Source organism: Myotis nattereri (assembly GCF_964212035.1).
Source record: "Myotis nattereri genome assembly, chromosome: 16".
NCBI classification, from domain to species: Eukaryota; Metazoa; Chordata; class Mammalia; order Chiroptera; family Vespertilionidae; genus Myotis; species Myotis nattereri.
The window spans coordinates 14,446,250-14,517,717 of NC_138091.1; the positions used below are offsets into that span (position 1 = coordinate 14,446,250).

Genomic DNA, 71,468 nt, shown 5'->3' on the forward strand with positions numbered 1-71,468 from the left:
CTCCCAACCTTCTATAGTTGGAAGAATGGCTATAATCCTGCTCATTTCTATATATACCTTTCCCCTGGCAGCAACGCCAAAAAAACGTGAGGCAGGAGCTGCTTCTCAGCCGGTGGTGTGGTCATTCTCTTTCCAAATATAGAGAAGGAATGAGCCAGGGGGGTTAGTGGGGCCTATAAAAGCGCAGCCAGCAGCAGCCCCTCGTAGCTGCTCTCGTGGGCGGAGGTAAGTCACAGCCCCTCCGGCATGGCTCTCGCCTCGGCGTGGCTCTCGCCTCGGTGTGGCTGAGCACTCCGGGCCGGGCCTTGCCTGGCTTTGCTAAGGAACAGTTAGATGTGAAGGACAGGTCCTCCTCCCGCCTCCCCTCCCCATCATGGGCAGGATCCCTGGACTCTCCATGGACCTTGGCCTGTCCAGTGGGGTCACCGCCTCCCTTTGCCTGAGTGGTGCAGGGACCATGGATGAGGTGCCTTCCTGTACCCTCACCTTCCCCACCTATGTGTGTGCCTGTCACATGTACTGTCCTCCCAAGACCAACCACACTGTCCGGGTGTCAGTCAGCCGGTCTTAGAGATTTCTCCCTGCTCCAGGCCTAGGACCACAAGCTTTTAGACAGAGACACTGTTTTTATTGTCTACTTCTAATGGGAGGCATTGCAGACTGAACAACGGCCCAGAGTGGGCTGGTAAGAGCCAGGTTGGGGGCAGTGGGGGCTTTTACTACCTTAATGGCTTACTTGTGGGTCCTGTCCCATCTGCTCCTCCAGCTTGTCTCTGGGGTAAGTTATTAGTCCTTTCTCCTTATTTACCTAATGTATCAAGAGCTGAATCAAAGCTGGACCAGACGCTACCAGGTGCCCTGAGCTTTCCTCTTGCGTTCTTTGCAGGTCTGATTTCCCGGGCTGCTGCGGCCTCATTGTCTGTCCTGTGTCTGTGACTCTCGGGTGAGAATTCTGGCCACGTCCATGGCTGGCGGGAACCTGGGAGCTCAGACCAGGACAGGGAGGCTGGGGAGGAGCAGAGGGGCAGCACTTAGGAGACCTCCCGAAGGATGCGAGGTCAGATGCGACTGCTGTTCTCAGCAACTGGAGGAAGCCCGTCGCTTTCCTTGAGGGAGGAGGTGGCCACCTTCGTTCAAAATGGTCCCAACGTTCCTCAGCTATTTGCGACTGAGCAGGATCCCTTTGAAGAACGGCCTTTGTGTTTTATGGTGTTTATTCTAAAGCTTCCCTGGGCAACACCTGGGTTTTAAAGGAAGTGAGGTCCCTAGGGGCTGGGCTCACCTCTAGGTCCCTCAGCCAGCCGAGCCTCAGATGGCGAGGAGACGGGGTTACACATGCTCCGCTGATTTTCCCAGCACTTAGGTCTGTGGGTGGGGCTCCTGGGACCGAGCACAGCCTTGTCCGGAGCCATCGTAGAGGAGAGGCGGGCAGGCCTGGGGCCTGCCGGGAGGCAGCGGCTCACGGGTGGCTTGCCTTGCAGCTGGCGCCATGAGCAGCGACACTGAAATGGAAGTGTTCGGCATGGCCGCTCCCTTCCTCCGCAAGTCGGAAAAGGAGAGGATCGAGGCGCAGAACCAGCCCTTTGACGCCAAAACCTACTGCTTTGTGGTCGACTCGAAGGAAGAGTACGCCAAGGGGAAAATTAAGAGTACCCAGGATGGGAAGGTCACGGTGGAAACCGAAGACAACCGGGTAAGCCCCGTCCAGGCCCGCACGGCCCACTGGCTCTCCACCTGCTCCTCCAGGCCTGGTCCATGCATTGCCCCGCCCGGCCCTGCCCTGCCCCGGGTGGCCCTGGTGCCAGGGCGCCTCTCACCGCCTCACTGTGAGCTTCCTCGGAGAAAGCACAGCACATGCCGGTGCAGGTGGGAGACCTGACGCGGCTGATGAGAGCAGTTAGTGCCCACGCGGCTCTGAGTCAGAGGGCCCGGCTCTGTGCATCTCGAGGGCGTGGGCCTGGGAGTCCAGGAGTAGGCAGGCCCATTTAGAACACTCTCCTTTGGTAGCTTAGGTTTGCCCCTGATTCTTCTAGCAACAGCTGTCTCCCCGAGCAAGTAAGGAAAGGGGGTGAGGGGCCCCAGCCGACCACACCTCAGTGTGAAACAGCAGCCTCCCCATGTCTCAGGAGCAGGCAGCCCGCAGGCCTAGGCCATGTGGGAGCGTTAAAAGGAATGCTGGACGTTACTAATTTCTGGAATCAAGACCAGAATCTAGAAGAATCTGGAATGTTCCAAGAAAGTTAAAGGTAAAGACAGGAAAAATAAAATCCGAAAGAGAAAAGGGGAAGAACTAGCACCTAGCTGTCCTAAGCGTCCACACCCAAGTAGGGTGTGACTGATGTAGAAAGGCACTGAAAGTGCCCCTCAGGGCTGCAGGTCCGCCCTCCCGCGGGGCTCTCTGTGTTGCTGATAACGGGGCTGAGCCTGGGCTCGCAGAGCAGCAGGGAAGACGGCAGGGAAGACGGGGCCAGCGTGAAGGATGACCATCTAAGACAAGCCCACCATCCCTAGAGGGCTGGCTGCACAGGAGCCGAGGGAAGCTCTGCAGGAAAGGCAGGTGTCCACTGCCTTGTCCAGAGAGGACCAGAGCAGGAGTCATGTTCAAAGGTCTCAGAGAGAGGAGGTGGGCAGGGCAGGGGCAGGAGCGGCTCTGTGCCCAGGAAGCCTGCGGGCACGGGCCAGCCTTCTCCTCCCCGGGAACCGCAGGCACGAGCTCGGGGCTGGATCCAAACTCTGCCCATGGTCCCCTACCCTGGCGTGAGAGGTGGAGGCGGGAGGGGGTGAAGCATGGGGTGGTGGGGTGGCGAAGGGGCCAGCTTAGACTCCGCTCAGGGGCTGGACAGCTGCTCTCGGAGAGCCCTGGGTATGGTGATGCTGGGGCCAGCCTGCTGCCCCAATGCCACCTCCGTCTTTCTCCTCCGTCCCTGTCCACACGCCATTCTGAGTAAACAGGAATGAGCCCCCCGCTGCGGAGCAGTGCGGGTCCTGCTGGGGTCCTGAGGGGAGTTCCTCGCTGCTTCCGCTGTGCCTGCACCTGCCCAGAGGCCGCACCCCAGCCCTGCGTGGCAGAACCAAGGCTCCCGCTGGCAGCACCGTCGCCACCTGCCCCCAGCCGTGTCTCCCGCGCTGCCAGCGGGCGCTTCCCCTGGTGCTCGCCCCGGACCAGGGCTCACCGCCCGCTTCGCGGGAGACCTGTCCGCAGGGGCACCCGCGCAGACACCCATGGCGAGCACCGCGCCGCTTCCCTTCCAGACCCTGGTGGTCAAGCCGGAGGACGTGTACGCCATGAACCCGCCCAAGTTCGACCGGATCGAGGACATGGCCATGCTGACGCACCTGAACGAGCCGGCCGTGCTGTACAACCTCAAGGACCGCTACACCTCCTGGATGATCTACGTCCGTGCCGGGCGCCCTGGGGCTGCGGGGTGGGGTGGGGAGGGGGGAGAGGTCCGTGCCGGGCGCCCTGGGGCTGCGGGGTGGGGTGGGGAGGGGGGAGAGGTCCGTGCCGGGCGCCCTGGGGCTGCGGGTTGGGGTGGCGGGGGGAGAGGTCCGTGCCGGGCGCCCTGGGGCTGCGGGTTGGGGGGGGGGCGGGGGGAGAGGCCTGTGCGGTGACGGGACCTGGAGAGATCCGTGTTTGACTAAGCTGTTGAACCAAAGACGGGAAGTGGAACCAGGAAGAGGAAAGGGGGAAGAGAAGCTGGAAGACGAGAAAGCGAGGAGGAACGGGACAGGAAGGAGAGGGGCTGGAGGAAGGAGGGCGGAGCAGGAGGAGCCAGCGGGGAGCAGGAGCCACAGGCTTTGGGTCTCAGCTGTCACTCACCAGCTGTGGGCGGTCCAGCCACGCCCCTGCTTGAGTCTCAGGGGCCTCGCCTGCAAACAGAAATTACATGTTTCCTCCTTTACTAATTTATTGTAAAAAAAAAAAAAGTGAAAAAGTCACAAAGGCAGAGGTTTTGTATACATACACATGCATCTATACTTTTAACCCGCCCACAGACCTACTCGGGCCTCTTCTGCGTCACCGTCAACCCCTACAAGTGGCTGCCGGTGTATAACCCCGAGGTGGTGGATGGCTACCGAGGCAAAAAGCGCCAGGAGACCCCGCCCCACATCTTCTCCATCTCTGACAACGCCTATCAGTTCATGCTGACTGGTAGGTTTCTGGGAGGAAGCCTGGAGTGGTGAGCAGGCGCTGGACAGGGCTCCCGGGGAGCACCATGTGGCCCTGAGCCTGCCCTGTTCGGCCTGTGACCTCCAGCACAAAGGAGAGGCGGGTAAAGATGCTTAAAGAGCAGAAAGGGGCCAGTTCTCCGAGCCCCTGCAAGCCCTGGTGAGAAGTGTGCATTTGATGCAAGTACTGGTTAAACCTATGAAACTAAGATTTCTATGGCCCAAAACATTATTGACAATCTCATACGGTTCAACCCAATACAGTCAGAAGCCACTGCCCCGGGACAAGCCACTGGCGGGTTTTAAGCAGGGGCTTAACCCCTCTGAGCCTCATTCTCCAGCTCCCACATTGGACCAAACCAGCGGTCGGCAAACTGCGGCTCGCGAGCCACATGCGGCTCTTTGGCCCCTTGACTGTGGCTCTTCCACAAAATACCGACTTCTGCGCCTGGGCCACAAAGTTTCAATCGCACTGTACGTGCGCGCCCGCACGTGGTATTTTGTGGAAGAGCCACACTCAAGGAGCCAAAGAGCCGCATGTGGCTCTCGAGCCACAGTTTGCCGACCACTGGACTAAACTAACTGCGAGAGGGCAGAGGAATTGTGCATTGAACCGTGACTGCTTGAGAGGTGGGGCAAAGGGGGAAGCTCCTTTTATATTGCCATCAGCCCCGTTTTATTTTTGCTTTTGGCAGATCGTGAAAACCAGTCCATCCTGATCACGTAAGTGTCCGGGCGCAGGGCAGTGTCAAAGCCGTGGCTGCTGTCCCCGGTGCAGAAGGCAGCGGCGCCACGTGCTCTGCTCTGTCCACTGGAAAGCATTTAGAACAAAGTGCAAGCGAAAGATCGACTTGGGGTGGGCGGGAAGATACGCGGGAGGCCTCAGAGCACTGGATTGCCCATCCCTGGGTCAGCTCAGCCGTGGGCTTCCCTGGGCCTCTGCCGCTCTGTGTGGTACACGTGTGTCTGACGTGGCTCAGAGTATGTCCAGGCCTCCATGCGGCATCTTGGAGAGACCGTTTACGCTAACAGAACTGGACTCACTCTCTCTCTCTCTCTCTCTCTCTCTCTCTCTCTCTCTCTCTCCCAACAGCGGAGAATCCGGGGCAGGGAAGACTGTGAACACCAAGAGGGTCATCCAGTACTTTGCAACAATTGCAGCGACTGGGGACCTGGCCAAGAAGAAGGACTCCAAAATGAAGGTGAGGCGAGGAGGGAGGCTTGCTGCGTTTCCGTGGCTACCCTTTGTCTTAACTTCCTGGTGAGGGCACGGGAGGCAAGCCCCTCCCCCAGGAAAGGCGAGCAGGCCAGGAGTTAACCCTGAAGGACAGCAGCATCTTAGGTGGCCTGTGCAGGGCTGATGGCACAGGACCAGACCCTGTCACTGTTCTGGAAAGGGCGGCTCTGAGGAAGGTCCGCTGGGAGCATCGCGGGAGCTCCTTCTTTTATGGCAGAATCCATCCCCCCTCTCGAGAGAACTGCAGCGTGTACTCCCTTTCTAAGTGAAAACATTACAACGGTTAGAAGTGAATCAGACAACCTAACGGACTGGAGAGTCAAGGAATGCAGTATTAAAAGAACTTCAGGTCAAGTCCCTCACTGTAGCTACATAGAGCAGCGTGGCAACGGTGTGCTGAGTGAGACGTGCTGTTGATTTGCTTTGGCCTCTGATTGGCAAGGGGGAGGGAGGGACTGGCTGTGCCCTGACTGCCAGGCACAGGGACAGGCAGGAGCGACGGGGGGAGGGGGGGGAGCATTGCTTACCGCGTTCTGCGGCTCCTTCCTCCCCTGACCCGTGCCCAGGGGACTCTGGAAGACCAAATCATCAGCGCCAACCCGCTGCTGGAGGCTTTCGGGAACGCCAAGACCGTGAGGAACGACAACTCCTCCCGCTTTGTGAGTCCGAGTCCAGATACGCTGCGGTTTTGTCTGTGGCTTATGAGACAAGCAAGGTCCCCGTCCTCACAGAGGTTACAGTCGGAGGGAAGAGACAGTGAAAGAACAAAACAAATCAGCAAGATGATTTCCGATAATGATACATTCGTATAAAGTTCAGCAAGCAGGGCCTGGGATAGGGTAATGGGGCAGGGTCTCCTTCAGGCAGTGTCGGCAGGGGAGGCCTCCAGGTGGGGGTGGGGGGGGGGCATGAACCCTGAGCTCCGCAGGGTGAGGAGGAACAAAGGACAACACAAGACTCTGACATAGGAGGGGGCCTGCTGGTAGGGGAGCAGCTGCAGAGCGCTGGGCAGGGGGCGCCCATGAGGTGAGGGGAGAGGCAGAGAGACCTGTCACGTAGGCACCTGTAGACCCTGAGGAGGAGTTTGGGTTTCACACAGGAAGCTCCGGGAAGGATTCTACAGGCAGGGAAGTGACATGGTTTGATTTGCATCTAGAAAAAGACCAGTCTCTTACCTTGTTGGCTGCACGTGTGGGGTGGTTTGGAGGGAGCGTGGAATAGAGGAATGGGGAGGAAGGCACAGCATCTGGAAAGAGGAGGAGGGAGGAAGAGGAGGACATAAGTACTTTCCAGCCACAGGGAATAAGGCTCCTCTCACCTGGCCCAGGAGGCTGCTGGGACGCTTGGAGCCACGGTAAACGCTGGGCTCCCTGTCCCCACAGGGCAAGTTCATCCGAATCCATTTCGGCACCACGGGGAAGCTGGCCTCTGCAGATATTGAAACTTGTAAGTAGATGCTCGGGACCGGATGTCTCAGGGAGGTGGGGGGCAGCTTGGAAAACAGTGCTGTGTCGTGTTCACAGACCTGCTGGAGAAATCAAGAGTGACTTTCCAGCTGAAGGCTGAGAGAAGCTACCACATCTTCTACCAGATTCTTTCCAACAAGAAGCCGGAGCTCATAGGTGAGCAAGTCCCCAGCGGGGCTGGTCTTTCAGGCACTTCGGCTCTGACATCACCGGTCCAGGTAGAGCCGCACCTATATACATAGGGGACTCCGCAGACAGCAAAGTTTGTTCAACAAAATGAGATGTAGGTATATTGACAGTGACGTGCCAATTTGAAAAAAATAAAACAAAACAAATCCGATGGGCAGCAACAGATGAAACCACTACTGAACTCAGCGCTGGTTTATAAAAGCCTTTTGAGCAGCTACACATTTAATTGACACGTAGCGCCCCCTTGTGTTCGAGCACAGAAACCCATCTTTCACCAAATGCTGTGAGGCCAGTGCAAAAACCAATGAGCAATCCAGCCTGTGGAGCGTCCCTGCCCTTTGTCCTGCACCTAAAGGGGCCTGTGCACATGCTCTTCCACGCCCTTTGGCTGTCTTTGCTCAGCCTTCTGGTTCCAGCCTGGGAACAGGCGGCAGCTTTTCAACCTGTGCTCCCCTCCCCCAGACTCCGCCAGCTTCCCTTTTACCTGCTCTGATCCTTCTTCACTAGGCGCCATGTGCACGCAGAGCAAGACTTTAAATACTGCACTCTGCCTGGGTTCTTCCTCTACACGGCACAGGCCGGCTGCACTGTCTTCCCCGCACACTTTATATCCAGGCGTAGCCTGAGCACCGAGAGGCTGTTTAGAGCTCTCTAACTCTAACTCTAAATCCAATTTGGGCTCCAGCAGTAAGTTTCAAACCTGAACGTAGGAGCTCAAACCCACTGGTGGGTGTTCTCTTCGAATCTATGCGACCTCCTCTAACGACTCATTGCAGAGCTGCTGCTGATTACGACCAACCCTTACGATTACCCGTTCATCAGCCAGGGCGAGATCCTGGTGGCCAGCATTGACGATGCGGAGGAGCTGCTGGCCACGGATGTAAGTAGAACAGAGAGAGGTGCGGGTGCTCGTCCTGGCCCCTGGGGTCAGCCGGCTGACGTGCCCTTCCTTCCATGCCAGAGTGCCATCGACATCCTGGGCTTCACTGCAGAGGAGAAGTCTGGGATCTACAAGCTCACGGGCGCCGTGATGCACTATGGGAACATGAAGTTCAAGCAGAAGCAGCGGGAGGAGCAGGCAGAGCCCGACGGCACCGAAGGTACAAAGTCACCGAGACAGGGTGTGAGCCAAGCATGTCAAACTCCAGCTGGCGGGCCGCATGCCGTGAGTGTGACATGCTTGGTGTAAGCCAAGGTCGGTGGGTTCGACTGAGGCTGTTTGAACCTCTCCAGGGCTCAGATGCCTGTAGGCACTGGTAGCACCCGTGTTTGCCGAACGGCTAGAATGGCCCAGTTTCAGCTGCAATGAGCAGTGATCGGAGCTTTCTGGAACCCCTCTGCATTTCAGACAATCTGCCATGTTCTCGGGGGGACTTAGCTTCCAGTGGCCGCATGTATGCCGTTTAGAGATACAAAAAGTAAAACCCCCCGAGACAAACGGAGTCACCTCTGCAGCATCTGGATGACTTTCAAAGCGTCTCTTCTTCGTTGCCAACTTCAGGGCTTCCCTTTGAACCGTCTTTCTTCTCTTGGCAGTGGCTGACAAGACAGCCTACCTGATGGGCCTGAACTCCTCAGACCTCCTGAAAGCCCTGTGCTTCCCCCGGGTGAAAGTCGGGAATGAGTACGTGACCAAAGGTCAAACGGTGGACCAGGTAGGCGGCCCTTCAGGGCGGGGAAGGGATGCGGGTCCAGGACGGCCGCTGCCGGCAGGCTCATCCTGGTCTTGCCCACAGGTCCACCACGCTGTGAACGCCCTTTCCAAGTCAGTTTACGAAAAGCTGTTTCTGTGGATGGTCACTCGCATCAACCAGCAGCTGGACACAAAGCTTCCAAGACAGCACTTCATTGGGGTTTTGGACATCGCTGGCTTTGAGATCTTCGAGGTTTGTGTTGCTCGTGCTCATGCTTTCATGTGGCCCGTGTGAGGGGATTGGTTCTCATGATTCCGTAGGGGCGATGTTGAGGGGGCCGCCATGTCACAGCATTACATCTTGTAGGAAAACTAGACGGAGGGTGAATCAAGCAGAAGAGAATGTGAGGAGGATTTGTATGATTTTAAGAGGGGTTGTATTACTTTAAGAGAGGGGAATATTTGTGTCAAGTACAATTTTAAAGGCATAGCCCAATGAATAAAGAAATATCTCAAATGCAATTACTGACTTAGGGAGAGCCAAGCAAATAATTTGATAATAAGCCAATCATGCAATATTTTACATAAATATCCTCCTAGCATAGAGCCATTCATCCAAGCGTATATTGGCGTCTACCAGATAGAAGACATGCAGGTAAATAAAAGATGAGCTTGCAGTCTGTAGAGGAAGATGAGAAGTATATCAGGCGCACTGGAGAGTAACTTCAAAATAAGACTGTGGTGGGTGCACAGGCGAGGCCCTGGCCCTGGGAGCTCAGGAGAGGGAGACACGCCTGCTAGACGGAGGTGCAGAGGAGACTCCAAAGAGGAGGCACGGCCTGAGCTCGGCCCTGGAGACTGTGACCATCTCTGAAAGCGAAATGAGCTGGCTGGAGCCGCGCAACGAGGGGGGAGGTGGATGGGTCTTTGCCTTAGAAAGAGGTCTAACTTTTCACATGAACGTTGCATTTTGGTGTTAGTACAACAGCCTGGAGCAGCTGTGCATCAACTTCACCAACGAGAAACTGCAACAGTTTTTCAACCACCACATGTTCGTGCTGGAGCAGGAGGAGTACAAGAAGGAAGGCATCGAGTGGACGTTCATCGACTTCGGGATGGACCTGGCTGCCTGCATCGAGCTCATCGAGAAGGTACCCTGTCTGTCCACTCTGGCCTCTCCTCGCACCCTCCGCTGTTCACCACCGCAGCTCTTGTTTACCCACGTGCATTTCGCCCTAATCTAGCCCATGGGCATCTTCTCCATCCTGGAGGAGGAGTGCATGTTCCCCAAGGCCACAGACACCTCCTTCAAGAACAAGCTGCATGACCAGCACTTGGGCAAGTCCAGCAATTTCCAGAAGCCCAAGGTCGTCAAAGGCAAGGCCGAGGCCCACTTCTCGCTGGTGCACTACGCTGGCACCGTGGACTACAGCGTCTCGGGCTGGCTGGAGAAGAACAAGGACCCCCTGAACGAGACCGTGGTCGGGCTGTACCAGAAGTCCTCCAACAGGCTCCTGGCTCACCTCTATGCCACCTTTGCTACCACGGACGGTAACCGACTCCCCAGAGTGCCCTGTAGTCATGCTTCCTCCTTCCAGTTCAGCCCACAGGACCCCCAAATCCCTAGTGGCCTGCTAACAAGCGCGTGCCAACGTCATTTCTTCCAGTTGACAGCGGAAAGAAGAAAGTTGCCAAGAAGAAGGGCTCTTCCTTCCAAACTGTCTCTGCCCTTTTCAGGGTAAGGAAAACACGCGTTGATTTGCGTGTAGCTGGTTTGAGTCATTGCAACATGAGCAATGGAGAGATTCTAAACTCGTTTATTTGAGAACAGCAATGTGGTCTTAATCTGGTCGCTGTCACTTGGTGAGGTGCTGGTGTGATGATGTGTAAGGGAGGTCTGACAGAGGTAGGACTGGAACTTAAGGATCATTTGGTTCTGTAACTAGCTGGGCTGGGAGTGGATCCTCCGCACAAACTTTCTCACTTGCCCGAAGGACACGGGCAGGAGCACCTCATTCACCCCAGGGGCTGCGTACATCTCTTGCATTGATTTCAGAGGGCATTTTCTATTTCTTAGTCTCTGGCCCGCTGTGAAACAAAAGACTATTATATAAGGTTGTGGGTTTTGTGTGTGTGTGTGTGTGTGTGTGTGTGTGTGTGTGTGTGTTTTGCCCACTCCTCTAGCCATAGGACTATTAAAAGCAAGAGTTAAATAGCTCCATCATTCTTTAGAATCCATGATAAGTTTAAAATATGCATCTTACTTTTCATTACAATATTTCTCTGTGTTTGTAAAAGCCTACAGTAAGCGGTCAAATTTAATCTTTTTCTTTCAGGAAAACCTAAACAAGCTAATGTCCAATTTAAGAACTACGCACCCTCACTTTGTGCGCTGTATAATTCCCAACGAAACCAAAACCCCAGGTGAGACAGCGGCGGCTCCCTGGGTGCGGCCAGTCCCCGGAAATGCTGTGCGGAGCTGACGTCCTCGCTTCCTTCCTCAGGGGCCATGGAGCACAGCCTGGTCCTGCACCAGCTGCGCTGTAACGGGGTTCTGGAGGGCATCCGCATCTGCCGGAAGGGCTTCCCCAACCGCATTCTCTACGGGGATTTTAAACAAAGGTGTGTCATAAATATTCTACACGATTCTTTTTTTTCTTTTTTAAATATATTTTATTGATTTTTTTTACAGAGAGGAAGGGAGAGGCATAGAGAGTTAGAAACATCGATGAGAGAGAAGCATCCATCAGCTGCCTCCTGCACACCCCCTACTGGGAATGTGCCCGCAACCAAGGTACATGCCCTTGACCAGATTCAAACCTGGGACCCTTGAGCCCGCAGGCCGACGCTCTATCCACTGAGCCAAACCGGCTAGGGCTCTACACGATTCTTGATAAGATGTGCACATACTGGAAATTGAGAGAGAGAAATACTGATGAAAAAAACACTTCAACAGAACAGGTAGGGACCTTCCGTGTAATATGAATAACCTTCCACGTGGCCACAGTACATCCTTCCTCCACGTTTTCTCAGGAGCTTTTCTGATGAGCACCTGGCAGAAAGCATCTGGCCTGGGGGTCGGGAGGCCCAGCCTCTAGGCCAGTGATGGCGAACCTCTGACACGCGTGTCCGAGGTGACACGCGAACTCATTTTTTTGGTTGATTTTTCTTTGTTAAATGGCATTTAAATATTAACATAAATATCAAAAATATAGCCTTTGTTTTACTATGGTTGCAAATATCAAAAAATTTCTCTATGTGACACGGCACCCGAGTTAAGTTAGGGTATTTCAAAATGCTGACACGCCGAGCTCAAAAGGTTCGCCATCACTGCCCTAGGCCGTGACCCAGCATGTGATTACGGCGGCTTTCTTTCTCTTTCTGGACCTTGGCTTTCTTCACAGGAAGAGAGACTGAACTGGATGGTTTCCAAGGTTAGTGATTTTGCTAATAGTCTCTGATTGCTTCTGTGTCTACAATGGCAGATACCGCGTGCTGAATGCCAGTGCGATCCCAGAGGGACAGTTCATCGACAGCAAGAAAGCTTGTGAGAAGCTGCTGGCCTCCATCGACATTGACCACACTCAGTACAAATTCGGACACACCAAGGTCAGCCTCTGTCCTGACAGCTGCTGGCCTTGAGTCCCTTGTCGACCTCCGCAGACACGGACCCACGCCGTTCTTCTCCCCTCTAAGGTGTTCTTCAAAGCCGGCTTGCTGGGAACCCTGGAAGAAATGCGCGATGACCGCTTGGCCAAACTGATCACTCGGACACAGGCTGTGTGCAGAGGGTTTCTCATGCGCGTGGAATTCCAGAAGATGGTGCAGAGAAGGTGAGTGGGGTCTGTATTCAGACATGAGGTCTTCTGAGGATGTTTTTTTTTGGGGGGGTGTCTCTCTGAGAAATAACCAATATTTTGTTTTTAGGGAGTCCATCTTCTGCATCCAGTACAACGTCCGCGCCTTCATGAACGTCAAGCACTGGCCCTGGATGAAGCTCTTCTTCAAGATCAAGCCCCTCCTCAAGAGTGCGGAGACCGAAAAGGAGATGGCCACCATGAAGGAGGACTTCCAGAAGATCAAGGAGGAACTGGCCAGGTCGGAGGCGAAGAGGAAGGAGCTGGAGGAGAAGCTGGTGACTCTCGTCCAAGAGAAGAATGACCTGCTGCTCCAAGTACAGGCTGTATGTGTTCAGAAATCTTTTGTTTTCACTTTTCTCCTAGAATCGATTATTTAAGAAAACTAGAATTTTGGTGGAAGTTTTGCTTTTCGGTTCAGATGCTTCATAAAGAACACATATAACAAAATACTGGAATGTCACACGCCTTATCTCATTAAGGCACATCATGATTCTTTTCTTAAAGGAAAGTGAAAACTTGCTGGATGCCGAGGAAAGGTGTGATCAACTGATCAAAGCCAAATTCCAGCTGGAGGCTAAAATCAAGGAGGTGACCGAGAGAGCCGAGGATGAGGAAGAGATCAATGCCGAGCTGACGGCCAAGAAGAGGAAACTGGAGGACGAATGTTCAGAACTGAAGAAAGACATCGATGACCTTGAGCTGACACTGGCCAAGGTTGAAAAGGAGAAACATGCCACAGAGAACAAGGTACTCTGTGGGTCTTCCCCGTATGATGTTGTCATTGCAAACCAAGCTGTACCTCTTCTTACAGTTGCTTGTGGCTTCTTCTTAGGTTAAAAACCTGACTGAGGAGCTGGCTGGGTTGGACGAAACCATCGCAAAGTTAACCAGGGAGAAGAAGGCCCTCCAGGAGGCCCACCAGCAGACCCTGGATGACCTCCAAGCTGAAGAAGACAAAGTCAATTCTTTGAGTAAAACCAAGAGCAAACTGGAACAGCAAGTCGATGATGTAAGTAAACGCTGCTAGTTGGCAGGCCTAGGACTTCAGGGTTGAAAGAGCTGCCCTCCCCCGTCCCCAACCCTCTGGCGCAAAAGCATTTGTTCTCAAAAAGGAAATGATGCCTTTTGCAGCTGGAAAACTCCCTAGAGCAAGAAAAGAAGCTCCGGGTAGACCTGGAACGGAACAAAAGGAAGCTGGAGGGAGACTTGAAGCTTGCCCACGAGTCCATATCGGATCTGGAGAATGACAAGCAGCAGCTGGATGAAAGGCTCAAGAAGTATGCGCTCAAACCACTGGTTTCAATTTTGCAACGTACTGAGTGATTTACATTCTGCAAGTTAACTGGTATTTTGTCTTCACACATTCTCCATTTCCCTTCACAGGAAGGATTTTGAATATAGTCAACTGCAGAGCAAAGTGGAAGATGAACAGACCCTGGGCCTCCAGTTTCAGAAGAAAATCAAAGAGCTCCAGGTAGGAGGTGTTTGGGATTTCTCTTTTATATGCGGTCACTCACAGTGCACTGGGTGTTCTGTGCTACGAGCCATTTTGAGCCAGGGGTCATGCCATGGGCCTGCCTGCCTCAGCGGTTTCCTTTCTGCTAGGTGCCAGAGCTTGTGAATAATGTTTTATACTAGGGATTGGGCCTGCCCTCTGCCACCTGGGAGCAGGCCTAAGCCAGCAGGTCGTTATCTCCCAAGGGGTCCCAGACTTCGAGAGGGCACAGGCCGGGCTGAGGGACCCCCCCCCCCCCCAGTGCACAAATTTTTGTGCACCGGGCCTCTAGTGTTTTATATAATCTTAAGTAAAATCCATAATTGAAGTATTTGAGTCAACAGTTCATTGGATGGGCAATATCCTGGGTTGATCACTGCGGGGTAAGGGCCATGTTGGTGCAGGAAAAGGTCACATTAAAGAAAATCAGGAATCTTCCTATCTCTCTGGGAGCGGTTCCAGAATTGGTTTGTTAATGGGGATGGGAACTAGCCTGCTCTTGGCATGCCCAGTGAGTGGCTCGGGGGCTGACTGGCTCACAGGCTCGCATCGAGGAGCTGGAAGAAGAGATTGAGGCAGAGAGGGCGACTCGTGCAAAGGCAGAGAAACAGCGCTGTGACTACGCCCGGGAACTGGAGGAGCTGAGCGAGCGGCTGGAGGAGGCCGGAGGCGTCACCTCCACCCAGATCGAGCTGAACAAGAAGCGGGAGGCCGAGTTCCTGAAGCTGCGCAGGGACCTGGAGGAGGCCACCCTGCAGCATGAAGCCACGGCGGCCGCCCTGAGGAAGAAGCACGCCGACAGTGTGGCCGAGCTCGCCGAGCAGATAGACAACCTGCAGAGGGTCAAGCAGAAGCTGGAGAAGGAGAAGAGCGAGTTCAAATTGGAGATCGACGACCTCGCCAGCAATGTGGAGAGTGTGTCGAAATCCAAGGTACCTGGGCACAGTGCTTTGGATGCAAGAGATCTCTTGGGTCATTCAGATCTCAAGACTGACTTACTTTTCTCCTCTTTCTCAATCCTTTAGGCAAATCTGGAAAAAATATGCCGAACGCTGGAGGATCAGCTAAGTGAGGCCAGGGGCAAGAACGAGGAGGCTCAGAGGAGCATGAGCGAGCTGACGGCACAGAAGTCTCGTCTTCAGACAGAGGCTGGTGAGCGATGGGAGACGGGGAGGGGCACCCCCTCAGGGAGCCCTAACGGGGCAGCTGGGCAAAACAAAAGAGTCGACTTTGTTTGGGGGAGAATTTCTACAAAAGTACTTTTTCAGGAAAGAAACTATTGGAATAACCCAGAAAAAGAGCTGCTCAAAATATTCTGAAGGAGGAGAACAGAGTGCGAGTTCAGTAAAAACAAGAGAGAGAGGTAGGCCAGAAAGAGAAGGGACTCAAACTGTCATGTGGTTGAAACTCTTTCAGAAGGAATAGAACCTGAGCTGAAAGAGGCTGAGAGGCAGAATTCGGGCTAGAAACCAGGGCCTTCCTACTTCTTGCTGCACGTATTTTCAGATTGTCTGCGATCAAGACAATAAGGAAAGGAACACGGCCACTTTGCACGGGCTCTGGGTGTGCACTGAATATTAGGGGACATTATGGGGGCCTTCCCTGGGAATGGGGCTTCCCCAGCCCTGGTCCTGCACCCATCATCACAGGTGGGCCAATCCCTCACCAGCAGCCACAACAAGGCAGTGAAGACAGGAAGCTTAGTTGCCATTCCAAAATAACCTTCGGGTTCTAGAGTCCTAAAGCGTCTCACCCCCTCCTTTCTTCTCTTACCTCCATATACATGCAAACCTGAACTTAGCATATTCATCCAGGAGACTACCTTCCAATCATTAGAGATAGCGAGTCCTTGGAAAAGCACAATTTCCCTTAATGACAAATTGACAAACAGCTGGAAACGCCAGCCACTGGGCGGTCTGGAGGGAGTGTTTCCGTGTTCCTGGTCATGTCTAAATTTACACTCGTCCCCATGAGTTATGTTGACAGAGTCACTTCACATTTCTAGTCATTTACAACAATACTTACCAGGTCGGGCTTTCATTTTCCTTCTCACGGACTCACCCCTTCACCCCCAAGAAAGGACCACACCTTACCATTTACTCTCTCCCCAGATCTTCTTACAGCGCCTTACACACTATAGGAACTTGCTAAGTGAATGAATTAATGGGTGCACTCATGAAACCTTTCTTTCTGGACACAGGGGAGCTGAGCCGCCAACTGGAAGAAAAGGAAAGTATAGTATCCCAGCTCTCTAGGAGCAAGCAAGCTTTCACCCAGCAAACAGAGGAGCTCAAGAGGCAGCTGGAGGAAGAGAACAAGGTACTATCTGAGCGAGCGCTTCTCTGAGCTAGTTTTCAAGTACCACCGGGCAACTTTGTTCAGTAGGTGCCGAGAGGAGGAACAGACTTGGATTGTGACATGCACACAGCATTAAAATATCAATCCCCCAGGGGCTCCTCTCTTTCTTAACCATTTTTAGGCCAAGAACGCCCTGGCCCACGCCCTGCAGTCCTCCCGCCACGACTGTGACCTGCTGCGGGAACAGTATGAGGAGGAGCAGGAAGCCAAGGCCGAGCTGCAGAGGGCGCTGTCCAAGGCCAACAGTGAGGTTGCCCAGTGGAGGACCAAGTACGAGACGGACGCCATCCAGCGCACGGAGGAGCTGGAGGAGGCCAAGTGCGCAACTCTATTTACCTTTCGAACTTGAACCCTTAAATGAGCGGTTCTCAACCTGTGGGCCGCGACCCCTTTGGGGGTCGAACGACCCTTTTACAGGGGTCGCCTAAGACCATCGGAAAACACATATATAATTACATACTGTTTTTGTGATTAATCACTATGCTTTCATTATGTTCAATTTGTAACAATGAAATCGGGGGTCACCACAACATGAGGAACTGTATTAAAGGGTCGCGGCGTTAGGAAGGTTGAGAACCACTGCCTTAAATGATCATGTGATAGAGGGCACTGACTTTAGAACTGCTAGGGAATGAACTTGTTTTGTGACTAGATGTCCCCCCATCTCACGCCTTTGCGTGCGGTGCTGTGCCATTGGAGGGACCTGCCTTTGCGCATTTCCTAAGACAGGCCACTTGGATCTTGGCCAGAGGCAAGGCAGGCTGTGGGTCACTGATTTCCAGCAGCCAGGAGGCTCTCCTGAGCTTAGGAGAGCAAATGCACGTTTGAATCACAAGGTGAGTGATTCCAACATGATGAACAGTGATGTCCAAGAGGCTGGAAACTGAAATGGCATCTGCTTCTCGTTCCCATCCTCCAAGGAAAAAGCTCGCTCAGCGCCTTCAAGATTCCGAGGAACAGGTTGAGGCAGTGAATGCGAAGTGTGCTTCCTTGGAGAAGACCAAGCAGAGGCTGCAAGGGGAGGTGGAGGATCTGATGGTGGACGTGGAAAGAGCCAACTCCATGGCCGCAGCTCTGGACAAGAAGCAGAGGAACTTTGACAAGGTGCGGGGTCAGCCCTGTGCGGGGTCAGCCCTGTGCCGCCGAGCACTATGATGCGGGGAATGCCTGTGGTTGTGTGAGGAGGAGGCTGGGACCCCTCCTGCCCTGTGCACAGGGCCCTGTGAGGTTGGGCCAGTCCCCGAACTTCACTGAGCTCTGGCTTCCTCCTCTGTAAAATGAAATGGGAGTGGGATGGGGCTGGAGTTCCTTTCAGACATTGGCAGTGGAGACAAACCCGTTTCTACAAACATCCGCCCCCCACCCCCACCCCCCGCTGGCCTATCTGGGTAGCTGACGCGCAGGAACAGAACCTGGGCACTAGGAGAAGCTGTCTGGGAGCCCCCTGGTGAGATGGCAGAAAGGTTGAGTTGAACCAAAGTTTTAATGAAATCTTTAAAAGTGCAGGCCCATTTCCATGTTAGGAAAAGGGTAATCATGCTCAGCTAATTCCTTCTCAGAGGATCCATTTGCTTTTTGGAGACAATCGTTACTGATCAGTTATGGATCTTGAATAAATCCACAGAACAAAAATCTTAGCTAGTCCACCAATGAAGAGCAAGGAGCTGGGCAAGAGACACCCCAACTCTGAGCTTTCCCTCAGGGTGGCATGTAGTTAGAAGCTGGGGGCGGAGCTAGTCAGCGGGCCACCTCCTTGCCTGTCCCAGGTGCTGGCTGAATGGAAAACGAAGTCCCAGGAGAGCCAGGCGGAGCTGGAGGCGGCCCTGAAGGAATCCCGCACCCTGAGCACCGAACTCTTCAAACTGAAAAACGCCTACGAAGAAGCCTTAGATCAGCTTGAAACTGTGAAACGAGAAAACAAGAACTTGGAGCGTAAGCAGTTTAAACCTCCTGAAACCTCCCTCTCCCAGCTGCCGAGTGTGTGCGGGAGAGGGTGACGCCGGCTCCCATTTCTGTGCCGCAGGCTGGAAGAGCGTTCATGGGAGGGGCTATTTTGGGGTCTTTCTCTCTAGAACAGTGGTTCTCAACCTTCCTAATGCCGCGACCCTTTAATACAGTTCCTCATGTTGTGGTGACCCCCAATTTCATTGTTACAAATCGAACATAATGAAAGCATAGTGATTAATCACAAAAACAGTATGTAATTATATATGTGTTTTCCGATGGTCTTAGGCGACCCCTGTGAAAGGGTCGTTCAACCCCCAATGGGGTTGCGACCCACAGGTTGAGAACCACTGCTCTAGAGCATCTTATCTGTAGGAAACAGCACCCTTAGAATTGAAATAAACTAGTGAAAAGGATTTAGTTGATGCCACCTGCCCGGGAACCCGTGCAGAGGGGTTCAAATGAATCACAACTCACTTCTTTGCAGAGGAGATAGCGGACCTCACAGAACAAATTGCTGAGAATGGCAAAACCATCCATGAACTGGAGAAATCGAGAAAGCAGATCGAGCTGGAGAAGGCAGACATCCAGCTGGCTCTGGAGGAAGCGGAGGTGAGCAGACGCTGGGGTGGCGCAGGTGCCATGAGGCCATGGTGGGTGCTACCCTGGCAGGCTAGCTGGTCCCACCGTCTTCGTTTTTGCCTCTGTAGAACCCACAGTCTGAAATCTGCACCCTTCCTATCAAACAGCATAACTGCGAGGTTGAATGGGATAATACTGTGAATTGTTTTAAATGTATTGGGAAAATCATTACACTTAAAATAGGTCTAAAAATGAGATTTTACAAAATCTTAGATGAGTTTAAAATATGCACAAGGTTTCCCGGCTGTGGTGGCCCAGTGGATTGAGCATTGTCCCATGGACCAAGGGGTCCCGGGTTCGAGTCCAGGTCAGGACACATGCCTGGGTTGTAGGCTCGATCCCCAGTGGGGGGTGTGCAGGAGGCAGCCAATCAATTAGTCTCTCTCATCATTGGTGTTTCTGTCTCTCTCTTCCTTTCCCTTCCTCTCTGAAATCAATAAAAATATATTTTAAAAAATATGCACAAGGTGTTTTACGCTCCTAAGAAATATGATCATTGCCCTAGCCGGTTTGGCTCAATGGATAGAGCATCGCCCTGGGGCCTGAAAGGCCCCAGGTTCGATTCAGGTCAAGGGCATATGCCGGGTTGTGGGCTTGATCCCCAGTAGGGGGCGTGCAGGAGGCAGCCAATCAGTGATTCTCTATCATCATTGATGTTTCTCTCCCTTCCTCTCTGAAATCAATAAAAATATATTAAAAAAAGAAATATGGTCATTCAATGTTATCATTTCCTGATGATATAACCTAAACAAATAGTAAGGAAACACTTCATTTCTGCACTGAAGATAAATGAGGGATTTTGAACTGCAGAGTCAGGGTTATGAACATTCCAATGAAGCTTTATCACGCAGAAGGCCAGTGTGGCAGGCGTGGCACCGTCCCCGGCACTCTTCCCGTGTTTTGTTCTTTAAAGGCTGCCCTTGAGCACGAAGAGGCCAAGATCCTCCGAGTCCAGCTGGAATTGACCCAGGTGAAATCGGAAATCGACAGAAAGATCGCCGAGAAAGATGAAGAGATTGAGCAGCTGAAGAGAAACTCCCAGAGAACGGTGGAGACGATGCAGAGCGCGCTGGACGCCGAAGTGCGCAGCAGGAACGAGGCCATCCGGATCAAGAAGAAGATGGAGGGGGACCTGAACGAAATTGAGATCCAGCTGAGCCACGCCAACCGCCAGGCTGCCGAGACCCTCAAGCACCTCCGGGGTGTGCAGGGACAGCTGAAGGTTCGAGAGCCCTCCGGGTGGGAAACCTCTCCTGTCTCAAACACTCAGAGGCCCTAACGCTGACCTTCCACGAGACCTTCCCTTTTCTCTGGCCAGGACACCCAGCTACACCTGGATGACGCCCTCCGGGGCCAGGAGGACCTGAAGGAGCAGCTGGCGATCGTGGAGCGCAGAGCCAACCTGCTGCAGGCCGAGGTGGAGGAGCTGCGGGCGTCGCTGGAGCAGACGGAGAGGGCGCGGAAGCTGGCGGAACAAGAGCTCCTGGACTCCAACGAGAGGGTGCAGCTGCTGCACGCCCAGGTGCGCGCAGGGAGGCGGGGAGGCAGGGGGCGTCTCAGCACCCCCCCGCAGAAGCCTGGGTAACCCCGCTCCTCTCACCCCAGAACACCAGCCTCATCCACACCAAGAAGAAGCTGGAGACAGACCTCATGCAGCTCCAGAGCGAGGTTGAAGATGCCAGCAGGGACGCAAGGAATGCGGAAGAGAAAGCAAAGAAGGCCATCACAGATGTGAGCTTTCCCCTGAGCCCGTGTGGCAGCCCTGACCGTGTCATCAAAGCCCCTGCCCTCTCCCAACCCCGAGACAGTTCCCCTGAGACAGGTGGGGCTCCCCCAGGGCACACGTGGGGTGCATTCTGCTCTGAAACCACTGCCCACCTCCCTCAAACTCAGCTGTCCTCTCCTGCACATTTAAAAGGTGGATATGAGAAATACGGAGAACAGAAAAAAACAAAAAGACCGGGAAGGATTACATTCTGTCTCTTATGCCCAAGGAGGCCATGCTCTTCTCTCCCTCCACATATGACTTATTCCACATATAAAAGTGAGACCGACAGCTGTCAATATCCACCACATTTCACTTCATATGAAGCCGGCGTGGCTCCCAGCAGCACCTAAGCTTTCTGGGCTCAGATGTTTTAAACTCTGAGGTCACAGCGCCCCAGCGCCACCTGCTGCCTGAGGAGGACATTACCTTGCAACTATTTTGCTCTCCTGCGGGTTTTGGCACACCCTGATTCCCTAGAGGCCTTCCCTTAAGCTCCCTACCCCCATACCTGTGATGCCAGGTAGCAAAGCAACCTTCTCTACGTTTCAGATCCCTTTGAGAAAATATATTGGTGATCACGAGATAACAAAAGAATTTCCTTGGGTGGGCACAGTTCCCAGGAGGCCAGTGTAAGAAACAAAGAAAGCATTTCCCAGCCAGTCCCAGAGGTTCCTCTCTGTGCCTGGTGTAGCCCATTTCACATTCCCTATGAAGGGCGGGCTCATCACCTTACCCACGGCCCTTTCCGTTAGCGTGGCTCTGGTCCTCTGGCCACCCAGGTTCCGGCAGCTCCTCGGCGCCTGACCCCTGCCTGCATCTTAGTGGCTGTGATTGGCTTTGCAGGCGGCCATGATGGCCGAGGAGCTGAAGAAGGAGCAGGACACCAGCGCCCACCTGGAGCGGATGAAGAAGAACCTGGAGCAGACGGTGAAGGACCTGCAGCACCGTCTGGACGAGGCTGAGCAGCTGGCCCTGAAGGGCGGGAAGAAGCAGATCCAGAAGCTGGAGACGCGGGTACTCGCCACGCAAACAGCTTCCCAGCTCCGCCCGTTGGGGCTCCAGCCCCAGACTAACCCCCCAACCGTGTCCCCAGATCCGAGAGCTGGAGCTGGAGCTCGAAGGGGAGCAGAAGAAGAACACCGAGTCCGTGAAGGGCCTGCGGAAATATGAGCGGCGGGTCAAGGAGCTAACTTACCAGGTGAGTGGGAAGGACCCCGGGGCCTTTCTGCTCCGTAAAGGGCAAACGACACCTCGGTTCTGTCTTGGAGATACAGGAGGACACGCTTCAGCCCCAGGAACCTGGCCGGACCTCACGCCGCTCTCCATCCCCTGTTCCCGTTTCTAGAGTGAAGAGGACCGGAAGAATGTGCTGCGACTGCAGGATCTGGTGGACAAGCTGCAAGTGAAAGTCAAGACCTACAAGAGGCAGGCGGAGGAGGCTGTAAGTCAGCTGCGTGCGGGGCTCAGAACAGCAGCCGGTGTGTTTCTCGCAGGGAGCGGCTCAGGGGGGTGCACGCTGACCTTACCTGCCGGGGCGCTTTGTTTCAGGATGAACAAGCCAACGCGCATCTCACCAAATTCCGAAAAGCTCAGCATGAGCTCGAGGAGGCTGAAGAGCGGGCCGATATTGCAGAATCTCAAGTCAATAAGCTTCGCGCTAAGACCCGAGACTTCACCCCCGGCAGGGTAGGTGGCTCCTGCTGGAGCAAGACGGAGGGAGGGCAGCAGATGCGTGCGGGACTCCCAGCCCCTGGTGACCTGGGAAGGACCCGCTGTGATTAGACATTTTTGAACTGGAAGGGGCCTTAGAGAGCCCTCAGCGTTAGAGCTGGTGGACCCTGGGTTCAGGAAGGGAAGGGGTTTGCCTAAGGTCGCAGAGCTGAGAACAGCCCCGGGTTCGCACTGAAAGACATGCCATTCTGGAAAGGAAGGAGAGGTTCCCACTGAGACCTTTCAGTGCCCTCTGCTGGCACCGTCCTCAGTCGCGGTCCATGTGGGTACCTGTAGGAGGAAGCCCAGTGTGTGGGGCTAGTTCTCCCAGGGCCAGTTTCTCATCTCTGGGTGAGTTCCTCCATGTGTGCTATTGTGCATTCTCCTGAGATGCAACAAACCCCCCACGTCCCACTGAAATATACAAGCAAGCAACTGCCTGCGGCTGGCCAGGAGAGGGCGCAGGAGGCAGCGTGTGGGCCGCACGCCCTAACGCAGGCTGCCGCTGTCTTTGCAGATGGTGGTCCACGAGAGTGAGGAGTGAGCGACCCTCTTCTGGAACAGGGCAGAAGATATGCAGAATGTGTATTTTCATGGCACCTGGCCTTTTTACTTAATTTCCATGGAACTGCTTTTCACCTGCAATAAACTTTGTTTTCAGTCGGGGGCTCTTTCATTGTTTTCTCTTAGTGGTGGGGAAGTGGCTCATTGTTTGGTGATTTTAGTGCTTAATGTTGAAATCTCAGTAAGCAGATGGCTCGATCAACTGGTGCGTGTTTGTGGAGACAGGCAGAGATTGCTCTTGTTCAAATGTGAGATTAGCTCAGAAAGAAAAAGTGCTCCTAGGGGTAACCCCAGCTTTGGCAGTGGGAGGAGGAGAGGAGGACGAGTTTGTCAAGAGGCATCTCTCAATATGGCATGCGGGAAACCCAAGTTGAATAGGGTTAAAGGCAAGGGATTCCCCTCCCCCAATTCTATCAGGGAACCTCTGGGAAGTCTGTTGGGCAGACTTCACACAAGCACTGTGCTAACTCTTAGAAATGCACAAATGAAGACCATACACGAGGAACCTGCCGCTAGGTCCTTGGCTGGGTCTACACTAGTTCAAAGCCGCACAACAGAAAATCTTAGCCCTTACCCAGGGTAAACGTGTCTTTTTCTTAAAAGACAAAATAAGTAGGAAGTCAGAATAACTCTCTGGCTGACCTGCTACTTGAAACAGCGCCTTCTAGCTTGGAATCATTTGTTTATTGTCATAATTAAACTTACCGGAAATAGTTGTGAAGTTCCCTTCTTTATCTGGTTCTAGAAGATTGGAGATGACCAGTCTGACTCCAGGAGAATGATAGGCCCAGGAGGTCTCCTCGGCACCCAGCAGCGAGTTCAGCACCTGCTGGATGTGTCATTTATAGAGAGGAGGCCATAATGAGGTCAGACTTGCCTATCAATGACTTCAGATAATTCTGTCTCAAAGACCACTTTGTGCTTGACTTGCTTTCAATACTCCAGGGCAATGCTGTGACTAAAGCTGGGGTGTCCTCCTGGGGGTGCTGTCCCTGAAAGGGAATCACAGCAGTGAGAGCGAGTCTGGCCCAGGCCTAAGGCCGTGCCATGCGCTGGAGTCCTCAGAGCCTCCCAGGACTTCCTGGCGCTGCGCTCTGTGGAAAGGGCAGGATGGAGAAAGCAAGCGGGGCTTCTCCTTACAGAGCTTTCCAATTGGTGAAAGAGGAATGGAAGAACTAGGATATCATCATTTTTATGTGACTCACAAATCCCAAATGAATGATGACTACTAGTATCACCAAAATATAGACAACCAGACATTATATGCCTCATGATAGGAGTGCATGCCATGGCCTGGGGAGAATTCTTGCCCCACAATCTAACTTGTGTCTGACCCAAATTAGATGTCATCACCAACTTACAGGAAATGCAGGGGATCCAAGACACAACCAATAAACTCAGGCTGTGGGGAACTCAACGACAAACCATCTAGTTTTTTCAGTAAATAAATTGCAAGGAAAAGATATACAAGGAATAGAAGGAGGAACTATAGATTATAGATTAAAATAGATTTAATGGACCTATCCACCAATTGCAGTGCATGGATCTTGTTAGGACACACACACACACACACACACACATACACACACCTCAATTGGTGGAATTTGGAAATTGACTGAATATTTCAAGATGATATGGCATTATCATTTATTTCCAAGGTGTAATGTGATATTGTGATTATGTTTTCTAAGATAGTCCTTATTTTTTTTTTATATTTTATTGATTTTTTACAGAGAGGAAGGGAGAGAGATAGAGAGTTAGAAACATCGATGAGAGAGAAACATCGATCAGCTGCCTCCTGCACATCTCCTACTGGGGATGTGCCCGCAACCCAGGTACATGCCCTTGACCGGAATCGAACCTGGGACCTTTTCAGTCCGCAAGCCGACGCTCTATCCACTGAGCCAAACCGGTTTCGGCAGATAGTCCTTATTTTTTAAAAATATGTACTAAAATACAGATAAGAAAGGAAGTGAGAGAGAGAAAGGAGGGAGGAGGGTGGGCCATCTTTGAAGTGAACTTGTGTTATAGAATTTCTGACGTAGAGAATTGAGAAGAGAGGCCCCTGGTACATTTTACACAAAACCGGGCCACAAACTTGAAAACCTCTGAGGCGTAAGACCTGACACGCCCACTCATGGGCCCAGCATCAAAGGCGAGGAGTTGGGGTCTGAAAGCTACCCATGACCATCTCTGTGAGTCTGATTTTGGGAAGGATATAAATGGAAAAATTCATTTTCTAAGAGTTAGTATTATGACGACCTCCGCCAGAGTTCATTTCTTCCATAAAGCAAAGGATGCCGGGACTGTAGAAAACACAGCCCTGTTTCAGAGGAGAGAAAAGTGAAAGCACGAATCTCATTCCAAAGAAGGACCCGCTGGGCCGCCCCGCAGCAGAGGGAGCCTTGTCCTGGACGGAGAGGATGAGCTCAGCCACTATTTACTGAACTCTTAGCCCGGTTCTCGGCATGTCCTGCCTCACGTCACTGGTGTAACAGCTCAGCGATGACACCATGGATCTATCACTCTGCTTTCCAGCCGAGAAGAAACCAGAGCACAGTGTAACTTGCTCAAGGCCAAAGTGGTAGAGCTGGGACTCCCTCTAGATGCCACAACTCCTTCCCATTACAAGGCGCTGCCCACCACGCAGCTGTGGGACACGTGAGAAACGCCCTGAGGAGTGGAGCAAGGGGCCAAGGTGTGTTACCACTGATAAGGCACAAAGCACAGGGTTTTTTGTCTTTTGACTGTTGACTGTGTTACTTTCCTCCAGGCATTCCACTCTAACCCTTCTCTTGCCCAGGGCTCAGCCTGCCTGTCTTCTGAGAGTGCCCCTCAGGACATTGGATCTCTCACAGGAGCCTGGTGATCTTCACTCATTGGTGCTTCTACTGGTTCTTTTGCAAAGGAGCCCATGCATAGGAGGCCCCAAAGGGCGAAAGGTCCCCCCTCTCCCAGCTAACTTCTTTGGGTGGAAGTTAAGTAAAGGGCCATTTTAAATTACTTTTTCTAAAAGGACTCACATTTCCCCTTTATTATTATTATTATTATTATTATTTTATTTTCCCCACTGTAATCCTTATTTTACCCAGAAATCCCTGACTTTCTGAATTCTTTACTGTGACCCAAATCTCTTAGCTATAGATTTCCATTTGTATTATTTTAATAATTTATTAATTACACAAGAAATACATGCTCAAGCACAGGATTAACCGCCACCTGTCAACTATAAAAGGGTGGCCAGCTAGGAGGGTAGGCTCCTTCCTTATTGGGAACAGATGGATCTTGACTGACGATTGGCAGGTGGCCCCTTCTTAAGGACATTGAGGGACGCAGGTCTATAAGAGGAACATGCCCTTAGAGGGGCACAGGCTGCCACCAGCTGGGGCGGGGGGGGGGGGGGAGCCCCGCCTTTCTCCACGCCTGGGTCACGGTGACAGCTGAGAGCTTTAATAGAGCGAAGGGCCTTGGAATGTGGGCTGAGGAAGTCGCCCAGAACACGGAGTCTATTTCCACCCGGCCAGTAATCCCACCGCTAAAAACAGTGAGGCTGAGAGGCCCTGCGGCTGCTTGCTGGAGCCCCGCTGGCGATCCGGTTACCCCCAGACATTCCAGAGGCGCTCAGGGCCCGGCAGCAGCCCCCGGGAGCGGGGCCCAGATGGCGCTGGGTATTTTTAGCTAAGATGTTTCAGCCTTTCCATGGCAGTGAGCAAGGAGCCCCGGTGCCTGGGCATGGGGGGCCTTCTCCATGTTCTCCCTCCTTCAGGAGCCTCGCAGAGATGTGGGGAGCAGGTAATAGGCACCCCAGGCCACCTTGGTCAAGTACGCTGACACCAGCTTGCTGAGAGAAGGGGCAGCTTCGGTAAAGAACATGGACTGCTGTCACCAGCAATACAACTAAATGAGACTGAATGTGAAGCTCGAGGACAGTGAAGGAAATGTAAATCATAATGATGAAAAACAGAGTCGTGGGAAACTGAGGAATGGGATGGGTGACATGCTTTTATAGCGCGAGACCAAAAGAAAGGCGATTCCTCTAGCAATGAGCACAGTGGTGTGTACACAGCAGGTGCTCAATGAGTGCTTGAACTGGGTTCCTAGGAGAAAAAGTGAAGTGGTGGGGGAACCAGGTGCCCTGGAATAAAGCACATGCTTTCTATGCTGATTTTCTGCTCCGCGCAGCCTATATAATAAAAGGCTAATATGCAAATCGACCAGTGGAACGACTAGTTGCTATGATGTGCACTGACCACCAGGGGGCAGACACTCAATGTGGGAACTGCCCCCTGGTGGTCAGTGCGCTCCCACAGCCAACCTCCTATGGCCGGCCAACCTTCCGTGGTTCTTCCCCCCTGGCCAGCCAGCCCAGATTGCCCCGCTCAGGACTGGGCGAGACGGCCCTCATCAGCCCTGATTGTTGGCCAGGCCAAGGAACCCCACCCATGCACAAATTCATGCACCGGGTCTCTAGTCAGTGATAAAAACCCTAATAAGCCAGAAGCCGTTCTTCACAAATCTGTGAGCAATCCCAGCCATGAACTTGATTTTCTTGGCTTTCTGAAGCAACGGGTGTGGGCACAGCTGTTCACAATCCCCGGGCTGATAAGCCTGAGGAGGGCATCAGGTATCAGAGGAGGCCCGAGGGGACAAGGTGCTGCCCTGTGGAGCAGGAGCCTACCAGCTGCTGTGCCCAGCACCAAAGCCCCCACTGGCCCCAGGCTTTGCTGCCTGGAACTCCAGGTCTGGTTTCTTTACACATTTACTGGCTCACCTATCATTTACCGACTGCCTACTACGTGCCTGAGAACAGGAAGCAGAAGTCCTCAAGAAAGCTAGAGCCGGAAAAGGGAGACGATGCCTGGTTTGAAGTGTCAAGGCTGGGAGTGGAGAGGGCAGGTGGGTGGGTGGAGGGACAGACCTTTCCAAAAAGTGCTCATCCTCAGTCCCACCCAAGATTAGCATCACAGCAGCTGCTCCTATTTGGGGCCTGAGTCTCTGACCTGTGGGCAGCAGGTGCAGACCTGAAGAACAAGGCACAACATGTGGGTGCTGGGTATGCGGGCATCCTGGCATCATTCCTGGGGGCAAAAACCAGCCTTTTACAGAATGGTTCTCAGCCAGAAACATAACATTTCCTTCTTCTTTGCTTCCCTGTGGCCATCTGACCCGTCTCCTCTGCACCCCAGGCTGCTGGTGTGGGATGGGAGCCCCTCTCTGGGTTACAGAAGGCAGGGGACATGTTCTGCTCACAGCTCACATTCTGCTCCAGGAGAAGCCTGGAGCAGAGCACAGTTGGGGAGGCAGAGAGAGGCTGCCCCGTGTCTCAGAACCCACCTTAGCGTCCGTGCCTGGCTGTGCTGGGGCCAGACACCGCTGGAGGCCCTCCTCTGAACTACAGTATCTACCACCAGGCCACAGGTCCCTGAGGCAGTGAAGGCCACCGCCTTCACACGTGATGATCCCTGTTGGAAAGTGGATCAAAGGACACAAGTTTTTACTTTTGAAGTGACTTGCTTTCAGTTCCACAGCAAATCCAGACCATAGCAGGGTTTTATGTGTAGTGTAATCATGTAATCAGTGATCTATACATACACACTGATTACATTTGGTGTGGCCACAATTAGTCTCCCATGGCCAAGGGGGCTCGTGCTCACCTTTAAAAATATATTCTTATTGATTTCAGAGAGGAAGGGAGAGGGAGAGAGAGAGAGAAACATCAATGATGAGAGAGAATCATGGATCAGCTGCCTCCTGTACGCCCCCTACTGGGGACCGAGCCTGCAACCTGGGCATGTGCCCTGACTGGGAATCGAACCTCGACCTCCTGGTTCATAGGTTGACGCTCACTGAGCCACGCAGGCAGGGCTTGCTCTCCCCTTTTGAGAGGTTCCCTGAGACAAGGCTGAGTAAGAGCCATTCCCGTTGGGAAGACCAGCACTTCTGCTGGGACCTCGGCAGGTTCTGCTGCAGCCAGAGGGAGCCTTACAGACGTGGCTCAGCCCGTTCCTCCCCTTCCTCCGCGTTCCTCCCTGGGAAGGAGTCAGGGCAGTACCGGCCAGGCTGCCCCAAACCCGGATCAGTCCTTTTACTAATGAGGGAGCCCGCACTTCTGAGCCCCAAACAGCTCCCCAGGCCGGTTTCCCATCCTGACTCTGACCCCAGAGCCACTCTGCCGCCTGAGAGTGAGTGCTGCCTCCTGGGCTCCCCGTCCTCCTTCCCTGAAGTTCTGTGCCTGGGAGCCTGAGAGCCTGTTGCTTTGGTTCTGTTACCCGGAACCTGGGGTTGAAATGGAGGCGGGCCTTTTTCCTGGCGTGAGCCGTGTCTGTAAGGGACGATTTACAGCGGCCCCAAGATGAAAGGTGGTTTGAAGGATGGCCGTTACTCCACGGCACAAGGAAGAGGCCGGTTCCGCAGGGGCCCTCCTCCCTCTCAGGGCCTCGTTGGAGCCGCTGTGGACTTGCAGGCTGGTGACATGAAGGGGGACCCACATGGCCCACAAGCCCTTGGGCCAGAAGAGTGTGCAGGATCAAGGCAGCCGACGTCACCGCCGAATCCGTTCAGATTAGTCCTCAGTTCTGTTCAAAACACCCAGGGACCTACCGGGGCTCTGTCCGGGCACCGCCAGCGCCTCTGCCCCAGTGAGCACTCCCGCCTCAGTGACACCGGCAAGCCTGGCTGTTGTCTGCTCCCCCACCCCTGCCACCTCCGCCAGGGCCACCTCCACTTACTGAAATCCGAATGCACCGCGGTCAGGCGCTGAACCAGCATCTGCACACTAGGTACTGAGATGCTGGTTTTTAACAGGCCCCAGAACCCCCGGGAAGGTTCCTTAGTACTCTTATCGCTGCCCCCCCCCCCCCACTTTCTGATGCTCAGGTTTGGAGTAAACCCCAAGACTTTACATTCCCAACAAGCTCCCAGGTCCCGCTGCTGCTGGCCGGGGAACCCACTTTGAGAATCACGGCCTTGGATAATTTCTCAGAATCTTTCTAGTTCTAAGAGCCTTTTTTTTTTTCTTTCTTTAATTCTTTGACTGAAGCCTTTGATGTGTTTCCTTGTTAATCTCCTTGGACACTCACAAACCCCTATTCACCCACCCAAGGGTCCAATATTCTATGAATTAATTAGCAGCATATTATTTATATGCTAAGTTCTTTGACACGGATTGTTTGTTCTAAAAGTTTCAAGAACACGCCGAAACCGGTTTGGCTCAGTGGATAGAGCATCGGCCTGCGGACTGAAAGGTCCCAGGTTCGATTCCGGTCAAGGGCATGTACCTGGGTTGCGAGCACATCCCCAGTGGGAGATGTGCAGGAGGCAGCTGATTGATGTTTCTCTCTCATCAATGTTTCTATCTCTCTCCCTTCCTCTCTGTAAAAAATCAATAAAATATATTAAAAAAAAAAAAGAACAAGCCACACACTAAGCTGGTGCGGTCACTGCCCCCCCCCCCCCCCACCACCACCACACGCGTGGGGCAGGCCTTGCAGGAAGTGCCACTCCCGGACACTGCGGGAGGAGCCGCCTGGAGGCCCTGCCAGGAGCACCTTTTGTGTCTCCAGAGCTGCTCTCCCGACTAGTCCCGGCGCTAGAGACGTGGTCCCAGAACGCTGGCGAGGGCAGGGGCCACAGAGGGGGTCCGCACCCACCCTCTTAGTTCCCAGATGAAAACTAAAGGAATTTCCTGCCTGGGGGACCCAGACCTCAGGAACGGTTAGAGGCCCCTTCCCCACCTCCCCGCCCATCTGTTCCCCAGTCCCAGCTGCCCCCCCCCCCTCAACTGCCACCCAGGAGTATCTCCCAGTGTGGACAACCCCGCTCAGCCCCTGGGCACCTTTGTCCATCTTTGCTCTGCCTGGCATCCCCCTTCGCTCCCTGGCGCCCGAGTCTGCCGCTGGGTGGCACCACTGCTCTGCCGGCCGCGCAGTCCTCAGCCAGAGCTAAAGCAGCGATGCCCGCTGGGGGCCAAGGGGACCCCAGGCTCCGGCGAAGCGGGAGGGAGGTGGGGACGCTCTCCCTCTGGCGTCGCCTGCTCCTTGGCGGAGAAGCCCAGACAGTGCCACATCAGAGCCAAAGCAAAAGGAAAACCCACGAACACCATCCCGTCTTGTTTAAAATGTTGATATTTTGTTCACCGTGAAGTCATCTGCATTAATTTTGAATGAAAAATACTGTATTGAGATCGTCATATTATTCATTACCAAGTTTCCCCCTTAAATTTTGCATCACTTGCCTCACCCCAGCCCCTGCCTGGCCGGAGCAGGGTGGATGGTGCCAGGTGCTCGGAAGCTAAAGGAAAAGCTGTTCTTGCCGCTCGGGGGCCCCCTCTGTCTGAGAGACCCTGCTGCTGGGCTGGGGCAGCCCCCATGCCGGGGACGCGGGGGTCGGGGGCGGGCGGGGGCCAGGCAGCCCTGTCACTGCAGGACCCAGCTCCTCTCAGGACACGCTCAGCCTCGGGAGCCCCTCAACCTCCCTGTGAACCCAGGTCCCCAAAGACTCCGGAATCCCAGAACCGCCACTGCCCGGCCACAGCAGGAGCCCCGCCATTGGAGGAGCCTGGTCTCCTGCCCCAGCCCTTCCTTCTAGAGTGTTCCATAAGCCTCCCTTGCCCTCAGTGTGGCTCCACTGGATTCATTTCAGGGGGCACGGGTGCCCGTGGTCCCTCAGGTGCACTGTTTGGGCTCCTGCTTCTCTCCTGCTTTGGGAGGAGCCCTTTTCTCTTCTTTCCTTCATGAGCTAGTGTTCTTTACAGCCTGTGGGGCCATCTCTGATGCCCCGGAGTTTCCCTGGGCCCAGGCTCCCCTGCAGAGTGCCGTGAAAGGAGAGGAAGACAACAAGCTGCCCACTGGAGCGACAGGATGGCAGGGCCAAAGCTCTCAACCACTCCCTTAGAGCCCCGAGTGCTCAGACAGTCCCAGGCCCAGCATCGCCCAAGGCCAGTGATCAGAACCTCAGGCGACACAGTCTTCCCCCTCCCCCCACCTGCCCCACCTGCCAGGAATCAGTAGTTTGTAAACCCCCTCGGGTGAAAAGTTGTGCAGCCAAGAATGGGAACCCAGGCACCAATGGGCTTGGGCTCCTACCCAGCAGCGCTGCTACCTGCCACCTGCAGGCTGCAGCCAGTACTGCTGTCCACTGGCAGGATGGAGGGGGACAGGTGCGGGGGTGGGGAAGGGGGGAGCTGCACATGGACAGGGGAGACTTTAAGGCTTTCTGCCCACAAATGTTTCCTGAATAAACTCCCCAATGACCTCCAATCTAAGTCCTTCCAAAGACGAGCACCTCCACAGGCCACCATTTTCATGGGTGGGACCGCCCCCACTGGCTGGCTAGCCAGATGCTTTGACCTGCACCTGACATCTGCCTTGAGAACTCCGCTCCCTGGGCCCTGGGGCTCCACATGAGACACACGGAGAATAAACCCACTCTCCTGGGCCCTCAGCGGCATGAAACAGCTGCCATGCCCTCTGACTCCTGTCTCTGTGGTGAAAGAGCCCAGTTGCTGTTTCCTGGCTGTCCTCCCGGGGACATGTTGGCGTGTGATATCCCTTCATCATGGGAGGCACCCAGGATTTAGTTTAGATTTTAAAATATAGAGATAAGCCATCAATATTCATTCTTAAAATATATTTGTAGCCCAGCTAATGTGGCCCAATGGTTGAGCATTGACCCATGAACCAGGAGATCACAGTTCGATTCCCTACCAGGGCATGTGACCCGGGTGTGGGCTTGATCCCCAGTAGGGGGGATACAGGAGGCAACCGATTGATTATTCTCTCTCATCACTGATGAGTCTATCGCTCTCGCCCTCTCCCTTTCTCTTTCTGAAATCAATAAAAAGACACACACACACACACACACACACACATATCTGTAAAACATACATTAGAAGGGTCCCTGCCCCTTCATTCCCCTCTCAGTCCCACTGTCTGGGTGTGGGGTGTGGGTGGGCACCATTGCGAGCAGGTTAGTTGCATCCAGCACTGAATGTCATATTCTGCAACAAGAGTGAGATTTCCTCTCTGAGTCTCAGCTTCTTCATCTATAACCTGTAAACAATTACAGCATCTTTTCCAGAGATTAACAGTATGACACAAATACAGGGCCAATCACAATGCCTGTCACATTTTAAGTGTTTGCTAAGTGCTAGTTCATAAATGCTAACTGAATTGTTTCAGGCTATTGGTGGAACTAGACAGAAGCCTAAAGTACCTTACTTTTCCTGATCATTACACTCGCATCACAGACCTATTGGGTTCATGTAGATGAGTAAAATCAGTCCCAAAGTCCCAAGGCTCAGGGCATGTTGCTAAATTGTAAATTAGAGTCTCCAGCAGGAATCCTAAGCCAATGTGCATTTGACGGAGTTCACCACCAGAGGGCAGTGCGGGGTCACCTATGGCGGGACTGCATCTGTCAAACGCAGGGCCATCAAGCACAGCTGCTGTGGAGGCTGCCACAACTCTGGTCACCCTGTGTGGAGCCTGGGGTATCCTGCCTGCTGGTCCACCCAGGTCTGAGCTCAGCGGAGCTGGGGAGCAGGTCAGCATCTCTGGGGCCCATCTGCAGGTTAGGGCCACCTCAGTGTCCTCACACTGGGCTTCTGTCCTCACTTCCCACCACAGGGCTTATCTGGGGCTTCTCTCGCTCACCTGCCCCCGGGGCAGATCAACCCTAAATTACAGTATTTCCCACCTGGCTGAGCCCAGGTGTCTTTCTCGGCATCTCATGCCAGACAGTCGCTACCAACTGCTCAGACTCGGCGCCTGACCCGGGTCCCGCAGCAGCAGGTACTTCTGAGGGTCTGCTGTGTGCTGGGCACTCTTCTGCTGGCAGCCTGTCCCTGTCCAGCCAGGCCCAGCAAAAGGTTTCCCAACACAGACTGAGTTTTCTGGGGTCTCACAAGTCAGAGCTGCTCTCAGCAAGGTCCCCCAAACTGCTGGGCTTATCCTGACATGAGGGGTAAGCCCACAACACACTCCGGTCAGACCCTGCCATGCTCCTCCAGACAACTTCAGAATGGTGACACCTCACTCCCCGCGGAACAGGCTCAACTGCAAATAGCCCTGGGGAGGACTGACCCAGGCCCGAGGCAGGGCCCCCCGCCAGCCTCTCTCTCGCCTCATTCCCACCAAAAGGTAAAGAAAATACTCGCGGAGACTCTACTTCCAGGACAGTTCAGACATCAAGTGTCCTCTTCCTGCCAAACACAGAAAATGCTCTTGGACTTGGCAGACACGTGACCTGTTGACTTAAGGGCTGCCGTGCCCCCTGCCTGGAGGTTGGCATTTGAGGATATTTTGATTATGCATCCCTTCAAGGGAAAGAAGGAAACATGTTTTTAGTAATTTTTTTTACAATGCAATTTTAGAGAAAGGGAAGTCAGTAACATCCTTGCACGAGAGCCACAGAATATTTTGAGAAAGGGGGGCATACAGGAATCAGAGGGCTTTTAATGCCGCTTAGACCAGAGAGCTCATCAAATGCTTGTGGGGGGTTTCTCTCTCAGCTGCAATCTAGCCGACCAGGTCACATGAGATGCTCAAGGCAGCAGCGAGAGACGGGAGGGTTCCAATCCCTTTGATCATTTCAGGAGCCCGAGAGAAACACACCAGAGATTCAGAGTTGCCTTCCATTATGAGCCTTAGTCAAGAGAAGACATGAGAATGCAAGCCTGACCTAGATGATGTACTAATGGTCCAACTTTGCAAGGTGGGAGGACCAGGAAAGGAATGATGGATCGAAGGCGAGTCCAGGGTTGTAAGATGAGGTGTTCAGGAAGCTGCCTCATGGCCTGAGCAGTGAAGAGCTGATGGGCCACAGAATTGAGAGGCCAAGCAGCTGCCCTGCCTCAGTGTTTCTTGAGGTCATCATGTGTACACTCTCAGTAATAAGCCCAAATGATCAAAGAAAGGGAAAATATGCTTTACACTGTTTAAGGAGCAAGGAACAAAAGCTCACATCTACAGTAGTAAAAGACAAAGATGCTAATTGACTGTACCTTCGCTACACAATCAGCCAATCAGAAGAGTATGCAAATTAACCCAACAAAGATGGCCGTTAAATTTGCGTACTGCAGGCGGGGCAGCGCAGCTTGAGCCGCCACCCACCCGCTGTCATCTGGGCCTCCTGTGTGCAACCCGGGGCGGTGGGGCAGGACAGCACGATCCACCACCTGCTCTGCCACCATCCAGGCCTGCCATCTGTGACCCAGGAAGGTGGGGCAGGCACCACGGGATCGGGCCTGCCATCTGCCACCCAGGGAGCGGACCTAAGCCAGCAGGTGGTTATCTCCTGAGGGGTCCCAGACTGTAAGAGGGCACAGGTCGGGCTGAGGACCCCCCCCCACCCCCCGCCAGTGCACAAATTTTTGTGCACCGGGCCTCTAGTCCTATATCATAAAAGGGTAATGTGCAAATAGTCCAAATGGCAGAACAACCGAACAACCAATCAAAGTGTAATATGCTAATGATATGCTAAGGCTGCTGAGCCACTTGCTGTGACTTGCACTGACCACCAGGGGGCAGAGAGTCGACTGGTCGACCAGTCGCTATGATGTGCACTGACCACCACGGGGCAGATGCTGCAACTGGTAGGTTAGCTTGCTGCTGGCATCCTGCCGATCAGGACTGAGTGAGATGAGCCAGACATGCCTTGGAGCCCTCCCACAGTCCCTCCCTGGCCCAACTGTGCACCAGTGGGGTCCCTCACCCTGGCCTGAGCCCTCTTGCAATCTGGGACCCCTCGGGGGATGTCAGAGAGCTGGTTTCAGCCCGATGCTGCAGGCCACTCCCCTTGGGCGGGCACCAGATGCAGGGCTCATGGTTGGCGAGCACTGTTGTGGCAGCACGAGCCTCTCCTGATCGGGACTTATTGGGCATGAGCCTACAGTAGGCACAATGGGGCTGGGATGAGCAGGAGCCGCAGGTAGGAGCTGCAGGTGGCATTGGACTGCGGGGTTTGGCTGATCCCTCCCTGCAGGCCACCCAGAGGGACCCTACCCGTGCATGAATTTGTGCACCAGGCCTCTAGTATTACATAATTCTGAATGTGTGAAATGTCCAGAATAGGCAAATCCACAGAGACAGTAATAGATTCGTAGAGTGACTGCTTAATGAGAGTTTCTTTTGGGGCGTTGAAATGTCTCTTATTAGATTGTGGTGATATTTACACACCTCTGTGTTGGGGATCAGCAAGGTCCTTGCACCTGAAGGGGCTAGCAAGGCTGGGACCCTTACCTACACAGTTTTCCCAGACTTGTTTGGATGGCAATTATTAGTAGAATAAGAGCAACCTTTGTAGAATGAGAACAGCCTTTCATGGCTTACCAAGAAGTCTGTAACTATTTACTGAGATATGCTGTACTGAGAACTTGTCCTTCTGTTCTGTCCCTCCCTTAGAGATTAAGAGGAACAAAGAATACATTCCTCTTGACAGACCTCCTATTCAGTGTCTTGTGTATAAATAGGATTGTGTGGCTAATAAAGTTGCTTCAGTTCCTCGAGAGCTGTAGTCCTCCCAATCCCACTTTCCTGTCTTTCTTTCTTTTCTCAATTCCCACCTCTCTGCCTCAGCCTGGCTCAACCTGTTAGGCTGGCCCTGACACCTCTGTGAATATATTAATACTACTAAACTTTTAATAGGTGAGTGCTATGTGAAACATATCTCGACAAAGCTATAAAAAAAGATAGGAAGGTATGTAATGCAACTTATAAATAGTCTATGAAAAATGATTCCAAACTTCAACAATTTAAAGGGGTTAGACCAGGGGTGGCCAAACTTTTTGACTCAAGGGCCACAATGGGTTCTTAAACTGGACCAGAGGGCCGGAACAAAAGCATGGATGGAGTGTTTCTGTGAACTAATATAAATTCAAAGTAAACATCATTACATAAAAGGGTATGGTCTTTTTTTTTTTTTAGTTTTATTCATTTCAAACTGGCCATAGTTTGCCCACAGCTGGGTTAGACTCATTTACCTGGACAATTCAGAGTGTGAAAATTTCATTCTCAGGCAGTGCTGGAAAAATGAGGTGTTCCTAAATAACCAACAGAGTGGGATTCAGTAAAGAAACTAGAGAAAGAAAGTACAAAATATGCCCTCAATTCACGAGAATTACAGACCCAGACCATGTAATCATTCAGACATAATCTCTTATTTAATGGATGAAGAAGCAATCTAAAGTAGCACAAAGGGTTTTGTAAAACTTTTATCTCCTCTACCCCAGTTAATTAGTTTCCTTCCCTAAAGAAATCAGTTCCCAGTTTCTTGTATAACCTTCCATAAATGTTTTATTTGTGTGCAAGTATACACACAGACACACAGACACACACACACACACACACACACACACACACACTCACTTGCCCTTGGTTCAATTAGAACAGCAGTTTTCAACTGGTGTGCTGCAACAATTTTGAAAACAATGCAATATTGATTATTTAGTTAGGGGCCAACTAAATACTGACCTTTTCCCCTTAGATTGTCAAGTAAAAAAAAATGACAACAGCCAACACAACAATAGCCATCTGGTGTGAATGAATCAAAATTATACCCCCCCTTTTTTTTGTCAGATCTGCAAAAAAATATAATAAGCCAAGGACTCAGGGGGAGAATTTTAGTAGTTTATGTGAGCCCTGAGATGAAAAAGGTTGAAAATTGCTGAATTAAACTAAAAGTGTAGGAGAAAAACATAAATTAATCTTAAGGAAGAGCTTCCTTAATGTGAGAGCAAGTCCTTGGAGTTACTCTAACATTAGAGTAGCTTCCTCTTACTTAAGCACACTCACTAAAATACAGGGGGCAGCCCATGGTGGGGCCTCACACATTCCTGCCTAAAATAGGGAACTGCCCACTGATTGGCACGTGAGTGACTCTCAGTGATGCTCACATAGCTCATCAAATCAGTGGCTACAAAGACTTAGAAACATACCCACAGCTCAGTTTGAACCTGCAGCAGCACATTCCATTCTTTTTAAAGAAAAACACCAGCATCTGTGCAACACAGATTCATCTCTGTTCTCTGGCCTTGGGCTTCTATGCGGGCTCACTAATTATACTACCAGGGGTGGGAGATGGAAGTAGCATGTAGGACTGTGGCTGAGACACAGGGATGGAAGCTCCATTTGCAGGAGTAAAATGAAACATTGGCATCTGCACAGGGGAGGTGGCTAGTTCTGTATATTGAGGCTGAGTGTTATCAGGAGAATCCCAGGCAACGTGGTTATTGGGTACATTGGCAGGGAAAAGGTGATGTAATCATGAGTTTCAGCCCCAAAACTGGCTTCTAATCAACGATAACATGAAACATTGGCCAAGCAGATAATATGCAGCTTAACACAGTAACAAGGCTATTACCTTGATATATGATACCAAAATGTGAGAAATACAGTCCAGGCTGCAAAGCCCCGTGGAAGATTCTTTACCCTCCAAGGTATTTTTAGTCCTGGTAACTGTAGATGGTGGACAAAAAGCCCTCAAAATACAGTGGCTCCCAAAGCACAAGGTCAGCAGATGCCATGTCTGTCAGTCCAGCCTGTAAGAAGGACAGGATCAGCTATAACAGGACAGCTCTCCAGAAGTCACCCATTTTGCACAGTGACTTGGAGTGACCTTGCTGAGGAAATTAAAGTGCCTGTCCCCATATGTCATTAGCAAGTAGCCTAATTCAATGCAAAATAATCCAACAGTTAGGGAACGGTGTGTTGTGGTAACAAGTGTAAGCAGCCCACTGGTGGTCTGCACAGTATTTGAAGGGGAAAGTTGGAGAGTGAGAATCTCCCAATCTGCCGCTGGATGATTGATCCTGGCCCTTGAGGTAAAGATAGACTCCAAGAGTAGGACACGAGGCCATAGTAGCAGCAGACCCTAAGAGAAATAGCACATAAGAACATTCAGCTTTTGTTCTGTGCTCTCCAAGGATCCTGCTGATCCCATTCACCAAGAAGACACTGCACCAGGGCAAAGAAGAGGTCCACTTCTCGGATCCAGGATAGCTCCTTTTAGAAACGAATAAACTAAAATTCAGCTTTTAAAAAAATCAGCCTTTTGTGAGTTTGGTTACTAACTTCTGACCACTCGATCAACCCTGGATATCCTGATGAAACCATGCCATGAACTTCAGTGTATCATTCTTTCACTCAACATTTCTTCAGCACCTATCCTATCCCACACACTGTGTAGTAACTGGCAAAACCCAGAAAAGGCCAATGAGCCTACAAAAGTGCTGGCAGAGGCCATTGTTCCTTTTCTGAACCTTCCCCCACAGCACCTTCAGGCAGGCACAATATCTGAGCCTCCATCAATCTGGTGATTCTCTGAGACCCTGCCCCACACAACTTATGGTGCCATGTAAGCTGTTTCCTGTAGCTTTTTAATATGAATGGCATGTCTTGGCTCATGCTTCAGACTTTCCTAAAATCTCTCAAACAAGCAGCATCTGGCCTTGGTGTGCTATGTGGCTCTTACTAAATGATCCTCACTAAATGATTCTGGCACTAGCAGCAGCTAGCCTTGGTTCACAATTTAGCCTCTCCTAGGCACCTCCAAGCCCAGCACAAGTTGCAGCCATCTGCAGATCACTTTGTATCTCATGTCAGATAGAACACAGGTAGTAGCTGACCTTGGTCTGCACCTCCTGGGAGACCCCAGAACCAGTGCACCAGGTAGACAGTTTCAGACCATGCTGAAATACCACCCAACCAGCTCCACAAGTGGCACACTCAAGGATCAGATTCAGTGGGCACCAGAGCCCCACTGAAGTGAGTCTTGCTCCAGGGACTGGGCTCCTGCATGGCTAATCCTCCACGGTGGTTGCAGCCAGTCCTTCCAGCCAAATGGCTTGGGGGTAAATCCCTCTCATTGATGTGCCAACAGCAATCAAGTCTCAACTACAACAGGAGGCTATACACGGCCCACATGATGGAGGGGGGCGGGGTGTGCACCTGGAGTATCCAGCTTGGGTAAATGGTGAGGCTGTGCCACTGGACACTCCAGAACACCTACTACATTAGGCCACTCTGCCAAGTCTTGGAGATGTAGAAGTTCTACTTAATATAGAAACAAGTACAGGGAGACACCCAAAATGAGGAGACAAAGAAACATATCCTAAATGAAAGATGAGAACAAAACTCCAGAAAAAGAACTAAATAAAATGGAGATAAGCAATCTCCTAGATGCAGAGTTCAAAATACTGGTTATAAGGATGCTCAACTTAGGGGAAGAGTAGATGAACTTAGTGAGAAATTTACATAGAGATAGAAAACATAAAAAAGAACCAGTCAGAAATGAAGACTACATTAACTAAAACGAAGAATATATTACAGAGAATCAACAGTGGAGTAGATGAAGCTGAAAATCAAATCATAGATTTGAAAGACAAAGAAAACACCCAATTAGAACAGCAAAAAGAAAAAAATGAGGCTAGTATAATAAACTTCTGGAACAACGTCAAGTGTACCAACATTTGCATCATGGAGGTGCCAGAAGGAGAAGTGAGAGGGCAAGGAATTAAGAACCTATGTAAAACAATAATGATGGAAAACTTGCTTAACCTAGTGAAGGAAATACACATACAAGTTCAGGAAGCACAGAGAGTTCCAAACAAGATGAACCCAAAGAGGCCCACATCAAAACACATCATAATCAAAATGCAAAAGAGAGAATGTTAAAAGCAACAAAAGAAAAGCAGTTAGTTACTTATAAGGGAGCTCCCATAAGACTGTCAGCTGCTTTCTCAACAGAAACTTTGCAGGCCAGAAAGCACTGGCATGAAATATTCAAAGTAATTAAAAGCAATGACCTACAGCCAAAATTACTCTATCCAGAAAAGCTATCAATTAGAATCAAAGGACTGATAAAGAGCTTCCCAGACAAGAAAAAGTTAAAGGAATTCATCACCACCAAACCAATATTACAGTAAATGTTAAAGGGTTTTAAGAAGAAGAAGAAAAAAAGATAAAAATATAAATAATAAAATGTCAATAAATACATATTTATCAATAATTGAATCTAAAACACAAAATAAATACACAGCAAAACAGAAATAGACTCATTGATACAAAGAACATTTTGATGGTTGCCACATGGGAGGAGATGGAGGATTGAGGGGATGAAGGGACTAAGACATACAAATTGGTTGTTACAGAATAGTCATAGGAATGTAGGGTACAACATAGGGAATATAGTCAATAATCCTATATAATAAAGAGCTAATATGCTAATTAGACTGAACAGCAGAACAATCATCCAGACGACCTTCCAGATGAAGCCAGGGCTGCAAAGGCTGAGGCAGCTGGGGTTGTGAGGGCCGAGCCCCTTACACGATTTTCATGCATTGAGTCTCTAGTGTTGTAATAATTATGTATGGTGTCAGATGGGTGCTGGATTTCTTGGGATGATCACTTGGTAGTTTCTATAATTTTTTTGTTACTGAGTTCTATACCTGAAGCTCATATAATATTGTGTGTTAACTGTAATTGAAAAATAAAAAAAATTATCCTATATAATAAAAGCCTAATATGCTAAGTGTCCGGTCAGCCACTCAACCAATCAAAGGGTAATATGCTAATGATATGCTAAGGCTGCTCAATCTCTCGCTATGACGTGCACTGACCACCAGGAGGCAGACGCTCTGACTGGTGGGTTAGCTTGCTGCTGGGGTCTGGCTGATCGGGACTGAGTGAAATGGGCCGGACATGCCCTGGAGCCCTCTCACGGTCCCTCCCTGGCTGGCCAACCTCCCGCATTCCTCCCTGGCCCCAATTGTTCACTGATGGGGTCCCTCGGTCTGGCGTGTGCCCTCTCGCAATCTGGGGCCCCTTGGGGGATGTTGGAGAGCCAGTTTCAGCCCAATCCCGCAGGCCAGGGCTGAGGGACCCCACTGGTGCATGAATTTGTGCACCAGGCCTCTAGTATATATATAAGGACGTGTATGGTCCATACTGAGGAACAAATGCAAAACTCAACTTTTGACAGGTGACTGACACATGTAAAACTGGCAGAAAGGATGCTAAAAAATTAAGAAAATAACAGTCAATTAAAATTTTATACAATTTAAATAATAGTGAATTAAAAGTGTCTCACTTAATGAAACAACTTTGCTATTTAAAAACACACGGCAAATTTTTATCTTAATTTCTTTTTTTCTCGAATTTACTTTTAAAATGACTGCAGTAATATACAGTCATTTTAACCAGTCAAGCAATATAGAGACAGTTAAAAAAGTTAATAAGCTCCCTCTCTTGTTCCAATGACACCTCCATCCCACAAATTAACGAAGATTAACAATTTGATACGTATCCCTTCACCCCTTTTTCTTTAAAATAGTTTTGTGAACTTTTTCAAACCGGTTTAATTTTTAGAATTGAAAATAAGTTATTTTTACTATTATCAAAGTAATCCATAATCATTTTAGAAAAATACAGAGAATGCAAATGAGCAAAAGCAAGGTGAAATAAAAACATTTAAATGGCTGTGCATTTTCATTCACTGTGTGAGAGCACTTCATATATATTTAATCCTGAATCAAAGTTTTAGGACAAATGCCACTTGCCAGATGCAGATGGCTGGCTTCCTTTACAATGACAGTTTGCTCTGAGAGGACCACCCTACTGATCCTGGGGGAGCCAGACAGATGGCTCCACTTCAGGCGAGTGTAATTTGGGTTGGTAAATTACCAACCATATTCTGAGGTCCAAGGAAGGGTGTCCCCCTTGTCCCCCAAGGGCAGCAGGGATCACGGTCAGGGACAGGATGCTCCCATTCCATCCCGCCAGGCTGCTTGACAGCTGGGGCCCATTGCGTCCTGCTTCACTCCTTCCTCACCCCCCCCCCCTCTTGTCACTGTCCTTCCTCCTCTGTCCTCTCCACCACCTCCCTTGCCCCACTCCTTTCCTTTCTCCAACTGGCAAAGTGTCCATGTCACTCACTTCTTAAGTAACTGGAGCTCTTCAGCTGTTTGTGTCCCTGTTTGGAAGGACATCTCAGTGTTTTCCGGGGCTCCTGGGACAGCCAACCTCCCACAAGGCCTCATCTGTCAAAGCAGGAGGCTGACTTAGATTTCCTTACAAGAATTTTCTAAGAGCAATTAAAATCCTATCTTAGGTGCTTAAAAAAATTGCCCAGGCCCTTTCTGAGAGCTATATTTTAAAATAAAACTTTTGCCTTTCATAGTTTGGGGGCCCCATTGTGTATCCCTGGAGGATGTGTGGGGGGAAAAACTGCAAAAAAACAAAAAAAAGATTCAAAGTCAGAGCTATCTCTCCAGGAAGAGGAAGGCCCAGAAAAAGGTGTAGGATGGTAGCAGATTTAGAAAAGAGGAGAAGAATCTGGCCATTTTTGGCAAGAATTATCACTAACCTCTACTAGTGAAGGAATTGGGGGTGGGACGTGCCTGCTGGGTGAGCTGATGGCCCTTTCTCTCTCCTTTCTTTCTTTCTTTCTTTCTTTCTTCTTTCTTTCTTTCTTTCTTTCTTTCTTTCTTTCTTTCTTTCTTTCTTTCTTTCTTTCTTTCTTTCTTTCTTTTTTTCTTTTCCTTCCTTCCTTCCTTCCTTCCTTCCTTCCTTCCTTCCTTCCTTCCTTCCTTCCTTCCTTCTTTCCTTTCCTTTCCTTTCCTTTCCTTTCCTTTCCTTTCCTTTCCTTTCCTTTCCTTTCCTTTCTTTCCTTTCCTTTCCTTTTTTTCTCCCTTCCCCTTTCCCTTCCTTTTCTTTTCTTTTCTTTTCTTTTCTTTTCTTTTCTCTTTTCCTTTCTTTCTTTCTTTCTTTCTTTCTTTCTTTCTTTCTTTCTTTCTCTCTCTTTCTTTCTTTCTTTCTTTCTTTCTTTCTTTCTTTCTCTCTCTCTCTCTCTCTCTCTCTCTCTCTCTCTCTCTCTCTCTCTTTCTTTCTTTCTTTCTTTCTTTCTTTCTTTCTTTCTTTCTTTCTTTCTTCCCCTCCCTCCTATTTCTCCCCCCCATCCTCCTCCTTCTTCTTTTTCTTCTTCTCTCTTCTCTCTCTCTCTCTTTCTCTCTCCCCCACCCCCCCACTCAAATTATAGTCAATCTTAATTACTCTTCTCTAAAACAGGTTATTTGGAAACAGGCTAGCATCACCAGCCTTGTCCCACATTATTTGGATAGGCTTCCCCAGGACAATTGCTGGTGTAAAAAGCCAACAGCTCCCATAGAAGATACAATGCCAGGAGAGAACACTAATGTAAACTATAGAATTTGAGTGATGATGATGGGTCAGTGTAGGTTCATTGATTTAACAAATGTACCACTTTGGTGGGGAATGTTGATAGTGGGGAGGCTGTGTTTGTATGTGGGGGGTGGTATGTATATGAGAACCCTCTGTGCTTTCTGTTTAATTTTCCTGTGAACCTAAAGCTTCTCTAAATAAAGTCTATTAAAAAATTTAAAGACAACAATTACTGCCAGGAGGTAGAAACACTCCCTGTACCCATTTGTATACTTAGCTATTAAACAAAGACAAAGGAAGAAAAAAGCAAGGACTTTAAAGACAGTCCCCAAGGTCTAATAGCAGCAGGCACCAAGTAATCATGTGGGGACAAGGAGCCTTGGGCAGGGGACACATTCCCTTGCTTGGTGCCAGGAACCGTTGGCATTATCATTTTACACAGGGAGATGCAAGAATGTCTTCATAATCCAAGGCTTGGACTCCCCCTCCTTAATCCCCGTGGGGAAAGAAATCTGAGGACAGAATGAGCCTGCTGGGCTCATCCTTCTGACGTTACAAGTCTGGCTGAGTGATGGGGTCGAAGCTGTAAATCCCATCAAGGCTGTTCTCAGAGACCCAGTGATGGGGTCACTTGACCTCCATTGACCTACCTGACCCTGACAAAGAAAAGATTATTATCAGTCACATTATTCTTCAGTTATTCATAAGATCTTATTAATAATCACGTATTATTATGAACTCAACATTTGTTGACTACTCACTGTATGCCAGTCAACGTTTGTTGAGTGTGTAACATATTCTCTTATTTGTTCCTATCTTCCTGGCTAAGACGTTGCTATCCATATCTAGTTCACAAATAAGGAAACCGAGGTTTAGGGAGAGTTAATAGTTTTCTAAAATCATAATTATAGTAGGTTCTGGAGCCAAGAAAAAAAAACTCACACTCTTACCACCTCAATCCTGACCTCTGGGTCTCAATAATAGAACAGGCATAAGGATGAGGAGGAGGGCCCACTGGGTTTTGCGGGTGGTATGTCTGTTTCAAAGTGTCCAGAACTGGAACAATTGCAGACCCTTTGTCCTTCACCTCTTTGTAGCCCACCAGATTATTATTCTGTACTCACTCTCCCTGCCACGCCCCATACAACAACCACCCTGGACAATGTACTTTTCTCCAGACTCACCAAGCTTTCCTCTATCTCCACTTGGTATATGCTGTTCATGTGGTTCCACATGCTGGGAATGTGCTTTCTCTGTTCTCTGTCTGGCAAAGGTCCCTTTCAAGAATAATTTCCAATGTTGTCCCCTCATCAGAGCAGCCTTTCCTAGTCTTGCAAGAATTACTATTCCTCTCCCCACTGTGTTTCACCACATTGCTTTAGACTGTCAAACCTAGCCCCTATCACAGCCGTGGGCAAACTACGGCCCGCAGGCAGATCGGGCCCATTTGAAATGAATAAAACTAAAAAAAAAAAGACCGTACCCTTTTATGTAATGATGTTTACTTTGAATTTATATTAGTTCACACAAACACTCCATCCATGCTTTTGTTCCAGCCCTCCGGTCCAGTTTAAGAACCCATTGTGGCCCTCGAGTCAAAAAGTTTGCCCACCCCTGCCCTAGCACATTGCTCTTTATCATTTATGTTCATGTCTGCCCTTCTTGCTAGACTTTGGGAGATAACAGTTGTCCATCTCTTGCCGTATCTTACTCATCTCTATGGTAAGTACAAGTGCTATTGTACTCAATGCATACTGGGTGCTCAGAGTATCTGCTGTATGAGTGAATGCATAAAATGAGTTTAATTGGTAAGTATAACTAGAACTTTAGAGATTATTGTTTTGCATTTGTATTTGCAGATCCTAAGGCTCAAAATTATTGACTCAAAGTCACATTACCTGAATAATAAAAGAATTAAAAGCAAAAGCTAAATTAGAACCAGTGAGCAAGCCCTCGGCTGTAGTTTGTATCCTCATAGCTGTGAATTTTGTTCTTATGAAAAATAGTTCCAAATGGAAAGAATGTTCTGGAAACGGGACTTATTTGATGATAAGTCTAAGGGACGATACTTTATTCAGAAGCATTCAAAGAGACTTTCCACATCTATTGACTTCTAAGAGTCAGACATTCCTTCCTGGGACCTCCTGAGAAAGAGGGGACATTGCCTCTTTTGGAAATAAGTAGAAACTAACTCATGATGTGCCCTTGTGCTGCTAAGTGGGACTTTCCAGTTTGTTCCAAACTGGGTTCTACATGGATCAGAGAGACCACCGAGTGTGCTGACACCAAGGCACATAGGTTGCCTGGCCTAGAAGCCACCTGGACTATGGGTCCTGGGAGGGCAGAGGCCTTCTGATGTCAGAGGCTGGACAGTGTTTTGAACTTGTGCAGCAGGGATTACTTAGGGAGTTCAGCTGCCAAACTGGCCCCAGATTCAAAGGGCCGAGGGTGTGTTGAATGATTAGGTCCAGCGTTGATATGTGTCCGTGTCTAAGCTCAAACTGTACCCCAGGCATTGCCCTCTCAGAGAGTAGCTGTGAGCTGGTGAATGGGGCTAAGCCAGGAGGTTTGGGCCCTGCCTTTTCATCCTCTGTCTCTTCTTCCCACCCTGATCACCTCTATACTATTACTATGCACACAGTATTAAACTCTGGCTACTGTACGAGGCCACGGTTAGGCTTGATATTTCAAGTTGAGTGGTGAGAACAACTAGGTTGTGTGCTAAGAAATACTCAGCTTAGGTTACCTATTGCTACGGGTTTAGCTTGGCTCCTGAATCACCTGGCAGGTCGTTAGGGTCGGGATGGTCTCTGTGCATCCTGCTCAAGCCTGGAATGCCATCAGCAGTGGGAGCAGCAGCAGAGTGGGCTTGGAAACAGGCTGAGCACTCTTCCTAGGAAGTGTCACTCCTAAAGCACCCACTTTTTGTTGCTTAGAAAAACCTGACCCTTTGCTAGGGTGAGCCATTACGTCTTGGTTTCACCGGGAAAAGGTCATCAGGGTGCTTCATCAGTTTCCTAGTTGAACGAGTGGCCACTGTCTCTACTATTTTAATCCTCCATAGGGATATCTGAAAGAAATAGAACACTTTCATAATAAATTTCAAAAATGTTTAGAGTAAAAGCATTCGAGATCTTACTCCCCGACATATGTCATCAGTTTGGCTCAAATAAACTAAACTCTTATAAAAAATGTTTTTTAAATGCTTAGAGTAGTTTATGTTTCTTAGAGTTCCACCGAAAGCTGAAGTAGGCCCGTAGTTTCAACTATTGTTGTCTGAAACGAAGGTTTTATGGAGGCTCATTATTTTAACAAAGCTTTTGATTGTACTCTCTATTCTATAGTGATCTTGCCACATTATTGCTTCTATGAATGGGCAGTCTCCTTGATACACTACAAACAGCACTCCACCAAGGATTACTTTGAATGATTGTGGCACCATCTACTCCATGAGAGAATGTAAGAGAAGGGCCAGGCAGGGGCTCTGGATTATTCCTCCAACAATAAACCCAGCAGCAGGGAAGGTAAAACAGCATCCTGCTAACTCCACGGAATGCTTTATCCACATTCCTAAAGCTTGAAAGAGGTGCCAGCTCTGCAATCCTGCAGTGGTGAGGGCAGGGACTGGCCAGACTGCATTCCCACGGCTGCTCGGGTGGAATTTAATGTACAGTGACTCTGGCTCGCCCCTGCGGAGCCACACACTAGGAATTGCCTGAATTTATTGAGTAGCTTCCAAAAGTTTCAAACATTTCATATATGAGGTCTCACTCTTGTAGATAATGTTACTTCAAAAAGGAATGAGTGTGCTTTTCTTACTTCACTGAATGGAGGGTAACAGAGATTGGAAGGGTGCTGGATCAGCACAGACTAACATTTAGGAAATGAAGGAGTTCTTTTGTCCATTCTGGCTCTCCTGCAAAATTGCTATCAGACAAGAGACAAGTCATTCAGTTACTCAATGAGCATCCATCCATTCATTCATCAATTTTAGTGTCTAGTATGTGCCAGTTAATGGCTAGTCATGGGAATAGGCTTAAATCTCTTATAATGTGCTAGATGCTGTGGGGAAAATATAGTCATCTTTTAAGAATGCTTTTTTAAGAGGAAACCTAAGATAACCCACATGCCATGCTTCAGGGCCTTCACATTTGCTGTTCCTTCTGCCTAGTGCTCTTTTTCTATTTGTGCCTGGCTAATACCTCCCATCATACAGACTTCAATTCTAATGCTTTCTCCTCACAGAAACCTCCCCTGAGCATCTTACTTAATGTTAGTCCTCTCCTCCTCAGTCACTTTACCACATCACCTTGCCTCATTTTTTTCACTCTTTGAAATTATTGCATGTATCTGTGTACTTGTTCATTCAGTTAGGGGTGACCAGGCCAGCAGGGGAAGGCAGTTGGGGGCAACCGGGCCGGCGGGGGCGGGGGGAGTTAGGCATTGATCAGGTTGGCAGGTGAGTGGTTAGGGGGCGATCAAGCTGGCAGGCAGGCGAGCGGTTGGGAGCCGCAGTCCCGGGTTGTGAGAGGGATGTTTGACTGCCAGTTTAGGCCCGATCCCACAGACCTAAACATCTCCAGCCAGACATCTCCTGAGGGGTCCCAGATTGGAGAGGGTGCAGCCTGAGCTAAGGGACAACCCCCCGCCCCCCGCCCTGCCGCACAAATTTTGTGCACCGGGCCTCTAGTGTGAGTATAAGCTCCATGGGAACAATATTGTGTGTATCTCCAGAACCTGAAGAGCACCTGGAGTATAGTGAGTGCTCACATACATTTGCTGAAGGCAAGTCTGATACAACATTCCACAGAGAAGCACCTTATGAGTAGATGAGAGAAAGTTTTCTATAAACTCAAGGGGGAATGAGTATGATCGACTGGGTTAATCAGCAAACGCTACCTAAAGAAATGGAGATTGGGATCTGGGTCATGATGAGCAATGACCAGCTATGTGGCTGGGCCATATGAGGGTGAGTCAAAAGAGCATGAGCAAAACTCAGAGCAGGAAGGGGCTTTTGGAGTGGCGGCCCCAAGTTCATGGAAGCACACAGTCCGTCTAAAGGACAGGCTGGACTCGCCACGGAGAGGCTTCACATCCAGCGGCAGGAAACAGTCTCAATCAGGAGAAAGAATCGAGAACATTCAGGTGCATCCCCACTGAACAACACCCATAGTTGTTTGTTGTCGTTGTTTTAAAGGATAACCACCCACATTTTGTAGAAGATGCCATATAGTATTCAGACATCTCGTTTCCTACTTACAATGTAACTAAATCAGTGGAAAGCTAGAGAAAGGATGAAAAAATCCACTCACAGCTACCTTCCCCAGGCAGGCTTCTCCCCGCCCCACCAAGGTGTGAGGACCATGGGAGCTGGGAGGGCACAGGGAGCTGGTCGGAAGTGCTTCCCGGAGCCCGAGTGGCAGGGTTCATGGTAAAGGCACGCAGAGCCCATGAAGATCAGACCTGTCCAAAAGGACCTGAAGTCCACGGGCAGCTCGGGGACTTAATGAGAAGTAGGTTACCATGGAGCTTCCCTTCCATGAGGACTGACTGCCATTTAAGACCGTTTAGGGTAAACTAAATAAGGACAAATAAAAACCTTCCTTCTAGAGGACCATTGTGGATTATCAGAAGGAACACTGATTAGCATTTTGGGAGGGAAAAGATACCCTTTTCTTATCCCTTTCTTCTTTAAAAACATAAAAGAAAAAATATCTATTCTTAACAGCCGAGTGGAAACGCTGGGGAGGGTCTGTGAGCAAGTGGGGGATGACACCACAGAACTGAAAGAGAAGCTGATGTCCGAGGCCAGGTGACAGGCCAAGCCGCCGCGACACAGATCACTTCTGTTTGCAGCTCGGCGATCACATGCCACATTCACTCACTCCTCAAGGATCATCGCTCCCTCCAAGTATTAAGGTGTCAGCGAAAATCTACCTTCTGGGGAAATGTAATCTGCCGAGAGGAGCTGCTGACGCTCATAAAAATAGCTCTCAGACATTATGACTCCTCGGGGACACACTCGGTGAAGGGGTCATGGAGCCCAGCGAGGGAGAGCAAGGCCATTTGGGATCCTCAGAAACCAGGCCGGCCCAGAGCCCTAAGGGGTCAGTGGAGGGCTTCGGGTTATATAGAAATCCCCTGAGATTGGACAAAAATTTTCGTGCCTTTATGGAACTTTGTGGGGGAGGAAAACTTTCATCAGATTCTCAGGGGCCATGACAAAAAAAAAAAAAGACTAAGAACTATCAAATTAGTATATTATTTCCCTAGATATGGTTTTCACTCTCAAAAACTGTCTTTCATTGCTCAAGAAATACATAAATCTTATAAGAAAATTTAAAATTATAGATAGGTCTGAAGTGTCTTTCATACTTCCACTCTAGATCTGTTCCCCTGAAAGAACCCCGACAGAGGTAATAATTGTTCCAATTTTTTATTCATCTTCATAATTACGCACTCACAGAGAAAATTTAGAGCATTTGGCTGTGTTTTGCTTAATGCAAATGGCACCACTTACTTATTTCTGCTACTTGCCTCCGCATCCCAGTGCCTCAGGGAGAGCGCCACGTGTCCACGTCCCCGAATCCGTTTCACCTGTCGCTGTGCCCGTCCTCAGGCTGTGCTCAGGGTCCTTAGCATCCCTCTCCTGAGGAACACAGGTCGTCTCCAGTCTTTCCCAGGACTCAGAGCAGCACAAGGACCTTTGTGTGTCTGTTTATGCACGGGCACGAGTTATTTCTCTAGGAGAGAGGCCAAGAGGGAAATGTCTGGGTCATGAGTTAGGCACATTTTACATTTTAAATTTTCACTAGTCATATGTGAGAGTATCTGTTTCTTCTCTCCTACTGCCACATGGGTATCATCAATCTTTTAAATTTCTATCAATCTGAAAGAGACATAAGTCTATCTCCCTGTTATTTTCATTGCTGGTTTCCTCCTTGTGGGGTTGAATATCTTTTCATATGTTTATTGACTACTTGTATTTCCTTTTTGGTGAATCGCCTGTTGGAAGAACAGTGATTCTCACACCGCACCACACATCAGAATCATCTGCAGGGTTTAGAGGACGGTTGCTGGGCCCCACCCCATTTCTGATTCAGTGGGTGAAAGCGAATGTGCATTTTAAAAAATATGTTTTTATTGATTGCAGAGAGGAAGGGGGTGGGAGAGAGAGAGAGAGAGAGAGAGAGAGAGAGAGAGAGAGAGAAACATCAATGATGAGAAAGAATCATTGATTGACTGCCTCCTGCACTCCCTCCACTGGGTACTGAGCCGGCAACCCGGGCATGTGCCCTTGACCGGAATCCAACCTGGGACCCTTCAGTCCCCAGGCCAATGCTCTAGCCACTGAGCCAAATCAGCTAGGGAGCAAATGTGCATTTCTAACCTGTTCCCAGGTGATGCTCATGCTGCTGCTCTGGGGACCAGATTTAAAACCACTAAGCCAGGGAAATCGCCTGGTCCTTGTACCTCCCTATCGTCCTACTTCAGTGGCCAATCCTGACGGACATTAGAATCATCTGGAGAACTTTATAAAAGTTCTGGTATCTGGGTTCCATTCAGATTCATTAGGCCAGAATGCCCTCCCCATCTGTATTTTTCCAAATATGTTTTTTATTGATTTCAGAGAGAGGAAGAGAGAGATCGAGACATCAATGATGAGAATCATTGGGTCTGGGGATCGAGCCTGCAACCCGGGCATGTGCCCCAACTGGGAATCGAACCACTGAGCAACACGGGCCGGGCCCCATCTGTATTTATAAAGATCCCCAGGGAGTCTGCTGTCCAGTGGGATTGAGAACTGTTGCCACTGATACTTGGGCTTTGAAGAAGGGCAAGGTCCTTCGGTCTACTTCCCCCCTAGAGCTGCATCGCAGTTGGAGAAGCTTTGCCTGGGGCCATCTCTAAACACTTTGCCGTGTGTCTTACCCAGAGCACAAGGCTGTGAAATGACCGCAAAAAGAATATTTTCTCCGACGTTTGTTCCTCTGTTTGTTGTTTGCTCTGTTCGAGGGCAGTCCGATGCGGTGGACACTCAGACCCGCGTCCTGATCTTAGTTCCGGAGCTGACCGGCTACCTGATGCTTGGATTAGTAGCTAGGTTTCTGTTTGTCCTGTGAAATGGGCCTTATTATGGCCACCGGACAGGCTGATGTAATAAAGTGAGGTGTGTTAGGCCCAGACAGTGCCCAGCACAGTGTGAACTCAATAAGACTACACTCAGAGCCCTTCCGGTCTGCTAGATGTTTTGAGATGAAAGTCTGGTTTCTAGATTCCCTCCTCACAGACAAAATAATCCTACTTATACTCATTGTGCAGAGCAATTGCAATCTTTCCCAGGCCTCTAAACAAAATCTTGCCCTAACCGGCTTGGCTCAGTGGATAGAGCATCGGCCTGCAGACTGAAGGGTCCCAGGTTCGATTCCAGTCAAGGGCATGTACCTTGGTTGCGGGCACATCACCAGTAGGGGGTGTGCAGGAGGCAGCTGATCGATGCTTCTCTCTCATCGATGTTTCTAACTCTCTATCCCTCTCCTTCCTCTCTGTAAAAAATTAATAAAATATATTTAAAAAAAAATCTTCATGCTATTCCCAAAATGTAATCACCCAGGTTGCTTTAAGTTTACATAATTGAATCGGAATTTCCTTAGGAACAAAGACTTCGATAAAAATATATTTGGTACTGAATGGTAAAGGACAATCAATCAATCAAGCAATCAATATTACTACGAGTCTATTAAATGCAAGGCACCGAAGGAGTTCAAAGATAACATCCCAATGCCATCCTCAAGAACTTGTAATGGATTTGGGGAGACTTGAAACTTAAAAGCCATCGACAAAATCAGGAGGGAAACAGCAGGTGACAGTGAACTTTCAGGAGATTCAACAAAGAGAAGAAAAAGATTTTTTTGAGGAGGTGGTCAGGACATTGAAGGAAGAGCAGAGTATTGCTAGGCAGACAGGAGAGGAGTGTTTCTGATGAGAAACATGGAGCTAGCAATTTGCAGGAGCAATGAGTAGACCGAACGGACAGCCTGAACTGTTCATGGGTGGTGGAGTGGGAAGGGAGCAGAGCGTGGGACTAGCGTGTGCAGAGCCTTAAGGGCCGGGTAGGGAGCTGGGAGTCATCTGGATTTTTAGTAGGAGTGGTTTTGTTTCCCTGAAATTGAAGAGAAACATGATGAAACTGTATTTTTCATTGTATTAGTTGCTTTTTTAAAATTTCAATTTAATTTTCGATGGGTATGATTGTATGACACCAAACACCAAAGGCCTTTCAGTACAAAGTCTCCTCCCACTCCATCCCTCAACTGCCTAGTTTGCTCTCTGGAATAGTTAGTGTTGCCGTTTTTGTTTTGTCTTTTGGTCTGTTTGTTTGTTTTTGTATATTTTTCAAGAGAGCGCATGCATATATATGGTGACTCTCAGTATCAATGGCAGTTATGCACAGTAAGGGCGCTGCTGAGGACGTGAAGTCGTGCACACTGAATGAGTGCTCCCAGAGAAAACACAGGGTTTGGCTCCTGAGAGCCTCTGGCCACACATTTTTATCAGCCGATCAGTACATAACCTTGTTTTATGTGTGATTCTGTTTAGAGACACTTTATTTAATATGTACTGTTGGTTAATTCATATTGAACTCATAAACCACAGGACTTTAACTTGGGCCTGAACAAAGCTTATCTAACACACGGTTTCTCCGCAAGCACACCACAGCCTTCTTGCACTTTGGAACACTACACAGGACGTTACCATTACTCTTGGGGACCATTTGAAACAATAAAATCACCAACAAAAATACAAAAGAAAGTGGTCCCAATAGAGCAGGGTAAGACACTAGTTTACAGGATGAGCTGAACCAAGAAGGCAGAATGTCGCCTTGCCCTCCCTCTGCTGGGGACATGCAAGTTTGATGACTCAAATTTTTTTCCACCCTGAGCATGTCCATGAATGACCACAAAAGTTCATGAGTATTGACTTGGGGGGTCACAAATACATTTTAGCAGTTAGGCAAATTAGCAAATACAGAATCATCAAATCATGCAAATCTATTTTACTCTATTTTCAAGCAAATGATGAAAGCCATGATATTAAGGAGAGACGATAGTAAGAGCAGTGAGAGTGAGAAGCAGTTAGGAGCAGTCCCCATTCTTGGGCACAGGGTTCTGGGAAGGTGGACAATGATGTCATGATCAGAGCTGGATCACCAGGAGACTCAGCTACACTTGAGGATAAGAGGATTGGCAGTGGTGGCCATGGGGTCTCCTTCCACACGCATAGCTTGGGAAGGAGTGGGGGTGGGATGTCGAAGGGAGAACAGTCGGTAAATTAAAACCAAGTTGGGTCTTGGGCAGATGGCAGGCAAGGAGCAGAAGGCGGGGGTGGGAAAATGAAGTAAGGCGTGGCATGGCTGTGAACTTGGGAGAATTGCAGGGGCCTCTGCTGGCACAAAAGGACTAGAAAGATGACTTTTGTGATTCAACTAATGTCTAAGAAGAAAACTTAAGCTCAGCCATTATCTCTCTCATGCAGAAAACTCTGAGCTGGTGAGAAGACAACAGAGAAACTGTGTGATTGGTGCTTGAGTGAACTCCAAGGGCCTCAGCAGCCTTGATAGAGGGCAAAGTTCTCAGAGGCCCTTTGGGGGGAGGGGGGGATCTATTCCTATTATCAGTCATCCCTACAGCTGTGCGGAAGAGAGGATATTGGGATGGGAAGTAGAATCTTAGAGTGGGGAGGATTTTAGAATAATGATTGATTCCAATTCTAATCCAACACTGGCCTCCTCCTGCTGTGCCCCTGATGGGAGGGCCTTGCCTCACAGCGGGAGGAGGCTGGTGTTGGATTAGAATTGAAATTAATCCTTATTCTAAATGAGCTTCCCACTCTACCTGCCTGCTGCAGACTGGCCTGGTGCAGGAACGTGTCACCCGGGACCTCCCAATTCCCAAGGTAGTAAAGGCTCCCATAGATCTGAAAGAAGCTGTTAGACAAACCATAACTACCCGTCAACGGTAGAACAGAACATCCAGGAATGCTGATGTCATCAGACACCAAGCCTAATAGCTGAGCGACTGCATCGTCAAAATTCAACTTCCTTGATATTCCCAGCCACCGTGCCGAAGCCTCACTGTCTGATATGCTGTGGCTATGACCTCAGCAGACCTGCCAAGGAGCAGACTTGCTTTCCGGGTGACTGTTTACCTGGGCTGAATGCAGTGCGTCTCACCTGGGGGCAATCTGCCGCCCAGGAGACAGGTGGCAACATCTGGGACCTTTTTGGTGGTTACGCCTCTGGGAGGGGAGGTGCCACAGGTGTCTAGTGGGGAAAGGCCGGGGATGTTGCTGGACACGCTGCAACACACGTGTCCTCATGCATCAAAGAATCACTTTGTCAGAGCAGAGGTGGAGAGACCCTGGGACAGGGAGATCAGAGTTTCTTTGTTTATGCTGCTGTCGCATGTCGTTCAAAGTGTATTTAAAATATATGGAAATGTGCTTCGATGATTACTTCACATCGACCTGCTGACAGGCCGTTGTCCATCAAACTCACGATTTACAGCTCAGGTTCTGATATGTGATTGGTGATCAAAAATGCAGACACAGTAATTCATTTTAGAGATTCATATTTTCTGTTACACTGGATAGCATTTCATTTCTAAGACTCATACTGCTGACTCTATATATTTACTTGTTTTATCACCAGGTCCTCAAAATTGTCATTCAGCAGTGACACTGAATGAAGTTGACTCGAGCTCATTGGATGTGAATGGCAGTTTCATCAGCTACTGGTCGCTCAGCTCCAGCCCTGCAGAGATGAGAGAGATGATTAACTTCTACTCTTAGGCATTTATCTTAGGGCAGCTTCAGGCCGATAAGTAGGAAGGTGATAAAGATATAGAGATTGACTACTCTCTTTAAGAGATACATTAATTGTGTGTATATAAGAAACAGTATGTTAAGAGGTAAAACCATTCTAGAAAACCCTGCTCTTACTTCCCCATGAGACGCTATCATTTGGAAAAATGATTTTCTGTTCCCTAAATGTGAGTCGGGGGATCATGCAGAGCCAAAGATTATGAATTTCTTACAAGCTCCCAGGTGACACTGATGCTCCTGGCCCATGGATCACTTCGAGTGGCACCAGGATGTAGGGGATTCTAAGTAGCACTTTGTTAGACTATATCTTTATTTAAAAGCCATGGGGTCATAATATCCAGGATTTAGAAATCACTTCTATTTCTTCATTTCCTTCATTATGTAGTGAGATTGAAATCTTTGGGCCTTTGCCCTTTTCAGGGTCTAGAAAAATATCAGTTGATGTTCATCAGTTTATTTTGTTAATTAGATTCCACATATGAGTGAGATCATGTAATATTTGTCTTCTTCTGACTGGCTTATTTTGCTTAGATAAAACTCTCCAGGTCCATCCAGGCTATCTCAAAGGGTAACATATAATTTTTTATAGCTGCATAGTATTCCATGGTGTAAACGTACCACAGTTTTTTAATCCATTCATCTACTGATGGGCACTTGGGCTGTTTCTAGATAAAGATTAACCAATGAACTTATTTGCGTTGCCCATGCCCAGACAATAGTGTGGGGAAGGCCTGGGGAGGGGGAGGAAGCAGGGTAGAGAGGGTCAATTGCAGGGAAAAAGAGGACATCTGTTAATACTTTCAACAATAAAGATAAATTTTAAAAACATCAGTTGAAAAGTAATAGAGAGTGAATGCAGGTAATAATCATCAGGTATCCATTTTGACTTGAAAGCTAGTCATTATTCAAAATGAATGTCAAATATGTGCTTTTTAAAAAAAATTTTTTTTTTATTGATTTCAGAGAGGGAGAGAGAGAGAGACAGAAACATCCATGATGAGAGAGAATCATAGGTCGGCTGCCTCCTGCATGCCTCCTACTGGGGATAGATCCCACAACCTGGGCATGAGCCCTTGACTGGAATTGAACCCGGGACCCTTCGGTCTGCAGGCCAATTCACTGAGCTCTATTCACTGAGCCAAACCAGCTAGGGCCAAATATGTGCTTTTTAAGATATAATAGCATTTAATAGCTGAATAGTGAAAAGCCCACTGAATCAAGAATCAGTAGGACCAGGTACCCATCTACCGCCTGGTCTCCTTGGAGAGTCAGGAAGCCTTTGTGGGCGGGGCATGGACTGTTCTGGGTCCCAGTGTGTTCAGGAAGACCATGGCTGTAAGATGAGGAAAACTGTGATTTCATTGTTACTTAAAACATACACCTATCTTGTATATGATCTTTTATATGACTTATTTTATAACAATAATTATTTAAAAGTCAAATAGTGTCATTGACAGGAAGTTAGAGATTGATGTTCTGTTTGTAGGTTAATACCTTATTTAGTCTGTAAATAGAGTCAGTTGCAATTTCCTATAGAACAAGGATATTGCATCAGCCAAACATGTATCTCATAGCACATGTATGTGTAAAGGGGCTTTTAAATAGCTCATAAGTATATATGTTAACAATAAGGCAACTTAGCTTATGAATGTAGAATACAACCCATAATCTGATGGAGACTTGGAATGAACACTTTCACAGTAGAACTTTAAGGAATTCCAGCCTTTGGCAGCCAAGGATTACATAGGTCAGTCTTACATCCAGAATTTTTTTAAAACTTTTCTTACAATATGACATCTGTGGACATCCTAGGAATAGGATGGATGTCTCAAGTACACATTGAAGGCATAAACTTTGAAGGCTCATAAACTATATATATATGACCATAACAAACCACTAATTATAAGAAATAGTAGGAATATCAGAATAGGAAGGGAGAGTGAGTTTGCCAATGTACCTCCCTGGTTTAGAAAAATCCCCTGATGCATCTGGAGGCCCCACATCTCACCTCTCCAGGACCCAGCGTTAAGCAAACACCACATTCAACAAATGTTAAGAATTGCACCCCTCTCCCCTTAGTCACAACAGAAGCTGGTATTAGAGGGGCTCTGGGTGCTGGTATGACGATAACACTCGGGACTAGAGGGAAGGGAACGGAAACGTTGATGAGTGAGCTCAAAATGTTGGCAGAACTCAGGTCCCTTTCTGTAGGAACCCAGAACAGGCTTCCCCATGGGCGAATCTGCACTCGATGCTCTTTCACCAGCCGTGCTTTGCTTGGGGTGGTTAGGGAAGGACCGCCTTTGTACATCGTTGTGTCAGCATTACTAGAGGCACTAATTCTCTAACTGATATTATTGAAAACGACCCGCCTGAGCCGCATGCTGAATACCTTAGTACAGCTGCCCACAGTTACGATGGAGGTTGGGACTGAGAACTGGATACATGTTGATGACATGGCAATTTTAAGAAGTTAAATAGAAACCAGAAGAACAGTAAACCACTTGAAAGTGATTTCTCCTTCCCCATCATCCTTAGATTAAGAATTCCACATTTCTCTTTGAGTTTCATGTAAGAAAGGAACTGGTTTACCCAGTGGATCCAAAACTTAGGTCCACATGAAAACCTGCACATAAATGTTTATACAAACTGTATGAAACCACCGAAAACTGGGAGCAGCCAAGATGTCCTTGTAACATGATGAATACACACTGCAGTGCGTCCACACAATCAAATATTATTAAAGCAATAAAACTAAATGCACCTTTAAGCCACAAAAGATGTGGAAGAACCACTCTTAAAAGGCTATATACGGTGTAATTCCAATTATCTGACGTTCTGTAAAAGGCAGAACTGTAAAGACAGTAAACAGACCAGTGATTTTCAGGAGTTTGAGGAGAAGAGGTAGCAGGGATAGGTGAAGCACGGGGGGTTGTGGGTCAGTAAAACTACTCTGTATGATACTTCAATGGCAGATAAATGACATTATGCATTTGTAAAAACCCATAGTACTTATAGCACAGAGAGTGAACCTTAACCTATGCAAATTTCAAAAGCTATTTATGAGGTCAGGGGATCCCAGGAAGGAATGCTGGCTATAACAAGAGATATAAATATATTACAAACCTATGAGATAATCTCACCAAAGGGAGGTGGTGGGGAGTGGGGGAGGGAGGAGAGCGTTTAGAGTAGATGGTGACCTAAGTAACTTTGGGGATGAACAGAGTCTGTAAGACTAAAAGCAAAAGGACGCACAGGACACCCTTTAGTCGATAAAGCTGTTTCCCTGGGTGCAGGGTAATAATTGTGATGGTGCTTTACATGTGCACTGAGTTGGAACAATTAAGTGAATGGCCAATGTTGGGACCAGGCTTCTCACACTTGGAGTGAGAGTTTTCAGATAAGCCAAGGAAGGAGGCTGCAAAGATCCACGTGGTAACAGATTAAAGTTCATCAGGATTAACTCATGTGTAGCTTGGTACATAGGTGGTTATATATAGATATGTGTATATACACAGGTTACTATTTACACATATATTTCTTTACTCTGTCAGCTGAAAAGAATGAAATGACACCCAGTAGCAATAAGCACATTGAATGCCCAGATATTGGTTTCTTATACTATTTTCCAAAACCAATAGCTGAGTAAAGGATTAGGGAGTGAAATGTAGAAGATGAGCCTGGACCATCTTTTTGCACTAGAAAGTAAGGAAGTGCTACTACAAAACAAACAACCCCCACCCGCCACACACACACACACACACACACACACACACACACACACAGACTCACACACACTCACATGGGGGATATGCCAGAGACACACAGGAGCCAACTAAAAGAGCTCCCAATGGTCAAGGCTGAAACCATTTGAGCCACAAAATAAATAAAGTAGTATTAGATTAGAACCCAAAGTACAAAATAACCACCCATACTTGTATAAATAAATGGCTGATTAATAAATGGGGGAGAAGAGGCAAATTTCCCACGCAGAATTTCAGGTAATTTATGTAGACATTCTGCCCACGAGGAGGGGGGCATAACTCCCCACACTCTGTGTGTACGCGTCCCGTAGTAACTTCCTTCAGGGGATACAGGATGGAAAGGGAATATAAAGAGTAAATTTAGAGTGGAGAACCTGACAAATACCAACTCAGACAGGTGGTCAAGGTCACCATTAATAGGAAATGACATTTTACCTTTGTGATGTTAATTCTCCAACCAACCAGCCCAGTCTAATCATAAGCTTTGACAATAGAGGAGCACCCTGAAAAGCAGCTAACCCATACTCCTCAAAACTGTCAAGGTCATCAAGAGCAAGGGAACTCGGACAAACTCAGAGGAGCCCAAAGGCAGTCTAGGAGACATGACAACTCAATATAACGAGAAATCCTGGGACGGAAAATTAGTATGAGGTAAAACTACAGACTTTAGTTAAAAATAATGTTCATAATCAGCATTGCTTTATGAACTGTAACAAATGTTACATCATGCTGAGATGTGAATAAGAGGGGAAACTGAGCCAGAGGGCTATGGGGCCTCTATCTTCTCAGTTTTTCTGTAAATTGAAAAAGGTTTTCAAAATGAAATCTATTTAAATAATAAAATGTGTTTGATTGAAAGTCATAAAAGCAGGGACTGTTAGCACAGAATAAACTGATAAATGCTGACTTTGGTTCCATTTATATGAAGAAATCCAAATTTGCAGTTCCTTTCTCCACATCTGTCCTTTGTTCTATGAAGATGCTACAGAGATGCAGGCAAATCTGGCTAATGGTACATAAAGTGGCTAATCTCTCTCATCCTGTACTCCCAAATACGAGGGCCGTACAGCACCAATACCATGTTCCCACAGGCCCTATAGCTGTCAATCAGAAACTATATCTTCTACGTTTCTAAACTGGACTGTACGCGAGTCAGATGAATTTGAGTGGCTCTGATGGCTGCCAAGACTTGAGTTCTCCACTGTAACGAGGGAGTGTACTTGTAAATCCAGCATCCACCATCTCAGCAAGTTTTATGATGATGTCGAGTTTCGTATTTTCAGCACCTCTTTTGAAACAAATCCTCAAATGCTCTCCTGGACATGCAATGGAGACGAGTGGCAGTTTTATATTCTGTAATGTGTATCTTTAACCGACAGGTGTGGTCCTATTTATTAGGCTTTATGATTTCTTCTCTAAAGGACTGGGAGTGCGAGGTTGTTTCAAATTCCTTTAAGAGTATATGCCCAGGCATTTTATTGAAATAGACAGAATGGAAAATAAAAATAAACATGAGGTGAAGAACTAGAATAGCAAAGGGAATGGAATCATGCTTCCCAACCTACCAAAGTCCAGGGAACCATTAGATTAATGTCAGGGTTTTTAGTCTCTTACATTATTAATTCAGGAGAAGAACATTTTAAAAATTACTCTCTTTTCACTAAGAATGTATCTTCAGACTCCTTGATATGAAAAAGTAAAACTCCATCAAGCTTATTGCAAGCGTATTCTTTTGCAATATTTGGATTCACTTGAGGAGTGAACTTTGCTGAGCTGTGGAATTTGTGATAAAAACTAACAAGGAATCAAGTCACGTTTTCAATGGGACAGCTGGCAAATTCTGTCCTATTCAGTCTCCAGGCACAGCTGAGCTGCCTGAGCCCTGAGCGAGGTCCATGGGCTCTCTGAACAGACACAGGGTTTGCTGTGGCTCTTCAGTGGTTCTTTCCCTGCCTCACCTCTGCACCCCCGCGGATGCCATCGGATTTGGGATTAAACCTTATCACTACTAAACAAAACCATCTACTCCAAAGGACCGGGTGGTGTAAAATATTCATATCTCCTACAATGGCAACTGGGAGAGACCAAGGATCCAATTAGGAGGAGCCTTGGGAAACACCGAGTGCTCTCCAAGCCTTTCTAATAGGCAAGTGTAGGCTCATTTAAAAACTCCATTCATCGTTCCTCTACTCACTTAAAAATTTTATTGCTGCCTCTCATGGTACAGGTAGTTTTAAGTGCTGGGAGGAAAAAAGACAAAAATGTATGCCCTCATGCAGGTAAGAACACCTACATAGAAACACTCATAGATTTATCTTGTACTTTTTAATAATGATTAGTAATTTATTGAATGGTATTCATGATGTATTCATTAATTCGCCCACTGATGGATCTATAGGTTTTCCCCCTACTTTTTTTTTTTGCTTTGCTATTACAAACATCTCTACAATATATTTTGTTTGTACATGTTGGTGCACCTATGCAACTAAGTGTGAGTGAGATTTATAGAAGTAGAACTGCTTGACCCCCCAAACGGTGCATGTTTAGTGTTGATAGACACTCCCAAGTTGCCCTCTTGAAGATATTGCCTCAGTTCATACTACCACCAAGATGAGCTGAGAAGCCGTTGCCACAGGCATATTTAAAAGGCAGACAAATGAGCCGCAGAGGCTGACTGAACAAGACCAGAAAGGTCATCTAATCCAACCCCCTCGACAAATGTAAATCCTATTTCTGGGGGAGCAGTCACCCTGTTTACTTGAAGGTCGCTACATGACAAATGTGTTCCCAGCTCAAATTTACATGTTCCAGATTAAGGTGGTATGTCTTTCAACACAGACCATCTTTCACCAAGTTGATCCCAAGACTCCCAAGGGCAGCAATCTTCCCAGCACCTGTGAGTTCAGGACGCACCAGGGCACTGCAGAGGCCCGGGGAATGGGCCCTTTCCCTTCATTATTAGCAAATACTTTTCAGCTCCTACACTGGGGCATTTCCCCTTCCCAAGAACCTATCCCATTCTTTCGGGAAGATAAGAGTGGGAACATTTCAGCTGGGACATTTTCAGCCTTTGGCTAAGACGCTTGCATTTTGATGAATTGATTAATGAAGAAGAAATCTCTGCACAAAACATGTTATTCTATTAAGGTGGTTCTCTAATATAATTATCACTAGTTATTAGCAAAATGTATAATACAGTTACTCTTATATACTACTTTTGGAACACTTGACAAATAAAAGTATTCTTTTAAGCTAATAAAAAAAAAAAAAAAAAAAAAAAAAAAAGGGCTTACTTTGCTTTGGAGCAGGACCAGGCCTCCAGTCCTCTGACTGAGACTTAAGGGGCTGAGAGCCCCTTAATTTTTCTTACTAAATTCCTATTCACAAGTTAGGAAACCAAGCTCTTGCCTTTCCCAAGACTCAGTAAACTGACAGATGCTCTGTATCCAATTACTTTTCTAGACATGTTAGCTTTCCATGGGAGCTGTTTCAAGGCCATACTTCTACAGGCAGGTAGAATGCTGGTGGGTTTGCTGAAGACGAATGTCACTGCCTCTCCCTTTCCCACTACGCTGCCACCCCTGACCTCAGCGCCCCTCCCACCCCCATCACAGTGTCCTCTCCTCTCCTCTCCTCTCCTCTCCTCTCCTCTCCTCTCCTCTCCTCTCCTCTCCTCTCCCAGGGACCACTCTCATCTTATTTCACTCTCTTATTACTTCCTGTCCGCCTCCTCTGCCCCTTGGCGCTCTCCAAGCCCTACACTCTCACTACCAATATCCTCACTCCTAAAACCTACTCTGGTCCCCTCTTCCCACTGGCTTCCTCCCTCCTCCCTCTAACTTTTCCAGTCTGCTGCCTTAACTCCTCCCTCTGTATTTGCTTAGTCTCCGATGACCAGTCACCCTACACTTTTCCATGAACAGATACACATTTGTAACTTTCCTGCTCTCTGCATGTCAGTCACCTGCAATTCTGAAGCCTTCTGGTTCTATTTCACAGCTAACACAACTCCTTAGTCACTGTGGGCACAGACTTCCCCCCTCAAATGTGCATTCCCAGTCCCTTCTGACAAAGCCCAGAGGTCAAGGACCACCCACTACATTGCAATTACCCTGAAAGGAAATATAAATGAAGGCAAAAAGTAATGAACCTAAAGTGTTGAGTTTAAAACACATTGGGAAGGAGGAGAAAGGTAGAGTTAAACTATCTTTGGTTTCTTAAATCATTTTGGGGGGAATCAAAGAGCAAAATCTTCCCAATATTCAAGTTCCTTTCTTGTGAAAAGTTAAAATATTAAGACTTCACAAGTCCTGGCATAGGTATGTCTTGAGAAATAGAAATTGTATCCATGGTCACTGTTTTGCAATGAGATAGTTACTTAAGTAACTTAAGTAAACATATCACATATTCACAAATGGTGTAACTGGAAAAGAGTATGGAGTTTCCTCAAAAAAAATTAAAAATAGAATGAGCGTATGATCCTGCAGTCCCTCCTCTGGTTCCATCCATCCAAGAGAATAGAAACCAGGATCTCGAAGAGGTATCTGCACTCCCAGGTTCCCTGCACAGAGTTCACATCGTCCAGGCATGGAAACAGCATACATGTCCACGGATGAGTGAGTGGATAAGGTAATGTGGTGCAGACATACAATGGACTATCTCTCAGCCTGTCACGTGCCACAACATGGCTGGGCCTAGAGGACGCCATGTTCAGTGACATAAGCCAGACACAGAGGACAAGCCCTGCATGGCTCTGCTTACTCCAGGACTCTGAGTCAAACTCAGGGAAGCAGAGAGTAGCATGGAGGTTGCCAGGGCTCGGGGAGGGGAAGTGGCGAGTTGCTATGTAACAAGCACAAAGCTTTAGTTGGGAAGAGGAATGAGTTCTAGAGATCCGTGTACAACACTGAGCCTACAGTTGACAATACTTATTATACATTTAAAACTGGGTTAGGAGGACGTCATGTTAAATGCTCTCACAGTGTTTTTAAGAAGTTAACATTCTCCAGACTTCTTTGGCTCCTGTCTGTATTCAGTCAAAGGAAGGTCAATGTTTTCTATTTTTCAGTGTGTGGGAGGACGAGGACGTGCCCTTGTGAATAAATGCACACGTACAAACACATGCCTGACCCAGGAGCAGGCCCGGCTGCAGGAATGGGGACAGGGAAGCCCGAAGCCCTGGGAGCCAGAGAGCCAACGATAGCCACTCTGCAGTCCTCAGTCACAGCAGAGGCCTGTGGGGCTGGGGGGCTAGGGGCTCTGGGGGAGTGTCCATCCCCGACACTTCAGCTTGGCCATCTGGTCCCCTGGTTTGATAAGCAACTGCAGCAGAAGCAGCCCCTTGACCTTTCAGATCCCTGTCTTTTCCCTTCCAGTCCTGCTCTTTCCCACTCCAACCCCCAACTGCTTCCTCCGCCAGGCCCCAGAGAGACACCCTGTAAAACTGTACCTACCCACTGATGCTTTAAAACCAGGGACCTCGTCCATCCTCTCACGCCCCACCTTCCAGCTACATGCACATACTGTGTGCACTGGATTGAATAAAGGTAACGGATAGATATCAGACCCACAGAGATGTACAAATAAAAAAATGGAACACAAAACTAAATACTACCGACATTATTACTAGTATAAAATGAGGTAAAAAGAAAACCAGTCCTTTTGGCCAGCACTTATCACCTTTATCAAGTAAAACACCACAGGAGCTATGGACAGAGTCAGGTCGTTCGCAGAGCATGTACATGCAGGAGTATCCTGAATCATTACTAAAGTACAGTCGCCACTTTTTTGCTAATATTGTGCTTTTTTGCTCATCCATTGATGCTTAATAAAGATCCACATCCTCTACTCACCAATACATCATTTCACTTGACAGATTCTGCTGATGGACCAAAAAATAAAAATTATTGCTCTGAGCAATTCAGATTTTTGCTTAAAGATGTGGTTCTTAGGAACAAAATGTTTCTGAAAGCAATTTTTCAATAGTGAAATACTCATATAACCAAGTTGACAGTTTACTCTGAAACGGCCATCGTATTACTTCAAAGGCAGACTACATTTTTTGTGTGGGGAAGGGATAGCCTCTGGCCTAAACTGAATTAGGTTTAAACCTTATCAGATTAACAAGAAGAAGGGGCTGCTGGGCACTGGTGACGTGGTAATGTTCTGTTTGTGACCTGGGTGCTGACCACCTGGTACGTTCAGTTTGTAAAGATGTATGAGGCTGTAATCTTATGACATGTTCACTTCTTTATATTTATACTAAAGGCCCAATGCACGGAATTTGTGCAAGAGTAGGCCTTCGCAGTTGTGGCGGCTGCCTGGATCCCGCAGCTGTAGCCCCGGCTTCGTCCGGAAGATCATCTAGAAGGACATCCGGAAGGACGTCCGGTCTAATTAGCATATTATGCTTTTATTATTATAGTCTATACTTCAATAAATAGTTTTAAAAAGAAACATGCTACCTTCATATAAAGATAAAGGACACCTGGACATCACAGATGTGATTTTCCACAGTAACGCTTGCTGCTTGAAACCAAGAGAGGGTAAAATTCAGAGACTCAATCGTATGCCCTGGAAGTGCATTTTTATTTATGGGGGCACGTCTGAGCACAGTCAACATGAAATCCTCCCCACTCCCAGCATTATTGAAATACAATTGGTATCTGAACTGTGTAAGTTTCAGGTGTTGATTTGATACACGTGTATATTGCAAAATGATTCCCACCAGGAATTACCTAACACCTTCATCATGTCACATAATTATCATTTCTCTTTTGTGGTGAGAACATATCAGATCTACTTTCTTAGCAACTCCCAAGCATATAATACAATATTATTAACTATAATCACCATGCTGTGCATTAGGTCCCCAGAATTTGTTCATCTTATAAATGGAAATCTGTACCCTTTGAGAAATATCCTCTTGATAATAATTAGATGAGATTTGCTCTCAGGGAGTGTGGGGGCAGGGCTGTGGCCAGGCCTTGCAGAAAACTACTCTGTGGCCACAGCAATCTCCAAGAGACTCCGCTCAGCAGTGACCAGCTGTGCCTGTCCATCTACCAGGCAGTTCAAGTCCAGGGAAGTCAGAACCAGTTGCCTCAGCAACTGTTTACAAAGCTACACACCCATTGTCTCTCTGTGGAAACCCCTTCTCTTCCCTTCCTCCCTAGGGAACTCCACTGGGCCTCTAGACCCCATTTCACCACTGGTTCCTCTCTTCTGCCTCCAAATAAGCACACATGTACCCCATGAAGAAGAAGGGGGAAATCTTATTTTTACTCTATTGAACCTTGCTTTTGTTTTATTAAAGTATTAGTGTCAGGTGTGTAACATAACGATTCCACATTTATATACCTTACGATGTGATTACCACACTAAGTCTAGTAACCATCAGTCATGGTACAAAGTTTCACACTATTATTGACTATATTCTCCTTCACCCACATCCCAAACCACTACCCTCTGGAAACTATCAGTTTGTTCTTTGTTTCAATGAGTCTGTTTTTTGCTTGTTTGTTTGTTCATTTGTTTTGATTTTAAAAATTTCCTCATATAAGTGAAATCACTTATTTCACTTAAGTCAGACAGAGAAAGATGCATTATTTCACTTACACTGACCTTTGAATGGTTTCTCCCCTTGAACTTGCTAATTGCTTGCTTCTATATCAGCTAATCCTTTTGCCCCTCCCCATATTCTCTGATTTCTGGGTGGGTATCTAGATAGTTCCAGGGAAGATGATTCTCCTCCTGCTCCCTCCAGAAATGGATGGGGCATGTGGCCTAAGCCACTGATTCAATTGTTTAATTTTTTGTTATTGTTCATACACACCTAAAAGAATTTTGAAAAACTATGTGTCCTCTTGCACATTTTTATGCTGATATCCAAAATCTTTTATTATCAGTTTCAGATGGTTGCAAAAGAAGTAATTTTGTGTATGTAACTTTTGACATCTATATATATATATATATAAAAGCCTAAGTGACTGTTATGACCAGACAACCGGATGGCCAGCTGGTAGCTATCATGCACACTGACCACTAGGGGACAGACACTCAACACAGGAGTGTCCCCCTGGTGGTCAGTGCACTCCCACAGTCAACCTCCCGTGGTCCCTCCTCCCAGCCAGCCACCTCCCGTGGTCCCTCCCCACAGCCAGCCACCTCCCGCGGTCCCTCCCCCCAGCTGGCCCCGACTGGGACTGGGTGAGACGGCTCCAATCAACTGGGAGGGACCCCACCCATGCACAAATTCGTGCACTGGACCTCTAGTTTTAAAATAAAACTGTTAACTCACTCTTTTACATGTATACAATAGAACCTAAACACCATGGTGATTGGTTCCAAACATCTAAAGGTATATGAGCGAGGCTTCCAGTCAAGATGGCAGAATAGGTAAACACAGTACTCGCACTCTCTCACAACCACATGAAAATGTAACTAAACTAAAGAATCATCATTCAGAATCACCTGAAATCTAGCTGAATGGAAGTCCTACAACTAAGGATATAAAGAAGCAGTCAGCCACCTTAAGACTGATAGGAGGGGTTGAGACCCAAAATGGGCCAGCCCCACACCCACATGTGGCAGATAAAAATTGGGAGGGATATCTCAACTGCAGAGATTCTCTCCGCCTCCCACCCCCCTGCCACTGCCTGAGGAGCCAGGGGTCCCAGTCCCACACCAGAACCCCTACCCCAGGGTTCTAGTGCCAAGAAGAGAAGTCCCCATAACTTGCCTGTGAGAACCAGCAGGGAGTGAGGCTAAGGGAAACGGAGGCTGCTCCAGTCCCAGGCAGTTCCTTTTAAAGGGCCCATGCATAGACTTAGACTCACTCTTTCTGAGCTCCAGTACTGGGGCAGCAGCTCAAAAGGCACCAGGGACATATAGGAAAGAACTGAAGTGTCTGGCATCAGGGAAAGAGCTGGAGGGGCACCTTTCTTCCAGATAGAAGTGCTGGCAAAGGCCATTGATCCTTTTTGGAGCCCCCCCCCCCCCCACACACACACACTCACAGAGCTGGCATGCGGGCACCATACCTGAGTCTCCACTGACCTGCCTATTACTGTTCCATCCACTCTGGTGATTTCCTGAGACTCTGCCCCACCCAATTTGTGGGCTCACACAAGCTGTCTCTATTGGCTTTTCCAATGAATGGCATGTCCTAGCTCATGCTTCAGACTTACCTAAAATCTCTCAAGTAAGTAGCATCTGGCCTTGGTGTGCCCTGTACCTCTTGCTAAATGGCCCCAGGCCTGGCACTAGTGGCAGCCAGCCTTGGTTCACAGCTTTGTTTCTCCTGGGCACCTCCAAGCCCAGCACAAGAAGCAGCCAAGTAGATTGCTTTGTAGCTTAAGCAAGGTAAAACACAGGTCGTGGCTGACCTTGGCCTGCACCTCCTGGGAGGCCCAAGAGCCAGCACACGCAGTGGAAAACTGCAGACTTCATTGAAGCACCATCCACACACCTCCACAAGTGATACACGTAGGGGCAGACTCAGCAGACACCAGAGCCCCGCTGAAGTAAGTCCTGCTTTGTGGGGATGGGTCTCTACACAGCTGATCCTCATTAGTGGTTGCAGTCAATCCAGCTGAAGATAAATCCCTTCTACTGATGAGCCAACAGCAATTAAGACTCAACTACAACAAGAGGGTATACACAGACCACATGGGTGCACCTGGAATGCCCAGATCAGGTGAATGGGGAGGCTGTGTCACTGGACCGTACAGGATACCTACTAATTAGGCCACTCTACCAAGCCTGGGAGACATAGCTGAGAATCAAAACAGCAATTTAGAACATAAGGAAGCAACAAATACCCAATCAAAACAGCCAAAATTTTTTTTAAAAAAAGAATAGTGTAAAGAGCTTCTGGGACAACTTCAAGTGTACTGATATTTGCATCATGGTGTGTGTGTGTGTGTGTGTGGCGGGGGGGTGGGGGGGGGCAGAAGGAGAAGAGAGAGCAAGGAATTGAAAACCTACATGAAAAAGTGACAGAAAACTTCCCTAACCTGGTGAAGGAAATACATATACAAGTTCAGGAAGCACAGAGAGTCCCAAACAAGATGAACCTAAAGAGGCCCACACCAGGACACTGCCGGGGTCCTGCCCCAGCAGGTCCAGGGGTCCCCAAAGGTGTGGACGGAGTCGGCGAAGAAGGAATGACATGGAGAGAGCGTTCAGTTGATCAGCAGCCTAGCCAGGATCTCTAGCCAGGATCTCCAGCCAAGTTCTGGTCTGGATCTCCAGCGAAATTCTGATGTTTATTGTCTTGTTACATCCGTATTTATACCAGTTGATTTTAATCCTGTCAATTTCTATTACAAAGGTTAGGGCGTTTCTTATCTCCATTCCAGGGAGTAAAGATTATGTAGCTTGTAGTTAAAGTGATTAACTACCCGCCTGGCACTTAGTTAAGGAGTTTCATCCCCTCCCTAACTTCAGGGAAAAATCCCTACCTGGGAAAACAACCTTTCTCAGAGAGGTGACCTTGGTTAAAACACACAGCGCTAAGGGGAGCAAACATATTAAGAACAGTATGCTATATACGCCAGGTCCCTTGAAACATATGCTGTGCAGATGTTTCTTTCCTGCAGCGACTGTGTCAAGCAGCAAGGATGGACCGGCTTCCGGCAGGACACATCATTATTAAAATGAAAAAGGTTAAAAACAAAGATGGAATCTTGAAAGCAGCAAGAGAAAGGCAGTAAGTTACTTACAAGGAAGTTCCCATAAGACTTCAGCTGATTTCTCAACAGAAACTTTTCAGTCCAGAGGGACTGGCATGAAATATTCAAAGTGATGAAAAGAAAGTTCCTACAACCAAAATTACTCTATCCAGCAAAGCTATCATTTAGAATCAAAGGACATATAAAGAGCTTCCCAGACAAGAAAAATTTAAAGAAGTTCATCACCACTAAACTAGTATTACATGAAATGTTAAAGGGTCTTTCTGAAGAAGAAGAAGGAGGAGAAGGAGAAGGAGCAGAGGAAGAAGAATCCAAAATATGAATAATAAAATGGCAATAAATACATATCTATCAACAATTGTATCTAAAAAATAAATAAGCAATCAGAACAGAAACAGACTCATAGATACAGAGAATGTTTTGATGGTTGCCATATAGGAGTAGAGTTAGGGAGGTGAAAAGGATGAAGGGATTAAGAAGTACAAATTGATACTTACAGAGTAGTCATGGTGACATAAAGCACAGCATAGGGAATATATTCCATAATTTTCAAACAACTATGGATGGTGTCAAATGGGTATGAGATTTATCAGGATTATCCCTTAGTTAGTAGGTTATATAATGTCTACTCACTGGGTTTTACACCTTAAGCTAATATGATATTATATATCAACTACAATTGAAAAATCAAAAATGGCCATGACTGGGTGATTCAGTGGATTGGAGTATCATCCCATACACCAAAGGGTTGCAGGTTCAATTCCTGGTCAGGGCACATACCTAGGTTGTGGGTTTGATTTACTGTTAGGGTGTGTATGGGAGGCAATCCATTGATGTTTCTTTCTCACATTGATGTGTGTGTCTCTCTCCCTCTCTCTCTCTCTCTCTCTATCTTAAATTAATAAACATCCTTGGGTG

The 71,468-nt window shown here is 48.6% G+C and overlaps 1 protein-coding gene across 1 annotated transcript; it reads left to right on the plus strand.

Moving 5' to 3' along the window:
- Nucleotides 1-1,489: 1,489 nt before the first annotated feature.
- On the plus strand, nucleotides 1,490-23,139 carry LOC308531691 (myosin-3; the record flags this gene model as incomplete). The annotated part of the gene is made up of 39 exons (XM_081108759.1): nucleotides 1,490-1,693; nucleotides 3,253-3,396; nucleotides 3,997-4,153; nucleotides 4,866-4,893; nucleotides 5,264-5,372; nucleotides 5,974-6,066; nucleotides 6,790-6,853; nucleotides 6,931-7,029; nucleotides 7,839-7,942; nucleotides 8,024-8,162; nucleotides 8,599-8,717; nucleotides 8,799-8,948; nucleotides 9,676-9,846; nucleotides 9,940-10,246; nucleotides 10,363-10,433; nucleotides 11,032-11,119; nucleotides 11,200-11,317; nucleotides 12,181-12,304; nucleotides 12,392-12,528; nucleotides 12,623-12,878; nucleotides 13,060-13,302; nucleotides 13,388-13,564; nucleotides 13,687-13,832; nucleotides 13,939-14,029; nucleotides 14,593-14,982; nucleotides 15,076-15,202; nucleotides 16,251-16,369; nucleotides 16,530-16,726; nucleotides 17,329-17,512; nucleotides 18,175-18,340; nucleotides 18,840-18,964; nucleotides 19,908-20,216; nucleotides 20,313-20,516; nucleotides 20,600-20,725; nucleotides 21,606-21,776; nucleotides 21,856-21,960; nucleotides 22,108-22,203; nucleotides 22,311-22,448; nucleotides 22,990-23,139. 39 exons carry the CDS (start codon nucleotides 1,490-1,492, stop codon nucleotides 23,014-23,016), a joined length of 5,823 nt encoding a protein of 1,940 aa, XP_080964885.1. The 3' UTR covers nucleotides 23,017-23,139.
- Between the last annotated feature and the right edge of the window lie 48,329 nt (nucleotides 23,140-71,468).